Source organism: Giraffa tippelskirchi, chromosome 6 (genome assembly GCF_054371585.1).
Source record: "Giraffa tippelskirchi isolate mGirTip1 chromosome 6, T2T-mGirTip1v1.2.pri, whole genome shotgun sequence".
Classification (NCBI taxonomy): Eukaryota; Metazoa; Chordata; class Mammalia; order Artiodactyla; family Giraffidae; genus Giraffa; species Giraffa tippelskirchi.
The window spans coordinates 79,255,297-79,316,244 of NC_137280.1; the positions used below are offsets into that span (position 1 = coordinate 79,255,297).

General features: G+C 49.6%; 1 protein-coding gene across 3 annotated transcripts; it reads left to right on the top strand.

Annotated features, from left to right (window-relative positions):
* Positions 1–18,495: 18,495 nt before the first annotated feature.
* On the top strand, positions 18,496–59,802 carry FLT4 (fms related receptor tyrosine kinase 4). 3 transcript variants are annotated; one of them, XM_081496059.1, is made up of 30 exons: positions 18,496–18,772; positions 32,578–32,674; positions 33,356–33,600; positions 33,802–33,914; positions 33,998–34,160; positions 34,354–34,493; positions 34,771–34,939; positions 35,235–35,352; positions 37,881–38,035; positions 38,125–38,287; positions 39,772–39,901; positions 41,024–41,132; positions 42,132–42,494; positions 42,770–42,916; positions 43,015–43,146; positions 43,323–43,429; positions 43,710–43,845; positions 44,305–44,409; positions 44,943–45,056; positions 45,224–45,312; positions 45,433–45,583; positions 46,168–46,262; positions 46,634–46,756; positions 48,000–48,111; positions 49,269–49,368; positions 49,728–49,833; positions 50,454–50,605; positions 51,608–51,728; positions 52,802–52,887; positions 57,933–59,802. In XM_081496059.1, the coding sequence occupies exons 1-30, from the start codon at positions 18,706–18,708 to the stop codon at positions 58,126–58,128; spliced, it is 4,104 nt and encodes a 1,367-aa protein (XP_081352185.1). In that variant the 5' UTR covers positions 18,496–18,705; the 3' UTR covers positions 58,129–59,802. The 3 variants fall into 3 exon arrangements, with proteins under 3 accessions (XP_081352185.1, XP_081352186.1, XP_081352187.1); XM_081496061.1 differs by lacking the exon at positions 44,305–44,409 and adding an exon at positions 25,546–25,794 and having other exon boundaries at positions 18,663–18,772; XM_081496060.1 differs by lacking the exon at positions 44,305–44,409.
* The last annotated feature ends 1,146 nt before the right edge of the window (positions 59,803–60,948 follow it).

Genomic DNA, 60,948 nt, shown 5'->3' on the forward strand with positions numbered 1-60,948 from the left:
CAGAATTGATTATGAATTGGAAGGAAAAACATAGTAAAAGATAAACCACACAAAAACCTAAAAAAAAACCAAAACTGGTGTGGCTATAATAAAGTCAGACAAAGTGTACTTTAAGTTAAGTTGTATTACAAGAGATAAAAGTTACAAATATTACATACAGCTAAAAGGATCAATTCCATAAGAAGATATAAGCAGTCTTAAATTTGCATGCCTATAACAATATTATTTCAAAATACATAGAATTGATGATAGAAGTTGCCAAGGCATATTGTAAAGGGCATAGATACAGAGAGAAGTAAAGGATAGTAGCCACCATTGCAAACTTCACATTAATTGAAGACAAAAAAATATAAAATACTTGATTAATCCATTAAAAAGTTAAAAAGCCCAATTTCATTAACTCATACAAAGCAGATACATAAACATATAATAATATATATTGAAATTATGTAAAACAAAAATAAATCATTTTAGCATACCTCTTTTAGAACAAGAAAACAAACAGAAGGTTAAGGATATAGAAGATTTGGACAGCATGATTAAACTACTTGATTTGGGTACCATGTATGGCACCATGCTACACCAAACAGCCTTTTCAAGATTGGTAAGTTTACCATGATAGACCACATGCTGAGCCTAAAAGCAAGCTTCAACAAATTTCACTGGATTGAACTCAGTAAGAATACATTCTCTTATAACATAATATTAAACTATAAATAAAAAATCACCAAGTATTTTTAAATTAAACAACGTATTTCTAAATAACCCATAGTTCAAAGAAGAAATAATGGAAATTATAAAATGCTATGATCTGAATTATAATAAAATACAGTAAATCAAAACTATAACATATTATACATATAAATAGAAGAAAAACTAGATAAATGGATGGACGTAGCATATTCCTAAGTGAAAACTATTAAGATGATAATTCCTCAGTATAATTCCAATCAAAGTTATAGCATATTTTTCATTTCTGAAAATTGACAAGCTGATTCTATAATTAATATGGAAATGAAAAAGCCAATAAAAAGCAATGCACTTTGGAAAAAGAAGCATGAATTTCATGAACTAACACAACGACATATTAAAAGTTATTATAAAACCACCATAATTAAAACTGTGTGGTATTGTGCAAAATGGGCAAGTAGACAAATGAAACACAACAGTCTAGAAACAGACTAATCCATATAAGGTGACATGGATTATAACAAATGTGCATCTGAAAGATCACTACATTTCAGAAAAGGTTGGTTGTTTACATAAATTATACTAAATCAATGAACTGACAATGCAAAAAATTTTGATATCAATCTTATACTATATACAAATCAATTCTAGGTAGGTAGTCAATCTAAATGTAAAAAGGAAAATTAATGTACTGAGGGGGAAAAGTGGAGAAAAATATCTTTATGACTTTGGAGTAAGCAGGAAATTTTGAAAATATAATACACAAACGTGCACAAAAGGAAAAATTACAAAAGGTACTATGTAAAAAGTAATAACTTCCATACTCCCGTAAAATTCCTTCAAATAACTTATATTTATCAAAGATGGTGTAAAAGTCAACTCTGTAAAGCAGTTATCCTTCAATTAAAAAATAAATAAATTCATAAAAAAAGATTCAGGGAACTGACATAAATAAATTTTTTATGAAAAAAAGCATTAAAGTAATGCAAAAGCAAGTCACTGAGTAGATGATATTTGCAATAAATGTCTAGCAAAGGTATCCAGAATACATAAACAAGTTCTACAGATTAAAAACAAAAAGACAATCACATAAAAAATAACTGACAAAAGAACTGAACAGAGAGTTTAAAACAGACAGTATCTAAATAACCAGTATACACATAAATGTAAGTTCAGCCAAAATTGGAAGACTACTTTCACCTTGACAAATTTTTCCTCTGACTATAAACAACTAGAAAACCATACAAAATTTGTCAAACAATGTTTTTCAGGTATTGTAAATCAAAGTGAGTTTTACGAATTGTCCAACCATCATAATAAGATTTCCAAATAATCTTAATAGACCTGCTGAGATAAGGCAGCATACCTTAGAATTAGGGAGGCCAAGGCAGCTGAAATTTATAGTACAAAGTTCAGGAAAGATTATGTTATACATAAAAAGTACTCCAGAAATTTGTAAATGAGTCACCTCAAGTTTTCTGCTGAGTGTTTGCCTTTGCATAAGGACTTGACCAGAATACTGGGTATCCTTTCCCTTCTCCAGGGGATCTTCCCAACCCAGGGAGCAAACCCAGGTCTCCTGCATTGCAGGCAGCTTCTTTACCAGTTGAGCCACCAGGGAAGCCTAGACATTCATAGGTATAACATTTAAAATGTCTAAAATCTAATAAAAATTATTAGATAAGCAAAGAAGCTGGAAAAATGTGACACAAAACCAAGAGAAAAACCAGTCAACAGACACAAAACCATAATTAGAGAGATGATGGAATTAGAAGACAATGACTTTAAAAGTTATAAATATATTGAAGAATCTTAAAGGAAAACAAATGAACAAAATAAACATAGAGTTAGAAGATATATAAAAATATCAAATGGTATATCCTGGAATTAAAATTACAACTTCAGAAATAAACAATTCACTGGAAGTGTTAAATAGCAGATTAGCAGAAGAAAAACTTGAAAAACAACAAGAAACTTGAAAAACTACAATAGAAACTATCCAACAAAATCACTTTCTTTCACTTTGCTTGACCCAAAGCAAAAACAACGCCCAGTTGTGGATGTGACTGATGATGGAATTAAAGCCAGATGCTGTAAAGAACAATACTGCATAGAAACCTGGAATGTTAGGTCCATGAATCAAGGCAAATTGGAAGTGGTGAAACAGGAGATGGCAAAAGTGAACATTGACATTTTAGGAATCAGTGAATTAAAATGGACTGGAATGGGTGAATTTAATTCAAATAACCATTATATTTACTACTGTGGGCAAGAATCCCTTAGAAGAAATGGAGTAGCCATCATAGTCAACAAAAGAGTACAAAATGCAGTACTTGGATGCAGTCTCGAAAATGACAGAATGATTTCTATTCATTTCCAAGGCAAACCATTCAATATCACAGTAATCCAAGGCTATGCCCCAGCCACTAATGCTGAAGAAGCTGAAGTTTAATGGTTCTATGAAGACATACAAGACCTTCTAGAACTAACACCAACAAAAAAAATCTTCCTTTTAATCATAGGGGACTGGATTGCAAAAGTAGGAAGTCAAGAGATACCTGGAGTAACAGGAAAATTTGGCCTTGGAGTACAAAATGAAGCAGGGCAAGGGATAACAGAGTTTTGCCAAAAGAACACACTGGTCATAGCAAACACCCTCTTCTAACAACACAAGAGATGACTCTATGCATGGACACCACCAGGCAGTCAATACTGAAATCAGATTGATGATATTTTTTTCAGCTGAAGATGGAGAAACTCTATACAGTCAGCAAAAACGAGACCTGGAGGTGACTGTGGCTCAGATCGTGAACTCTTTATTGCAAACTTCCGACATACATTGAAGAAAGTAGGGAACACTGCTAGACCATTCAGGTATGACCTAAATCAAATCTCTTATGATTATACAGGGGAAGTGACAAATAGATTCAAGGGATTAGATCTGATAGATAGAGTGCCAGAAGAACTATGGACAGAGGTTTGTAAATTGTACAGGAGGTGGTGATAAAGACCATCTCCAAGAAAAAGAATTGCAAAAAGGCAAAATGGTTGTCTGAGGAGGCTTTGCAAATAGCTGAGAAAAGAAGAGAAGCAAAAGGCAAAGGAGAAAAGATATATCCATCTGAATGCAGAATTCCAAAGGATAGCAAGAGGAGATAAGAAAGCCTTCCTAAGTTGTCAATGCAAAGAAATAGAGGAAAAAATAGAATGGGAAAGACTAGAGATCTCTTCAAGAAAATTAGAGATACCAAGGGAACATTTCATGCAAAGATAGGCGCAATAAAGGACAGAAGTGGTATGGACCTAACAGAAGCAGAAGATATTAAGAAAAAGTAGCAAGAATACACAGAAGAACTATACAAACAAGATCTTAATGACTCAGAAAACCATGATGGCATGATCACTCACTTAGAGCCAGGCATCCTGGAGTGCAAAGTCAAGTGGGCCTTAGGAAGCATCACTATGAACAAAGCTAGTGGAGGTGATGGAATTCCAGCTAAGTTATTTCAAATCCTAGAAGATGATGCTGTTAAAGTGCTGCACTCAATATGTCAGCAAATTTGGAAAACTCAGCAGTGGCCACAGGACTGGAAAATTCAGTTTTCATTCCAATCCCCACAAAAGACAGTGCTAAGATTGTTCAAACTAGTGCAGATTGCACTCATCTCACACGTTAGCAAAGTAATGCTCAAAATTCTCCAAGCCAGGCTTCAACAGAACATGAACTAAGAACTTACAGATGTTCAAGTTAGATTTAGAAAAGGCAGAGGAACCAGAGATCAAATTGCCAACATCCGTTGGATCATAGAAAAAACAAGAGGATTCCAGAAAAATATCTATTTCTGCTTCTTTGACTATGCTAAAGCCTTTGACCATGTGGATCACAGCAAACTGTGGAAAATTCTTCAAGAGATGGGAATACGAGACCACCTTACCGGCCTCCTGAGAAATCTGAATGCAGGTCAAGAAACAACAGTTAGAATCGGACATGGAACAACAGACTGCTTCCAAATTGAGAAAAGAGTACATCAAGGCTGTATAGTGTTACCTTGCTTATTTACCTTATATGCAGAGTACATCATGTAAAATGCTGGACTGGATGAAGCACAAGCTGGAATCAAGATTTCAGGGAGAAATACCCATAACCTTATGGCAGAAAATGAAGAACTAAAGGGCTTCTTGATGAAAGTGAAAGAGGAGACTGAAAAGGTTGGCTTAAAACTCAACATTCAGAAAACTAAGATCATGGCATCTGGTCCCAACACTTCATGGCAAATAGATGGGGAAACAGTGGAAAGAGTGACAGACATTATTTTCTCAGGCTCCAAAATCACTGCAGATGGTGACTGCAGTGATTAAAAAATTAGACACTTGCTGCTTGGAAGAAAAGCTATGACCAACTTAGACAGCATATTAAAAAGCAGAGACACTACTTTACTGACCAAGGTCCATATAGTCAAAGCTATGATTTTTCCAGTAGTCATGTATGGATGTGAGAGTTGGACCATAAAGAAAGCTGAGCACCAGAGAGTTGATGCTTTTGAACTGCGGTGTTGAAGAAGACTCTTGAGAGTCCCTTGGACTGCAAGGAAATCAAATCAGTCAATCCTAAAGGAAAGTAATCCTGAATATTCATTGGAAAGACTGATGCTGAAGCTGAAACTCCAACAATTTGGCCACCTGATGCAAAGAACTGATTCATTGGAAAAGACCCTGATGCTGGGAAAGAGTGAAGGTAGGAGGGAAAGGGGTCGACAGAGGATGAGATCTTTGGATGGCATCACCAACTTGATGGACATGAGTTTGAGCAAGCTCTCTGAGGTGGTGATGGACAGGGAAGCCTGGAGTGCTGCAGACTATGGGGTCACAAAGAGTTGGACACGACTGAGCAACTGAACTGAACTGAATAGAAATTCACTAGGGGAACTTCCCTGTTGGCCCAGTGACTGGGACATCACACTCCCAAGTGTAGAAAGGGCCCAGGACTAAGCCCTTGTCAGGAAACTAGATCCCACAAGCCACAACTAAGAGTTCATATGCAGTAACTAAAGATTGCACATGCTGCAACAAAAGACTCCACACACCACAAATAAAAGATCTCACATCACAACTAAAAAAAGGACCCACATGCCACAAGGAAGATCAAAGATCTGCTGTGCCACAACTAAGATCCAGTGCAGCCAACTAAATAAATACAATGTTACTGAGTACAAGCTCACTCTGCTCACTGCACAAGAGGCCAATAAACCCAAGGGACAAGGTGTTGAGGGAAGGCATACAAGTTTATTTGGACCGGCTGACAGAGAAGACGGTAGACTAATGTCTCAAGGTAACCCTCTTATTGAGTTTGGAAGCCAGGTTCTTTTGCAGGGCCAAAGAGAGAGGCTATGAGTAACCAAAGTCAAAAGGCAGAATAGAGAGGGAGAGGCCCTGGGTAAGTAAAGTGAAAGGATCTTCAGTCTTGCAAAACATTTCTAGTCTTTGGAAGGGGTGTGTTAATGTCTTCTATTCACAGGTGGGCAGGGTCAGATTATCTCTCTGTGAGCTGAACAAAGGCACTTTAGTTTAAGTTCAGGTAACAGGTCAGGGTCCTCTGAGGCAGGCAATTATGTATGATTATAATAACAAAAGCAATGAAAAGCAAGTCAAAGAAACAGTTTCCAACATGGAGTCAGAATTGGTTTCTTCTCTGCAAAAAAAAAAAAAGAGAGAGAGAGAGAGGGAATAAAAAGGGTAAAGGGGGGAAAAAATTCAATTTTTAAAATGAGCAAAGGACTTGAATAGACATTTCTCCAAATATGTACAAATGGCCAATAAGTACAAGAAAAGAAGTTGAACATCACTAACCATGAGCAAAATGCCAATCAAAACCACAAAAAGAGATTGGTTCAAGATGACAGAGTAGAAGGAGGTGCACTCATCTCCTGTGAGAGCACCAAAATCACAACTAGCTGTTGAAGAGTCATTGACAGAAGGGTGCTGGAACCTACCAGAAAAAGATACCCCATGTCCAAGGAAAAGAAAAAGCCTCAACGAGACAGTAGAAGGGCACAATCATGATAAAAATCAAATAACACACCCACTGGGCAGGCGGCCCACAAAATGGAGAAAAATAAACCAAAGAGGTTCTCTCAGTGTCGTGAAGGTTCACATGTTTCTGTTGTGAAGTTTCAAGTAAGGCTTCCCAGCCTGGGGATCCAGAAAAGAAACTAGGAATCCCCAGAGACTGACTTACCTTGAAGACCAGTGGGATTTGATTGCATGACTTCCACAGGACTGGGGGAAACAGAGATTCCACTCTTGGAGGGTACAAACAAAACCTTGTCCACAACAGGACTCAGAGGAAAGGAGCAGTGACCCTGCAGGAGATTGAAAAAGACATACCTGACAGTGTTAGAGGGTCTCCTGTGGAGGCGTGGGTCAGCAGTGACTTGCAGCAGGACACTGGCAGCAGCACTCCTGGGAGGTAACCATTGGCATGAGCCAAACAACTAACAGGGAGGGAGCACAGCCCCTTCCATCAGCAGATAATCAAATTAAAGTTTTACTGAGTACCAGGGCAAGACCTAGTTTTCCCCACAACCAGTCCCTCCTATCAGGAAGCTTACATAAGCCTCTTAGCTTCATCCACCAGAGGGCAGACAGAAGAAGCAAGAAAAACCACAATCCCACAGGCTTCAGAACAAAACCCACAATCATAGAAAGTTAATCAAAATAAAAAGGATTATGTCCCAGATGGAGGAACAAGGTAAAACTCCCAAAAAACAGCTAAATAAAGTGGAGCTAGGTAGCATTCCAGGAAAAGATTCAGAATAATGATCATTGATTGTAAAGTTAAAAAATAGATAAATAAACTAATTTAAAAAAATGATCCAGGATATTGGAAAAATAATGGAGAAGGTGAAAGAAATGTTTACCAATGACCTAGAAGAACTACAAAACAAACAGAGATGAACAATACACTAGAAGGAATCAATAGCAGAATAACTGAGACAGAGCAGATAAATGAGTTGGAAAACAGAATGATGAAAATCACTGCCACAAAACAGAATGTAAAAAAAGAAAGAAAGAAATTAAGACAGCCTACGAGACCTCTAAGAAAACATTAAACACACCAACATTCACATTAAAGGAGTCCCAGAAGGACAAAAGGGAGAGAAAGGACCCAAGAAAATATTTGAAGAGATAATAGCTGAAAACACCCATGACATGGAAAGGAAATAGTCGACCAAGTCCAGGAAGCACAGAGAGTCTCAGGCAGGATAAAACCATAGAGAAACACACCCAGACACATAGTAGTCAAACTGATTAAAAGTAAAGACAAAGATAAAATATTAAAAGCAACAAGGGGAAAACAACAAATAACATACAAGGGAACACTCATAAGGTTATCGACTGATTTCTCAACAGAAACTGTGCAAGTCAGAAGGGAATGGCACAATGCACTTAAAGTAATGAAAGGGAAGAGCCTATAACCAAGAATATTCTAACCAGCAAGACTTGTTCAAATTTGACAGAGAAATCAAAAGTTTTACAGACAAGCAAAAGTTAAGAGAATTCAGCACCACCAAACTAGTTTTGCAACAAATGCTAAAAGAACATCTCTAGGCAGGAAACACAGAGAAGGAAAAGATCTACAAGAAATTAATCCAGAACAATTAAGAAAATGATAATAGGATACTGTTGTTGCTATTTAGTCACTAATCATGTCTGATTATTTTGCAACCCACTAGCACACCAGGCTCCTCTCCCCAAGGGACTTCCCAGGCAAGAATACTGGAGTGGATTGCCATTTCATTCTCCAGGGACTCTTCCTGACCCAGGGATTGAATCCACATCTCCTGCTTGTCAGGAAACTTTTTTTTTTTTTTTTTTACCAGTGAGCCATATGGGAAGCCCAATGCTGCTGCTGCTGCTGCTAAGTCGCTTCAGTCATGTCCGACTCTGTGTGATCCCACAGACGGCAGCCCACCAGGCTCCACCGTCCCTGGGATTCTCCAGGCAAGAACACTGGAGTGGGTTGCCATTTCCTTCTCCAATGCATGAAAGTGAAAAGTGAAAGTGAAGTCACTTGGTTGTGTCCGACTCTTAGCGACCCCATGGACTGCAGCCTACCAGGCTCCTCCATCCATGGGATTTTCGAGGCAAGAGTACTGGAGTGGGGTGCCATTGCCTTCTCCAGGAAGCCCAATAGGATCATATATATCAATAATTATCTTAAATATAAATGACATAAGACAAAAGACATAAACTGGCTGGGTGGATACAAAAGCAAGATTTCATATATACATATACTGTCTACAAGAGACTCACCTCAGACCTAGGGACACTTACAGATTGAAAGTAAGGAGATGGGAGAAAGTATTCCACACAAATGGAAATTAAAAGAAAGTTTGAGTAGTGATACTTATATCAGACAAAATAGATTTTAAAACTTAGACTGTTTTAAGAGACAAAGAAGGACACTATGTAATGATCAAGAGTTCAAGAAAAAGATATAACAATTATATCAACCAACATAGGAGTACCTCAATATGTAAGCAAATTCTAACAACCATAAAGGGAGAAGTCAAAAGTAACACAATAATAGTGGGGAACTTTAACACCCAACTTTCATCAATGGACAGATCATCTAGACAGAAAATTAATATGGAAACACAGGCCTTAAATTACACGTGAGACCAGTTTGACATAACTGAGGATTCCATCCAAAAGTAGCACACTATACATTCTCCAGGACTGATCACTTGCTGGGCCACAAGATGAGCCTTGGTAAATTTAAGAAAATTGAAATCATATCAAGCATCTTCTCCAATGACAACATTATGAGTTTAGAAATAAACCACAAGAAGAAAAACTATAAAAAACACAAACATGGAGAGGCTGCACAACATGCTACTAAACAACCAATGGATCACTGAAAAAAATGAAGAGGAAATCAAAAAATATCTAGAGAAAAATGAAAGCACAATGATCTGAAAACTCTGGGATGCAGCAAAGCAATTCTGAGTGAAGTTTGTAGCAATACAATCTTTCCCCAAGAAATAAGAAAAGCCTCAATTAAACAGCCTAACCTTACACCTAAATTGTTTTATGTGGGTTTTCTGTTTGTTTGTTTACATCTAATTGTTTTAACAATTAGAGATATAAAACAAACAAAACCCGAAGTTAGTAAAAAGGAAAGAAATTGATCAGAGCATAAATAAATGAAATAGGGACAAAGAAAACAATTGCAAACATCAATAAAACTAAAAGCTGGATCTTTGAAATTTTAAACAAAATTGATAAATCCTAAGCCAGAATCATCAAGGGAAAAAATGGAGAGGACTCAAATCAATAAAATTAGAAATGAAAAAGGAGAAGTTACTGACTCCATGAAAATACCAAGGATCAGTTCAGTCGCTCAATCATGTCTGACTTTTTGAGACCCCATGGACTGCAGCATGCCAGGCTTCCCTGTCCATCACCAACTCCCAAAGCTTGCTCTAATTCATGTCCATCAAGTCAGTGATGCCATCCAACCATCGCGTCCTCTGTCATTCCCTTCTCCTTCTGCCTTCAATCTTTCCAACGAGTCAGTTCTTCGCATCAGGTGGCCAAAGTATTAAAGTTTCAGCTTCAGCATCAGTCCTTCCAACGAGTATTCAGTATTGATTTCTTTTAGGATTGACTGGTTTGACCTCCTTGCCATCCAAGAGACTCTCAAGAGTCTTCTCCAACATCACAGTTCAAAAGCATCAATCCAAAAACCAAGGAACATAAGAGACTACTATTAGCAACTGTATGACAATAAAATGGACAACCTGGAAGAAATGGACAAATTATTAGAAAGGTACAGTCTCCCTAGACTGAACCAGGAAGAAATAAAACATATGAACTGAAAACTCACAAGCACAGAAATTTTAACTGTGATTAAAAACCTCCCAACAGACAAAAGTCCAGGACAAGATGGTTTCACAGGCAAATTTTATCAAACATTTAGAGAAGAGTTAATACCTGTCTTTGTGAAATTGTGCCAAAAAATTGGAGAGGAAGGAAAACTTCCAAACTCACTTCATAAGGCCACAATCACCCTGATACCATAACCAGACAAACATACCACACACACACACACACAGACACACACAAAAATTACAGTGATGAACAAAGATGCAAAAATCCTCAAAAAAAATACTAACAAACAGAATCCAACAGTACATTAAAAAGATCATGCACCATGATCAAGTGGGATTCATCCCAGTGAGAAAGTGAAAGTTGCTCAGTCGCGTCCAACTCTTTGCGGACCCCATGGAACTATAAAGTCCATGGAATTCTCCAGGCCAGAATACTGGAGTGGGTAGCCTTACCCTCCTCCGGGGGATCTTCCCAACGCAGGGATCAAACCCACGTCTCCTGCATTGCGGGCAGATTCTTTACCAACTGAACCACAAGGAAAGCCCAGGGATGCAAGCATTTTTCAACATGTGCAAATCAATTAATGTGGTACACCATATCACCAAATTGAAGAATAAAAACCTATGATCATCTCAATAAATACAGAAAAATCTTTTAACAAAATTCAGCACCCACTTATGGTAAAATCTCTCTAAAAAGTGGGCATAGAGTGTACATACCTCAGCATAATAAAGACCATATATGACAAACCTACAGCTAGCATCATACTCAATGGTGAAAAGCTGAAAGTATTTTCTCTAAGATCAGGAAAAAGACAAGAAGGTCAACTCTCACCATTTTAATTCTATTTTTTCCATTATTTTCTGTTGATCAATCATGATACAATAGTATTAAGTGAATAATACTGACACAATCACAATAGTAAAAGATGTTTACCAGTTTTCACAATCAACAGCCAGACAAAATATAAAATATAATTACAATTGCAAGCCATAATGGGAACATAATTAACTTAACAATATAAAATAATTACATACAATTTGGGGGTTAAGTGGAATGATGTGGTAAGCGGAAGGAAAATTATTATATACATGCATATGTTTTCATCTGCCCGGCCAGTCTTTGTCTTGTGGTTTGTGCATTTAATCCATTTCCAGTTAAGGTAATTATCGATATATATGATCATATTAACATTTTCTAAATTGTTTTGGGTTTATTCTGTGTAGGTCTTTCCCTATGCTTGCATTTTCTGCCTAGAGAAGGTCCTTTAGAACTTGTTGTAAAGCTGGTTTGGTGGTGCTGAATTCTCTTAACTTTTGCTTGTCTGTAAAACTTTTGATTTCTCTGTCAAATTTGAACAAGAGTCTTGCTGGTTAGAATATTCTTGGTTATAGGCTCTTCCCTTTCATTACTTTAAGTGCATTGTGCTATTCCCTTCTGATTTGTACAGTTTCTGTTGAGAAATCAGTTGATAACCTTATGGGTGTTCCCTTGTATGTTATTTGTTGTTTTCCCCTTGTTGCTTTTAATATTTTATCTTTGTCTTGAATTTTCATCAGCTTGATTACTCTGTGTCTTGGTGTGTTCCTCCTTGGGTTTATCCTGCCTGAGACTCTCTGTGCTTCCTGGACTTGGTTGACTATTTCCTTTCCCATATTAGGGAAGTTTTCAGGTATTATTTCTTCAATGTTTTCTCAGGTCATTTCTCTCTCTCTTTTTCTGGAACCCCTATATTGCGAATGGTGCATTTAATGTTCCAGAGGTCTCCTAGGCTGTCTTTTTTTCCATTCGTTTTTCTACATCCTGTTCTGCAGCAGTGATTTCTACCATTCTGCCCTCCAGGTCATTTATCCATTCTTCTGCATCACTTATTCTGCTAATTGATCCCTTCCAGTGTATTGTTCATCTCTGTTTGTTCTTTAGTTCTTCTAGGTCATTGGTAATTATTTCTTGCATCTTCTCAATGTTTGCCTCCATTCTTTTCCCAAAATCTTGGATCATCTTCACTATCATTATTCTGATTTCTATTTCTGGAAGGTTACCTATCTCCATTTGGTTGTTTTTCTGGAGTTTTATCTTGTCCTTTCATCTGGGACAAAACCCTATGCTTTTTTCATCCTGGTTAACTTTCTGTGGTGTGATTTTGATTCTAGCCACCGTGAAATTGTGGTTCTTCTTTCTTCTGCTGCTGCCCTTTGATGGATGAGGCTAAGAGGCTTGTATAAGCTTCCTGATGGGAGGCACTGCTGGTGGGGAAAACAGGGCATTGGTGGGCAGAGCCAAGTTCAGTAAAACTTTAATCTAAAAATCTACTGATCGGTGGTGTTGCTCTCCCTTCCTGTTAGTTGTTTGACCTGTGGGGACCCAGCCCTGGGGTTTATGGGGACTCTATAATAGGGTTAACAGTGACCTCCAAGAGGACATATGCCACAGGGCTCTTTCCAGATCTGCTGCTGCCAGTGACCCCCATCCCCAAGGTGAGCCACTGCCACCCCACTCCTTCACTGTAGACCCTCCAATACTAGCAGGTAAGTCCAGTTCAGTCTCCTGTGGGATCACTGCTCCTTTCCCTTGGGTCTAAGTGTGTCCAAGATTTTGTATGTGCCATCCAAGAATGGAATCTCTGTTTCCCCCAGTCCTGTGGAAGTCCTATAATCAAATCCCACTGGACTTCAAAGTCAGACTCCCTGGGGATTTCCAATTCCTTTGCCAGCTCCCCAGGCTGAGAAGCCTGTTATGAGGCTCAGAACCTTCATAACAGTGGAGTTTTTGGTATTATATTGTTCTCCAGGTTGTGAGTTGCCCACTCAGTGGGTATAGGATTTGATTTTATTGTGTTTGCACACCTTCTACCATCTCATTGCAGTTTCTACTTTGTCTTTGGATGTGCGGTATCTTTTTTGCTGGGTTCCAGCATCCTCCTGTCGATGGCTGTTCAACAACTAGTTGCAATTTTGGTGTTCTCACAGGAGGAGAGGAGCACAGGTTCTTCTGCTCTGCCAACTTGAACCAGAATCCCCTTCTGGGGTTTTATCTTGTCCCTTCATCTAGGGAACTAACACTCTGCTTCTTCATTCTGATAAACCTTCTGTGATGTGGTTTTCATTCTAGCCACTGCAGGATTGTAGTTCTTACTTCTTCTATCTGCTTTACCACTTTTATTCAACATAGTTTTGGAAGTCTTAGCTATAGCAATCGAAGAAGAAAAAGAAGTAAAGAGACTCCAAATTGGAAAAGAAGTTAAATTGTCACTGATGGGAGATGCCATGATACTATATGTAGAAAATCCTAAACGTGGTACCAGAAAACTACTGGAGCTCATCAATGAACTTGGTAATGTTGCTGATTACAAAGTTAATACACAGAAACCTGTTGCATTTCTATACACTAACAATGAAAGATCAGGAAGAGAAATTCAAGAAACATTTCTATTTACTATCACATCAAAAAGAATAAAATACCTCGGAATAAACCTACCTAAGGAAATAAAAAGCCTGCACTCCAGAAACTATAAGGTGATGATGAAAGAAATCAAAGTCACAAACAGATGGAAAGATATACCAAGTTTGTGGAGTATAAGGATCAATACTGTCAAAATGACAAAACTACCCAAGGCAATCTACAGACTCAATGTAATTTCTATCAAACTACCAATGACATTTTTCAGAGAACTAGGGGAAAAAAATCTCAAAATTTGTATAGGGACACAAAAGGCCCCAAATAGCCAAAGCAATCTTGGAAAAGAACAATAGAGCTGGAGGAATCAGGCTCCCTGGCTTCAGACTATACTACAAAGCTACAGTCATCAAAATAGTATGGTACTGGCACAAAAGTAGAACTATAGATCAATGTTACAGGATAGAAAACCCTGAAACCCAGGCATCTATGACAAATTAATCTATGACAAAGGAGGCAAGATTACACAATGTTGGAAAGACAATCTCTTCAATAAATGGTGCTGGGAAAACTGGATAGCTAAATGTAAAAAAAAAAATGAAATTAGATCATTCTTTCTGTAATACCATTCACAAAAATAAGCTTAGAATGAATTAATGACCTAAATGTGAGATCAGATATTGTAAAACTCCTAGAGGAAAACATAGGCAGAACACTCTCTGACATAAACCACAGCAACATCTTTTTCAATCTGTTTCCCAGAATAATGAAAATAAAAACAAAAATAAATGCAAAAGCTTCCACACAGTAAAGGAAACAATAAACAAAATGAAATGACTACCCACAAATTGGAAGGAAATATTTACAAATGATATGACTAATAAGGGATTAGTCTCCAAATTTTACAAACAGAAAATGATGCCTAATGGCATCAAAACAAACAACCCACTCAAAAAATGGGCAGAAGACCTAAACAGACATTTCTCCAAAGACATACAGATGGCCGAGAGGCATGTGAAAAGATGTTCAACATCTCCAATTATTAGAGAAATGGAAGTCCAAACTACAATGAAGTATCACCTCACACCAGCCAGAATGCCTATTACCGAAAGAGTCCATGAACAAGATTCCTTAAAAAGTGAAAATAGAACTGCCATATGAGCCAACAATCCCACTGTTGGGCATACACACCAAGGAAACCAGAATTGAAAGAAATACATGTACCCCAACGTTCATTGCAGCACTGTTTACAATAGCTAGGACACAAAAGCAACCTAGATGTCCATTGGCAGATGAATGGATAAGGAAGTTGTGATGCATATACACAATAGACTATTACTCAGCTATAAAAAAGAATGCATTTGAGTCACTTTTAATGAGGTGGATGAAACTGGAGCCTATTATACAGAGTGAAGGAAGTCAGAAAGAGTAACACCAATACAGTATATTAATGCACATAAATGGAATTTAGAAAGATGGTAATGACAATCCTATATGCAAGTCTGCAAAAGAGGCACAGATGTAAAGGACAGACTTTTGGACTCTGTGGGAGAAGGTCAGGGTGGGATGATTTGAGAGAATAGCATTGAAACACGTATATTACCGTATGTGAAATAGATGACCAGTACAAGTTTGATGCATGAAGCAGTCACTCAAAGCTGATGCTCTGGGACAACCCAGAAGGATGGGGTGGGAAAGGAGATGGGAGGGGGATTCAAGTTGGGGGAAACACGTGCACCCATGGTTGATTCATGTCTATGTATGGCAAAAACCACCACAATATTGTAAAGTAATTATTCTCCACTTAAAACAAATTAATTATTTTTTTAAAAAAATCCACAAACAATAAATGCTGGAGAGAGTGTGAAGAGAAGGGGAATCCTCCTACACTGTTGCTGGGAATGTAAATTGATACAGTCACTATGGAGAACAGTAAGGAAGTTCCTTAAAAAACTAAAAATAGAGCTATCATATGACACTGTAATCCCACTCCTCAGCATATATCCAGAGAAAAACATGATCCAGAAGGATGCATGCATCCCAATATTCATTGCAGTGCTGTTTACAATAGCCAAGACATGGAAGAAACCTAAATGTCCATCAACAGAGGAATGGATAAAGATGTGGTACATATATATAATGGAATATTACTCAGCCATGAAGAAGAATGAAATAATGCCATTTGCAGCAACATGGATGGACCTAGAGAGTGTCATACTTAATGAAGTAAGTCAGACATAGAAGAATAAATATTGTATGACATCCATTATATGTGGACTCTAAAAAGAAATGATACAAATAAACTTACTTACAAAACAACAAGAGACTCACAGACTTAGAGAACAAACTTAAGGTTGCTGAGGGGAAGGACGGGGGAAAGGATAATTAGGGATTTGGGGATGGACATGTACACACTGCTATATTTAAAATGGATAACCAACAAGGACCTAGTGTTATAGCACATGGAACCCTGTTCAATGTTATGTAACAGTCTGGATGGGAGGAGAGTTTGGGGGAGTATATATATATACATATATATATGTGTGTGTATATATATATATATATATATATAGCTGAGTCCCCTCATTGTTCACCTAAAACTATCACAACATTGCATTGTTTGTTAACTGGCTACACCCCAATACAAAATAAAAAGGTTTTTTTAATAGAATAAAACATTTCAGCAGCCAAAAGGAAAAAAAAAACCCTATAAATCAATAAGAAAAAGAAAATAGGCAGTGCTAAGAAGCAAAAGACTTGAAATTCAAATGGAAAATTATAAAAATGTGCTCAAATTCAACATTAATTAGGGAAAATCTAGTGAAAACCATAAAGAGATGCCACTACAAATCAATTAAGATGGCTAAATTCGAAAATTAAAACTGACAATATGTGTCAGTGAAGATGTGGAACACAGGGAACTAATTACACTGCCATGGAGTGCAAAATATACAAAAAAATGGAAGAATAGTTGGTACCAACTACAAAGTAGAAGAAATCTAGTAGTGTCACTCTTGTACATATAACTTAGAGAATAGGGCACATGTATACCAAGAAACATATAAAAGCATGTTTGTAGCAGCAGAAGTTGGAAACTGGTAACAACTCAAACTCCCATCAACAGTAGGTGCACAAATGAACTATGTTGTATCACACAGAAGACTATGCATCAATGAAAATGCATGAAGTATTGGGTTGGTCTTCAGTGAAGTACAGGGCTTCCCTGGTGGCTCAGTCTGTAAAGGATCTTCCTGCAATGCAGGAGACCTAGGTTCAATCCCGGTGTCAGGAAGATCCCCTAGAGAAGGAAATGGCAACCCACTCCAGTATTCTTGCCTGGAGAATTCCATGGACAGAGGGGCCTGGTCGGCTACAGTCTATGGGGTCAGAAAGAGTCAGACAAGGCTGACTGACTAACACTCACTTTTTCATAGGTCTTCATAGCAATACACATGAATCTCACAAAAGATGCTGAGCAAAAGATTGCGCAATGAATCCATTTAAATAAGGTTAAAAAACAAGCAAAACATATCTGGGAAATAAAATGACAAAGAAAAGCAGGGAAATGATAAAGCCAGGATTTGGGGGTTAAGGAGGAGAAAGGGAGAGCTTCTGGAAAGCTCGTGCCATTTTATATTCTTTAATCTGTGGGACTGAAAGAGAAGTGTTTGCTTTAAAATTTGCATTTATAATACATTGATATATAGTTTCAATATATTAAAACTAAAAACAAAAGTTGAAAGAAAATCAACATATGGTTGAGGAAAAAAATCTAACTTCATTTATTTGATTGCCTACTTTCCACATTATTTATTAATCATCCATATATGATTGCAACTTAAATTCCATTCTTTCTTGCATTGGAGATTTAGTAACAACTGTTTTCAACAATGGTTTTTGACAAGGTTGAATGGACTTTTGCAGGTGGTAGGGGGGACGGATAGTAAAAGTGTGATTATGAAAGCAGGAGAGGGAGACAGCCATGCTCATGGGATTTGTTTTGAAATAGGAAAATTCTAGAGACAGAACTGAAAAGAGAAAGGAAGTCTATGAAAGGGTTGCCAAGTCAGAGAGCAAACTGTCACCTGATGAAAGGACTTATGAATGAGCTCAGAGCAAAACTATTTGGAGGAAATCTAAAGAGGACATGCCTGCAGGATGGAGGTTAGTTATACTGGGTGCCTGGCCCAAGGGTGCAGTCTCTATCTACACCACGTAGGCGGTAAGATAAAGTTTACTGAATGGTCTCAAAGATTTGATATATTGCTATTTTACATTATATTGCTTTTTTCTTTTTCCTACTTTAAACATAGAATTTATTAACTGAAGAAAATTACAGAAAAATACGTGCTGCCACGTTTCGTCCAGTCTTGGCGGCTGGGTTCATGCCCTTTTTAGCGCACAATGAAGGACTAGCCAGGGCGGCTCAGGGTCAGCCTGAAGGGTTGTGGTTGACTCGGCAGTGGGGCACGGACCAGCCTTCCCTCCACTGCCTTCCTTCCCACCCGCACCCTCACATCTATGCGGCAGTCTCCTAGGCTAGAGGGCGGTACTAAGAGATGCGACGGCAGCTTTTCGATTCCAAGGCCCGCCGCGGGCGCCCCGCCCCTCCCCGACCGCGGCCCCGCCCCCGGCCCCGCCCCGGCCCCGCCGGCGCGAAGCCTCGCGCCCACACTCAAGCTAGAGCTGCGGTCGCACGTTTGATCCGTGCCACCGCGGCCGGAGATGCAGCGGGGTGCCGCGTTGTGCCTGCGCCTGTGGCTCTGCCTCGGACTGCTCGACAACGAGCGTGGTGAGCCCTCCGCCTGCCCCAGTGCGCAGCTGGCCACGAGCGGGAACGCTTTCCCTGGGCAAATGGTGGGACTGCACCGGTCGGGGGACGGGGCCCGCGGGACCCATGGGCGCGAGGGGAGACAGGGTTGAGAGCCAGGAATTCAGATCCCGGAAGGAGCACGGAGAGTCGGGCCGGGCTTGCCGGGATGAGGAAAGGGAGAGGACGGGCCGCGGGGCAGCCCCGCAGCGTAGAGATGGGTTCTCGACTTCGCTCCGCGGTCTATGATTCAGCTCCCTTGGATCTGGGCCCCTTCGCGCTGCATCCTCAGCCTGAATCCTTCGCTTGCTTACACGCTTTTCTGTGGAGTCGGGGCACCGCACTGCTCTCTGCTGCGATCCGCGCGCACTGGGGTTGTCCCCCAGCGCAGAGGTTGCAATCCCCGCCGGGTCGCAGTCCCCCGCGTGCGCACTTCCCCGCGACTCGAGTCTGCGCTCGAGATCAGTACTCCTGAGGGAACTCCGGTTGCTGTTCACTTTCCTCAGGCCAAGGACTGCTGGGGCAAAAATTCGGGATGGAGGGAGACAGGGGTAGTCCGAGAGGACTGGGTGCAGGTGCTGGAATTTGAGGCTAATCTTGAGTCAGCAACTCGTAAGTGATCAGCATGGCAGGAGAAGCAGAAGGCCGGCCCTCGCCACATTTCAGGGGTAGCACCCTGGATGGCCAAGCTAAGGATCATAAGGCAGGGAGTGCAAGAAAGGGTCTTCAACACAGGAGAGGCAGTGTGGGAACATGTGATGGGAACATGAGTAAAGGTTGCCTCTGAGGGATTGGAGGGAAGAGAATGGGGAGGGGGAGTGAGGGAGGGATGGCTGTTTGGAGATGTCAGGGGTGAGAGGCAGATGAGCTAGAAGCCCACGAGCGATCTAGCGACCCTGGAGGTCAGAGGGTAGAGGAACGATCATGAGTCCCCAGTGTTTGAGGGAGTAGTTCTGAGAGATCTGAAGGGAGAAATGGATACCTCTATTTTTAAACACTATTGGCTTTGAATACTGGCTGTACATGTTTCATTTCTTTTAATCCTCACAAGGAAATGTTGGACCCTTTTTACAAATGGGAACACTTAGACCAAGGACGGGTGTGACTTCCCCCAAAGTCCTCAGGACGCCAGAAGTAAAGGACATGTTCAACCCAGGCCTTTGGGATACCAGAAACCCATTCTCTGTGTCTATACGGGCTGAAGGGCTGGGGAGAGTGGAGTGAAGGGAAGTGTGGGTGAACCTAGTGGGAGGAGGATGGAAGAAGACATCTGGCCTCCAAGTCAGGGCAGCTCTGAACAGAGAGGCTGCCTCTTGGCCCTTCTTTGCTCCCCTGCACCCTTCCCAGGACGAGGCTTTCACAGGTGCTGTGGTTGGACTTCAGGGCTGAGGAGTGGGAGATCCCACCTTGAGAAGACATCCAGTAGGCAGTGGGTATAGTGCCTGGCTATACCAGGAGAGGCTCAGGAGAGAGGCTGAAGAGGAAGCTGTCCCAGGATGAGACCCTCTTCCCCAAGGAGGGGACCAGAGAGCAAGAGGCTTCCAGGGAGATAGAAAACATCCAACATGTTGGGTGTAAGGGAAACCAGGAGAGGCTCATGTCCTAGTGCTCCTGAGTAGAGCAGAGTGGGAGGTGGCAGACAGAGGGGGGATAAGTCAGTCTTGCAGTGAGTACAGGTGATTCTCACCAAAGCTGGGCAGTGAGGGAGAAGAGAGAGAATGAAGCTAAGGGGCTCGTGAAGGGGGATGGCCTTGGCTGGACCAGGGCATGGTTGATAGGGAGATAACCCGTGGAGAGGAGACCATTGCCACAGTCCCTAAGCCTTATATTTGTGCCACCCATTTTTGGACTGAAGAGGACCTGAGAAGCCCCTAGACTGGTGGGGAATGCTGGAGCAGAAGCACAGACATTCCAGTGCTGCCAGTTGTCAGTGCAGCCACAGTGGGAGGCCACGTGCTGGCAGGTGAGCAGCTTGGCCCTGAAGGTGACCCTCAAAGATGTGGTGTTTCTCCCAGAACTGGGCTCCTGCCCTAGCTCTACCCCTAAATTACTTGCTGTATTGCCTGGACCCCTCTCTTCCTCTCCTTGTGCCTCAGTTTTCCCATGCATAGCACTGCAACAAGCTGGCAAGCACTGAGGGGCTGTGCTTGGGGCCGGGCTTTTTACCCCAGTCATGTCCCTCTAGAGAAGGTAGATGGCAGAGGCCACCTCCCACAGGCTTTATCTCTTGGGGCTTGGACTCTAGAGAGGCTGTCTGTGCCTCTAAACAGTGGGCAGTCAGCACAGGGACATGTGGGGAAGGAGGCAATTGCCAGGAAGCTTGGTTGGCCTGCCATGAGGATACTGGCTCCTGCCGCAGCTGAGACACACATGACCATCCCAGCTCTTCACTGTCCCTGCTCCTGAGCCCTGAGCCAGAGCCAGGTGTGGACAGAGGTATGGGAGTGGGGTGGGGATGTGAGTCAGTGCAGGTAGAGCTCTGGCCTTTGCTCAGTGCTCTGCGGACTCACATACAGGTGTGCTCACATACCCAGCATGCTGGAGGCACTGAGTCAGTGTGGCCGAAGGACTCTTTGCCTCCTCACAGCACGGTGTCCACATGACCAGGCGCCAGAATGGGCATGAGGTGTAACAAGGGGACTGTCTGGCCATCTCCTTGCTGGGCCACCCCCACCCTGACCCCCAGGCAGTGGCAGCCTAACCAGGGAAGGGGACTGCAGTTCTATGCAAGTTGAAAGCTACAGTGTCTGCTCAGGGTGGCTAAGGGAAGATTTGGACCAAGTCCATCCTGCAGGAGTTTCTCAAGTGCCAGACTTGCAGGGACACAAACGTGACATCATAGCCCAGGGGTGATCATGCTCAGCGACCCCAGTGAGGTCCAGCTGGTGGTGTGGGCTCCACCAAGTTGCTTCCAGCTTGGAGCTTCCTGGAGGGGTCTGCAGACTCCAGGGAAGGGGACTCCAAGTAGGACAAAGACTGCCTCAAAGGCCCAGAGACAGAAAAGTTTGATGGTGATCAGATGAGGCTAAAGTCCTGGGGGCAGAGCAATGGGGTAGAAGAGACAGGAAATGGAGATGCAGGAGCTGGCAGCACACCTGGAAAGGGGAGTGTCAGCAGGGAGCCACGTGGTCAGACTCCCCTGAAGGCATCGCCAGAGGGGCAAGAGCAGGTGTGAGGCCACAACAAGGAGGCTGCAGTACACCCAGTAGACACACCAGGGAAGGGGGCAGCAGGCGGTGGTGGAGAGAGAGGGACGAGTGCCAGTCTCTGGCTGAAGTGGCAGGATAGATCATGAAGTTGTTTGCCAGATGGGGACCCTGAGAAGAAGAGGAGATGGGGAGAGATGAGGCTCTCCACTGGGGAGGCAGGGCCTACAGTCAAAGGTAGGAAGGAAGAAAGCTTGGAGTGTGATATGATAGAGGCAAGTCAGGGAATCCAGGGAAATTAAGTGGGGTCTCAGTCATGAGGGGAAGTTTTTTCCTATGCCTAGCTTACACCCCTCCTGCTGCCATTTTGGTGTTTCCCCCCACCATGCAGATTTCTCTCCACTAGGACCTAGTCTGTGCCCCACAGTCCTGAGATATCCCTTGGCAAAGGGGGATGGGTAGGGAGGGGAGTCCAGAGACTCCCACACTCCTTGCAGCGACCTCTGAGCAAGACATGGCCAACGTGTCCAGCTGGAGCCAGGGATTCCTGAGTTTCGATCCTTTTCAGACACTGGCTTCCTCTGGGATCTCCGTTTTCCGGTCACACTGAAGGAAGAAGTCTGAGAGCAGGAAGATGCAGGCTTTGGACTGGCTGCCACTGAGGCTGGGTGTGCCCGAAACAGGCACACCCCTGCCCGGCTCCAGTGTCCCAGGCCACCCCCATCTCCGAGGGCTGGATGGGGTGCGGGTGGCCCTGTGAGCACGCACAAGTCAGGGTGGCAAGTGGGAGAGCCCCGCCACGTGGCCAGTGAGGTCAGCATGGGTTCATGGGAAAGGACTTGCCGGCCACAGGAGAGGACATCCTGCCTGCGTTCCCTCTTCCTGCAGCAGGAGCCCGTGGCCCAGATTTAGCAGCACTGAGGGGCCACCTCTGAGCCAGCTGGGCTGTCTGATAACACTGCCCGTCCTGCCGCCACTGAGCAGAGCCCTGACCCCAGAAAGGCTGGGGCAACTGCCTGGTAAAGCTGGCTGCACCCATGACTGTGCTGCACGGGGAGCCCCACACCTACTAGGGTGCTCTTCCCCCCATCTCACCCCTTGTGGGCACTCAAGCAGCCCACAGTCCCACTCAGCCTCTCCAACATTCCCTGCTCCCAAAAATTGCTTTAGCGGGACCACTCTGAAACACAGATCTGAGCCTTCCTCAGCCCCCCAGTCCCCCTTGGGCTGATGACAGGCCATGCTGCCAGGGTCCCAATAGGAGCCTGAGCCTCATGTCCACCTAGCCTGCACCCACACCACAGCCTCAGTGTGTAAGCTTTCTGCTCCACATACATGCGAGAGGCTGCTAAGAATTTCAGGCAGACGGTGATGCTGCACCAAGTGGCAGGGAGAGAGCGTCGTTCCCCACACCTTGTGAGCCCCAGGAGCACAGAATCTAAGCTTGAGGGTAGGTTCACGGGAGGCTCTCATCCTTACCACACCTCAACACCATCGTCAGAGCTCTTTGGAATTCTACCAAATGAAGTTGTGTTTGTGTGAAGCAGTACTCATGCACACACACATACACACGCGTGCGTGCACACTACCAGGGAGTCCCACCTCAGTCTGAAATGGTTCATCAGATTTCTTCACACAGGGTGTGTGAAGATTTTAACCTTGTGACGTAGGCTATTGTCCCCATTTTGGAGATTAGTAAGATTAATTAGAAAATTAGAGGAGTGAAATGGCTCATTTGATTGTCAGAGCAGCTTTGAGGGAAGTGACAGGTGTCTGGGGTCTGGTGCCAGATGACACAAGGGCTGAGGAGCAAGAAGGGGCAGGCATAGCTGGTGTGTCCATATTCCAGCAAGGTAGGCATGTGGGGTCCTAAATTGCTGACCACCTCGTGGACATTTTCACCTAGATGTCCCAGAGAGCTTTCAAAAACAGCATACCGCTAGACACATTGCTTTCCCCTGGGCCTGCCCCTGACAGATGTGCCTACTTCAGTGCAGGACCTCTGCTCCTGCATCCCCACTCCACCTCTGCCCACACACTGTGCACTGTAATTTTGTCCCCTGGATCCTCAAAGCCAGTCAAGAGCAATCCAGGGCCAAGTCCCACACTGGCAATGCTACCCTGGAAAGGATCTAATTCTTGCCTTGAGGAACTGTTGAGTGTAATGAGTCAGGCTGCTGCATGAAGCTGTGGAAATGTGCAGAGAGGCTCCCAGGAACCTAAAAATGCAAGTCTAGGGCTGGAGCAGGTACCAGGCAAGTGACAAGGGTGACTAGAGAGTCATATGAGAAGCTCAGATTCCATCTCCAAGGAGCAGAGAGGCAGGAAATGGTTTTAGGTAGAAGAAGGATTTGTGTTCTAGAAGGATCCTCTAACCACTGTGAAAGGCCTGGACCAGTGGGGAGACAAAAATGTGGTAACCCAGGGATGGGACACTGAGGATGGCCAGACAGTCGGATGGCAAGGAAAGGGGCTGAAAAGGGCAGTCCCAGAATGTCTACGGGTGGCACTCAGGCTAGAGGACATCTACTGCTCACTGTTTGAGCTCTGGGAGTGCAAAGCACTTTGCCAGGGTGGTAGGGAGAGGCAAGGAGCAAGCCTTGTGCTTCCAGCCACTCTGCTGTTGATGCTGGTTCTGAGGAAGTATACAGTAAACAGCAACTTCCATAATCCTGTCACCCAAAGATGATCTCTGACTAGTAAGTTAACCGCCATGTCTTAGTTTTTTCCCCTGTAAAATGATCAGGATAGTACCCACCTCAGGGGGCTTCCCTGGTGGTTCAGCTGGTAAAGAATCCGCCTGCAATGCAGGAGACCTGGATTCCATCCCTGGGTTGGGGAGATCCCCTGGAGGAGGGAATGGCAACCCACTTAAGTATTTTTGCTTGGAGAATTCCATGGAGCAAGCAAGGAACCTGGCAGGCTACAGTCCATGGGGTTGCAAAGAGCCGGACATGACTGAGTGACTAACATTTTCACTTTCTTCTTTCAGGGGGGCAATAGAGGGGTGTGGTATGCACAAATGTGTAGGCTGTGCTGGCATACAGAAAGTGTTTGTGCTTGTTGTCTGTTGTCATAACAGGATGTATTGGGGTAAGCAGAATTTGAGAGTCAAAGTGAATGAGCATATTTTTCATTTCTGTGAGTGCCTGTTTGCCCACAGCCTTGCCAATACTGGGAATTCTCTATCCTTTTAATGCTTGCTCATATGGGCTTGGGGACACTTCTGTGCTGCCCCGTGGATCCTTGCCCTCCCCAGTGGTGGGGATGGTCTAGGTCTTAGGGCCGGGGGCACTTGGCAGGAAACATCTGGGAAGCAGAGCCCCCTAGGGCGGGAGCTCAGGAGACCTGCCAGGGACGGGGTAGGGGGAGCTCAGAGGTGGGTTTGAAGTCTTGGGGTCCCCTCTAGGAGGAGGAAGCACACCTTGAGCAGGGCTCCAGTTAAATGAGCCTGCCAAGAGCCTAAGGCTAGGCCTGTGACCCATGGCCCCACTCTGGGGCCTTATTGCCCCACACTGCGCACCACCTCCCTGACAGCTCTACCTGCCTGACAGCCAAGGTCACCAGCACACTGCCACATGTCCCTCTGCCTTCTGTGCCCTCCTCCAGGACCAGCAATTTCTTATTCATTCTACAAAGTCCATTTCAACTCATGTGAACACTCTCTTCCACTGGCAAGACTTTCTCTGACGGCCCCGCAACCCTGGCACTGTGACCACAGCACCAAGTCACAGTGAGCTTCTCCAGCTGTGAAAGGCAAAGCCCTCAGCAGACAGAGACAGCAAGGCTCTCAGTGTGCCTCAGCCTGCAACAGCATCTTCTTACCACGGTTCTTCGTGTGATAGGATGTTATTTGTGGTCTGTGGTTCTCGATAATCCTGGGGACAATTCTCGTTTCATAAGCGTGGATGGGGGAGGTGACTTGCCCAAGGTCATACAGTCAAAGTGACACTGGAGGGGGCACAGCTGGGTGCTCAGGGCTGAGCACTCTCTCTGAACAGCCCCTCCCAGCTTAGCTTTCTCAGTCCTGCAGGGTGGGAGGTGGGAGGACCGATGCCCTCACCCTTGTTCTCCGGAGGCACAGAGACTGCCATCTACGTGGGGGTTGGGGGGAACGCCAATGCAGGACACGCCCTGAGCCTTCCCCCAAGCTCAGTGCCCAAGCCTGCCCCAAGAGCGAAGGGAGAACAGGCTCTCCAACTTGGCTGAGCCCTGGGGCTGCTGCACAGAGCCCCCACCCAGCCTCACCTGGCCCCAGTGCTTCCCCCTCAGCATGCTTCTAGTCTGCAGAGCACAGCTGCTCAGGAGACCTTGGGTCAGACTAGCAGGACTGCTGTACAGCCCCTGTTACCCACCGGGTGATCATGACAGGGCCTGAAATAAGAAATTGCCAAATGCAAAAACCACTACTGCGACACACTGCCAAAGGTGGAATGGCACCCCCGAGCTGGGGCACCATCCTGACATCATGGGCCTGGGTTGGTGGTGCTGGACCTAAGGACAGAGACATGGCCCAGTGACATCCTGGCCCTCAGGAGCCACTCGATGATGCAGACCTTCCCTGTGTGGTGGATGACTGCCTGGGGTGCTCAGACGTGGACGTTGGGTGTGGCTGATATCCTGATTATGCGGCAGAAGCATTGGGAGGTGAAGCTGGCCAGAAAGGGGGCCAGTGGGGCGGGGCAGAGCTCTGGAGGCCAGGCCAAGGGCGTTTACAGATCCAGAGGGCCACAAGGAGCCAGAGAAGGTGTCCTTTGGGCTGAGGGACAAATTGGAGGCCAGGGAGGAGACAGCTAGGGAGCAGAGAGGTCGGGAGACTGGCACCAGCGGTGGCAATGGGAGAGAAGGAGACAGAGAAATGTGAGGGCCGGGTCCCAGGCAGGGATGGGTCTGGACTTGGCCAGACTTGGGCTACTGCACAGCTGCTGGTTACCGCTGACGTGGAACATGGAGCCTCAGTGTCCTCACTACTGACCGGACTCCTGCTCCCTCCCTCCATCCCTCCCAGTATGTGTAAGGATCAAATGAGGCGATAACTGCTGGGATGTGGTCAGTATCTAGCCCACTGGACGTCCCACCCTCCTGTCTGCCCCTCACCCAGGATCCCAGTGTGCTCCTCCCAGCACCTGTGGCTGACCCCAGGGCCCCATTGCCCAAGGCTTGCTAACAGCACAGGGAAGAGGAGGGATGCACTCTGGCCCCCTGACCTCAGCCTGGCGCCTACCCTGACTGCTCTGCTCAGGCTAGGGGGCCAGGGCCGCTGGCCAGGGGAAGGAAGAAGCCAGTTCCTGGGCCAGGAACAGGAAGGCAGGGGGAGTGCAGCAGAGGCCAGGATGACAGTGCTTCCTGCTTCGGGAAGGGAAGGACAGCGGGGACAGACAACAGCCAGGCAGGAAGGATGCGCCTTCTTTGGGGTTGCATGTGGGGGCTGGGCAGTATAGAGCCTCTGGGCATGGCAGCACAGGCCTGAATCTTCCCCAGCTGCTGAGCAGTCTGGGGTATTCATGGTCACCAGGGGACTTGGTCTTTAAAACTGGAATCTTTTACAAAGGAACAACAATATTTGACAGAGTTTTAACCCAAAGCTTGACTGCAGAGGTTTGTTTAGCCAACCAACTATTCATTCAGTCAGCTGTTCATTTATCCTTCTCTCCATCCATCCATTCATCTTTCTACCCATCCATCCATCTGACTGTCCATCTAGCCACCCTTTCTTTTTTCCACATTTCCATCCTTCCATCCATCCATCCTTCCATTCATCCACTCATTTGTCCTTTTGTCCATCTGTCCATTTGTTTATTCATTCAGCAAGGATTTATGGAGGCTTGACTCTGTGTCAAGTGCAGTGCTAGGCATGGAGTGGGCTGGAAAAGGGACTGTTTGGGTCCTCACCCCATTGAAACTTATGGTCTAGTAGAGGAAATGGAAAAACATAACTTAAGTAAATAACAAAATTACATATTATGACAAGAAGAATGAAATAACCAACCAGGAGGTTAAGGTGGAGCTTAAAGGAGGACTTAGGTTTAGGGGGTGGGGGTGCAGAGGTCATGTGTAAGCTGAGGCCTGAAAGTGAGAAGGACCTGGCTGTGTAAGGCATGTGAGCAGAGGCTAATCAGGAGGAGAGGTGTGTGTAAAAGCCTGGGGTAGGAAGGAGCATGGCATGATATGGAACAGCCTGGGGTCACGGGGGCTGGAAGACAAGAGCAGGAGGGTGTGGAAAGGGGCCGACGGCCAGGCCACAGTCAGAAGTTGGGATGCTCCTTAAAGTATAGTGGAAAGTCACTGATGAAATTTAAGCACGATTTTGTCCCTTAAAACTGCAGTTGAGAGAAGGGGATCTGGGCTGGAGGTTGAGAGTTTGTAAGTACTGGGTCGGCCAAAAATTTTGTTTGGGTTTTTCCATATGATCATATGGAATAACTTGAATGAACTTTTTGGCCAACCTAATACACAACGACTTAAGAGCAACAGTATTTGGTGCTGGGCAGAAGGGATGGAAGATAAGGGGAGGGTGAGCTCACAGAAGCTAGCAGAAGAGGGAACAGCTCTGCTCCCTGCCCTGGAGAGCCTCCTGCAGTGGCACAGAAGTCACAGGATACCTTGCCAGTAGCTCCATGAAGTAAAGAAGGAGGCTGCACTCTGTGGGAAGATGAGCAAATGTGAAAGGAAGGAGACAGCAAACAGAATTTTTGCTATGAATGGGGGTAAAAAAGGGGAAGGGAATATAGGATCAAGGAAGTGGGGAGTTTTTGTTTATTTGTTTGTTTGTTTGTTTACAAGATGGGAGATGATTGCATAGAGGAAAATTGGTAATCAGAAAAGAAAGAAATGATCTGCGGAGGTCGGATCTGGGGGGGTTGGGATCCCCAACATGTTGGAGGGCTTGGCCTTGGGAGCAGGAATGTCAGAGATCTGGGTGTGGGAAGGGTGTGGGATTTGGATGTGGGAAGATGAGGGGTCTCCATCTGATGGCTCTACTTCATTAATGCTGAGAGGGAAGGAGGAGGGACGGCCCTGAACTTCAGCCTGAGGGCCACTTAGGCTTTGCTGACAGGAGAGAGAGGGGAAGCAGCAGCACGGGTCTTGGGCTTTGTGCTGCGTGCCGAGCCCCTGAGGGACATGGGCACTGCAGGGCTGGGGAAGCAGGCAGGGGCAAGGGAGCATTCAGAATGATGGGCTGTGGGCCATGCAGTGCCAAAAGAGGGGTGAGGCCAGGAGGAGGTGGCAGTGCAGAGGGGTTCCTGGCCTTGACGTTTTGATGAGGTTGAAGGACCTAGCCATGGTGAGACTTAGCAGGAGACAGAGGAGGCAAAGAGAGAAGTACAGGAAAATAGGCACTTGATGATGACACAGCTTCTGGTGGGGACCAAGACCAGGGGATGCCCAGGAAGTGAGGGGCTGAAGGGAGGAGGGAGGACAATGGAGACAAGGACCACGAAGGCCAGGCTGCTGGTGACTCACTCCTGTGGCTGCTGAAGTTATGAGAAATGTCCTGGATTGAGGTGGAGGGGCCTGAAAAGCCAGGAGCAGAGAATGAGGGGAAATGACCAGGACAGAGCTGATGACAGCTTTAGTGGGGAGTGGGTGGTGCTGCTGGAAAAGGGGAAGTGACCATAAGGAGTTCTCCGACGTGTGCAGTGGGGAGCAGTAACCACCGCAGGGGCAGTGGTGTCCTCAGAAATCCAGATTTCAGTTAAGGCAGGAAGGATGGAGGAGGTCAGTGATGTGTACAGTGAAGACTGCTGCTCACACAGGGTCCAGTGGAAATGAGGGGGAAAAAAGGAGCACTGGGGAAATTCAGGGCATGTGGCAATAAAGGAAAGGCTCTCAGATGGCTGAAAGGGTCAGCAAGCATAATGGATGAACCTCCCATTTAGCACAGTGATTCAGATGCTTCCTTTGGTGGTATGGTAGCCTCTAGGGAGGAAGCTCCTATAGGCTCCATACCCCATCCAGCCACTCAACCCACCCATCCTCCCACATATTCATCCATTCATTCATCTGATCATCCTCCATCCATCCTACCATTCTTGAATTTGTTGTTGTTCAGTCACCAAATCATGTCCGACTCTGCAACCCCATGGACTACAGCACGTCAGTCCTCCCTGTCCCTCAATCTCCCAGTTTGCCCACGTATTCTTGAATACATATCCTCAATTTTGGGTGTGTACCTCTTTTGTACTAAGGTTAGGAAGATGAATAAAATGCAGTCTTTGTTCAGATGTGACCTGAAAACCATAATTTAGTCTTGTAGGTGTTCTAGCAGCATGAGCCTAGGGGGCCAACACTGGCTGCGCGTCTCCTGAGTGCCTGCCCCTTACAGAGGGACTCATGAATTAGAACCTAAAGAGGGAGATCCACAGGAGGGAAGGATAAAAAAAGGAACACAGAGACTTCAAGATAGGAAAAGTCTGGCACTCTGGGACAATTGTGAGAAGTCTGTGCCTCTCAGATGTCTCGATAGTTAAAGCCGGAAAGAAGAGGAGTGGGCAGAAGGGAGAGGCCTGGGGTCTCCCTGCTTTATCTTGGAAGCAAAGGAGAGCTGCCAAAGGAAGCTGGTCTGATGACTGCCATAGCTCTAGTGCCAAGGGCATGCCCTGGAGGAGCACCTCAGGGAAGGGGGCCCTTGCTTGGCCTTCCCAGGAGCCCCAGAGTAACGCTGCAGCCCTCACAATGGGACACAAATGACCCAGGGCAAATAGGTCCTGGCTACGGCCTGTCTCCTCTGGTGCCCAAATGCCAGCCTCAGGCCTGACCCCTGAGTGGTCCACTTGGGAGCTGGTTCTTTCATCCCTTCACACGTCCAAACCCAAGTCCATCATCCCTGCCCCTCCTCTGCTTCTGTAGCTCAGAATCCAGTTTGTAGAGCGGCTTTATTCACATTCCGCTGCCTGGAAAATCCTACTTCTCTTTCAAAATCCATCTTAGAGGTGTCCTCCTGGCATTCATTCCTGGCCCCTCACCACCAGAAGGAATCCTCCCCACTGTGGGGCCTCTCCACCTGACCAGCCCCAGGGCTAGGTGAGGAGGTGTGATGGGGAGCTGGAACCCATGCTGGGAAGGAATGGACCTGCTACTTTCCCACCTGGGGACCCCAGGGTGGGGCCCCTGTCCTGAGTGCCAGGAGGGGGTGCACTGAATTCAAGCTAAGGAGAGACTTCATAGTGGTCCCAGCAGCTGGCCAAATGAGAGACTGCCTTCTTAGGGTTGCAGTGTAGTCCAGCTGGAGGGCCTCAGGTTCCCTGGCTGGACTAGATACTAGTTGGGTTAGATGCTCAGTGAGGACCTTCTGCCTCTGACCAGTGGTGGTATGGTACATAGAGAAGTCTGGCCAGCGGGAGGCCAGACCTTGGCAGCTATCTTGTCCATGTGATGCTGAAATGAGATCTTGGTGTGCAGAGTGTGACAGCCTGTGCTGCTTTCTAGGGCAGCTTGGGGTCAGGGTGATGTAGAACCAACTACAGTGGAGATTCCTCCAATGTCTGCCTCCCACAATTAGCTGCCAGGGCAAGACTCTAAGCCTCAAGAAGCTGAACTGGGAAGGGCAGAGGAACTGGACCTGTGGGACTGGGGCCTATGGCAGGACAGTGGGCTGTGCCCCCCAGGAGGACAGGGATTCGGGGGAGGGACAGAACACAGCCCTGGGCCTCCAGCCACACAGTCCTCACTTCCTGTTGTCTCAGGATGGTCCTGGCAGGATGCATCTGCCAGAGTTCTAGGTCCAGACCTCCCCTGGGGCCTGCTCCCACTCTCCTCCAGGATCAGACACACAAACACACAAACATTCACACGCATCCACAAAAAGACATGTCAATAACACACATGCACAAAATCACACACACACACCATTCATCATCAGTCCTATAAACACAGATCTATGCCCACAGACACTGATGCACACAGAGACAACACACATGTGCACACACGCACACACGTGTACACACACATACAACACTCTCCTGCTGGGAGGAGGAGGGAGACTAAGAAGCTGCGTGGGCAGCCCGGCCAAGGTCCTGGAGGGCCACAGGACAGCATTTAACCAGGCAAGGCAGTTCTTTGTTTGGGGGTTAGACCTGTGGGAATAATGGAGGGGCTGAGGTAGAGGGAGCAGGGAATGGGGGGCAAAGGCATTTGCCCTTGGGGCAAAGAGAAACTGATGGAACCAAGGAAATGTGAGATGGACTCCATGGGATGTAGAAGAGGGCAAGGTCACAGGACGAATCCCAGGGAGAAACCAAGGCCTCAGTCTGGGGCATGTTTGGGGGTCTGCACTGTGCAGAACCCCCTCACAAGCAGTGGCGAGGGGGGTCTTAATGCCGAGGAAATGTACTGCAGGCTTCGCCTAACGTAGGAGGAAGCCTGCAGTCTCCCCTATTGACTTCATGTTGGCAGCTCCGCTCCTGTAGGACCAGAGGCCTGAGTTCAGTCCAGATCTCAATCAGGGCTCACTTGGGACTGCAGCCAGTGGGCAGGCTGAGCCTGAGGTGGAGGTTCCCAGGTGTCTTGGGCCGTATTGGTCCTGCTCTGGGCTGAAAGGCTAGGCAGCACCTGCCCTGCGGAGGGGCCCGCCAGCACCAGATCGATATCATCATGTGAACTTATGACCCAATCCCATGCTAACCCTATCTCCCAACCCAGGCCTGGCCAGTGGCTACTCCATGACCCCGCCAACCCTGAACATCACGGAAGAGACATATGTCATCGATTCTAGTGACAGCCTGTCCATCTCCTGCAGGTATTCAGCCCTCACCCAGGGGAGCTTGGGCCTGGGTCCCTCCTACCTAGCAGGCCAAGGAGACTACAGAAGGCAGAGCCGATGGTGGCGGAGGACTCAGAAGGCAGCACAGAGAGGCTTCAAGGCTTAGGGGTGCTCCCAGGTGGCTTTACTGTAGGTTCCTGGAGGCACGGACCATCCATCCCCTGCCCTGCAGACACAGGCACCCTACCCCATTTCACCCATACTCACCCCTCATAATCTCCTACGGACCACAAACCTATCACCCTGCATCCATCCTTGAGTCAACCCATACTGACCCCGGACCACCCCATGCTCACCCCCAGGTCATCCTACACAAATGCTACGTTGCCTGCTCCCACACTCAGCCACCCTTCACTGGCCCCTGACCCACCCACACAGACTGCGAAGCTGTTGTCTTCCCTTCAGGCCCAGCTATAATCTGAGGCTCAGGCTTTTCTGAAGGACAGCCTGCCAAATGCAGGCCCAGGCGCCAGGCAGAGGCCCCAGGGGCTCAGGGGTACCCTGCCCTGTGTTCATGGTATGTGACCAAGTGCTGGTCTGCCCTGACCTCTGAGTGAGATGAGCTATGAGCAAGGCTGGGCCTCTGAGAGGCTCCACAGGGACTGTCCCCCAGGGCTGCAGCCCGGGCCTGTCTTGATGTCCTGCATCCTTTGCCAGGGGGCAGCACCCCCTGGAGTGGGCCTGGCCAGGGGCTCAGGATGCACCAGTCCCAGAAGAGAAGGATGGTGAGGACATGGGGACCGTGCGTGACTGTCAAGGCACAGACACCCGGCCCTACTGCAAGATTCTGCTGCTGCAGGAGGCCCACGCCAATGACACAGGCAGCTACCGCTGCTACTACAAGTACATCAAGGCTCGCATTGAGGGCACCACTGCGGCCAGCACCTACGTGTTTGTGAGAGGTGAGGGGGCCCAGCACCCACCCTCAAGGATACTCAGGAGCCATGGGCAGGGTCCTGGGTCGTCGAGAGGTGGCTGGCATCTGTGGCTGCAACCCCAGCCTTGGGACCCTGGGGGTGGAGGGACTGCCCGATGGCTCCACACCTGGGCAGAGACTCCCTGAGCCCCGCCTGCTCCTCCCACAACCTGTCCCCTCTCTTCAGACTCGGAGCAGCCCTTCATCAACAAGCCAGACACACTTCTGGTCAACAGGAAGGACTCCATGTGGGTGCCCTGCCTGGTGTCCATCCCCGGCCTGAACGTCACGCTGCGCTCGGTACAGCCCCAGCCCCATCTCCACCCTTGTCTGGCCAAGGGGAAGGGGGTAGCTGGGCCCTGACAGCCACTGCGTCCCTACAGCAAAGCTCAGCACTGCAGCCTGATGGACAGGAGGTGGTGTGGGATGACCGCCGGGGCATGCGGGTGCCCACCCCTCTGCTGCGCGATGCCCTGTACCTGCAGTGTGAGACCACCTGGAGCGGCCAGGCCTTCCTGTCCAACCCCTTCGTTGTGCACATCACAGGTAGGGGGCTGCCTGGGGCTGTAGGACCCTCCCCCAGCGACTACTCCCCGTGTCCTGGGAGAAGTGCAGAAAGAGGACAGGAATGGGGCTGTAGGTACCATGGTTTGGCTGGTCTCAGGGGACGCCCTGTGCCCTGCACTCTACATGCACTGTTCTACAAAGGGCATGGGGGTCCCTGTGCATGTGTCACCAGGCAACGAGCTCTATGACATCCAGCTGTTCCCCAAGAGATCGCTGGAGCTGCTGGTTGGGGAAAAACTAGTCCTGAACTGTACCGTGTGGGCCGAGTTCAACTCAGGTGTCACCTTTGACTGGAACTATCCAGGGAAGCAGGTGAGCTCAGCATCCCTGGCAGGGGCTGTACCTGAATCATCCCCAGGAATCCCTGTCATGGCCCACACTGGCCCTGGTCTGGCCTGGCCCACACGTACTTACCTCTGCCCCAGGAGCCCCTGTCTGATAGGGAAGTTTTCCTATCCCAAGGAAAAGTCAGAGTCTGAGTCCAAGGCTTCTGGAGCTGCTGCTGGTTGGGCTGGGGTGTGTGCCTATGGGGGTCAGTTTTGTCAGAGCCCACTTGCTCTGACCCTGTGCTTCCCCTGGTCCTGGGCAGGCAGAGCGGGGTAAGTGGGTACCAGAGCGGCGCTCCCAGCAGACTCACACAGAGCTCTCCAGCATCCTCACCATCCACAACGTCAGCCAGCATGACTTGGGTCCATACGTGTGCCAGGCCAACAATGGTATCCAGAAGTTCCAGGAGAGCACTGAGGTCATTGTGCATGGTACGGCCTGTCAGGTCATTGTGCCCAGCATGGCCTGGGCTAGGTTCGGTGTCAGTTGTCAAGCCTGGAGCACAAGGGTTCTTGTGCAGTGTGGGCCCAGGGTCATAAGTCATGGTGCACCTGAGTAATGTGGAGTCGAGCCAGAGGGAAGGGAGGGTCATGAGTGGATGGACTGCCCAGTTCCCATGCCCCGGAGAGCAGGGCATCTGGCCACTGGGGGTGGCTGCAAATCCCTGGGTGGTGGTGGGTCAGCCACACCAGCCCTGGCTTTACCCTGATGTCGCCCGTCTCACAGAGAAGCCCTTCATCAGCGTCGAGTGGCTCAAGGGTCCGGTTCTGGAGGCCACAGCAGGAGATGAGCTGGTGAAACTGCCCGTGAAGCTGGCAGCATATCCCCCACCGGAGTTCCAATGGTACCTCCTCTGTTCCTGCCCTTCCCTACCCACCCAGTCCAGTGCAAGAAAGAACCACAGAGAGGAAGAGCAAAATTCCCCATATCAAGGCCTACTTCCTGAGACCTAGATGGGGACCTGTGCCCAGAGTAGGGGACCCCCTATGAAGATTCCAAGGAATATATACATCATGTGTTATTTTGGCTAGAGGGAAGGTTGGCCCGAATTGCTGCTAAACTGTGAAAGAGTGTAAATACTGGCCTCCTGTTATGTGTGGGTGTGGTGGGCGTAGCATAGGGCTTTATCTAACTATTTCCTGCACCCACTCAGCCTCTCTGAGGGCCCCCACTGGAGGGGATCATAGAGGAATGGCTTCAGGTTTCTTAGGCTCCTCTCAAAACAGGTTGCCACTCCCAGGATACTTCTCACCAGCATTTTGGAGATACGATAAGGGTCTCACAAGGATTTCAGGGCTGGGCCTGAGGGCTGTGTGGCAGTGAGCTAGAGCTGCCAGGAGGCCTACAAGTTCGAGATCCCCGCTCCTGGTGTGTGACCTGAGAGTAAGGTACCCCTTGCAGGGTATGCCAAGAGTCAGAGAGATGTCCCTCAGTGGTGGCTTTACCTTCACCGGATGCTCCCCGAGAATTCGGGAAGACATAGCACCCCACCATGCACCCTTCGGCCAAATGAGCAGTCCATATGGCCTGATCCTGGGAGATCACACTCTAGCCTGACTCTCATCATACACAGGAGGGAAACAGGCCAGGAAAGGAGAAGGGCATTCCTGCCCAAGCCCTGAGCCTCCTGAGACTCATCTGCTCTGTCCTTTCACAATTGGCCAGGGAAGCCTCACCTTCCCTGCCTGGAGCACCTTCTACCAGGCAGGATGACCTTTTCTGAAAGCCTAGAGCTTGGCAAGAAGATGCCCAGACATTCTCAGCCAGCATCCCACTTCTCTGGCCATAGTCTGGAAGCAGGCTTCTCCTGGGAGGGCCCTGGAAGCCCTGGGCCTGGGACTTCATGACTCTCCCTGTGAGGCGCAGGCTTTGGGGCCCATCAGGGCCACCTGGTGCAGGACCAGGACACTCGAGATAGTATCCTGAAGGGCACTGGTGCAGTCCGGACTAAGGCCCTGTCCCCTGCTTTCTAAGGCCAGTAGTACTGACCCTGTCTGGGAGGGTGGCCAGCTCTGTTGTATCAAAGATCTGGTCCAGGTCTGATCCTCAGACAGCTGCCTTCTTCTCACCATTCCCACCACTTCTGGCCCCATTTTTTTTTTCTCTCTCACTTGTTCAATATCTGCCTCCAAGAAGTGCTCAGTTGGGCCCACTGTCCACTGAGACACCTGCCCCAGGGCGTTAGTGGTGACCATAGCCCCACCAGGGTCCACTCTTCCAGGTAATCATGTGATGATTACTAGTAAGTGAATAGACAGAGATCTAGTGGACAGGCTGGTCCTAGCTCCCAAAGCAGCCTTTGTGTGTCCAGCATCATGCTGACCCCAAGGCTGTATCTTGGGAGACCTGACAACACCTGCAAGAAGGTGCATTTGGTTTCCCTGGTTTTCAGATGAAGACTCAGGGGGTTGGGGCAGTGAAGGAGTTTGCCTAGGATCACAAATGCAGCAGGTAGCACCAGGATTCTGCACCAGAGCCCAGCAGTCCTCCCAGCCTGGGCCCTACTCTGCCCTGCCCTGCTGTGTGACTCCTGGCAAGTCAAATCTCTTCTGAATGGGCTGTGGTGCAGCACTTGAGAGTCAGGCCTCTGCATCCCCCTCGCTGTTACTTTCCATCCCGAGAGCTGTGCTTTCCTAGTGTCTCCCTGGCTTAATAAACCAGAAGACGATGCCCGCCTGAGGGCTGCTTCCAGGCAGAGTCCAGAGCTTGGGTTCCGGGGACGCTGCCTGTAGCATTCCCAACTCAGGACTGGAGAGGAGTCTCCTTTGGGGTGTGAGTCATCCGTTTATACACATGTACACTGAGCACCTATGTGTGCTGGGTGCTGCTCTTCACATAGGGTGTATGGCAGCGACCATACATACAGCTCAGTGTGGGACCCAACAATCAGCAGACACGCAGATGAGCAGGTGCAGGGCCGAGGGCCAGCTCCTGGTCCACACAGCTGCTCTGATGGCTGGGTGATGATGAATAGAGGAGAGAGGGAGCCCTGCAGATATCTAGCATCCAAGCAAAGCAGGAAAGTGAGTACAAAGGCCCTGGGAAAGGGGGCAGGGCAACAAGAAGCCCATGCATCTGGAGAGCTCTGGAAAGGGCAGAGTCAGGGTCAGGGCTCCCAGACCCCAACGTGGTCAGGGTCTGAGCTGCGCCCTCAGGGAGCACTCCTCCACTCCTTCACAGCACACCCCAGTGAAGCCTATGACAGAGACAAGGTCCCCTGGGGACTCTGGTTGGTCCTGAGCCTGGGGGGTGTCGTGAGCCCTCGCGGCTCAAGCCCAGGGACCATCCCCACAGCCGTCTGTCCCCCAGTCCAGAGTCAGCTGGGGTTGGGGTGGAGTTCACACAGCCCCCTGACCTCCTTTCCTGGGCCAGGTACAAGGACAGAAAGGCAGTGTCCGGGCGCCATAGTCCCCATGTTCTGGTGCTCAAGGAGGTGACGGAGGCCAGTGCGGGCATCTACACCCTGGCCCTGTGGAACACCGCGGCTGGCCTGAGGCATAACATCAGCCTGGAGCTGGTGGTGAATGGTATGTGTGGCTGGGACAGGAGAGGGAGAGGGGGACAGGTGGGTTTTTGGGGGTATGCTGACTGACTGGCTGTCTGCCTGTGTCTCCAGTACCCCCTCACATCCACGAAAAGGAAGCCTCCTCCCCCAGCATCTACTCCCGCCATAGTCGCCAGGCCCTCACCTGTACAGCCTATGGGGTGCCCCCTCCTCTCGGCATCCAGTGGCACTGGCGGCCGTGGACGCCCTGCAAGAACTTCAGCCAGCGCAGCCTGTGAGTGTGGCTCCACCCTACCTTCCCCTGCTTCCCAGCCCAATCCCCAACTTCAACCATAGCCCCCTCTCACTACCAGCACCCCTCCCCATAGCTCCGCTTTAAACCCAAACCCTATCACAATTCACGGACTATAGCCAATCCCTGACCTCACCTTGCCTGAGCAAGCCTTGTACTGTCAGGCCAGCCTGGACATGGGGATGGTGCAGCCCCCACTATCCTCTCCCTTGAAAGCAATGCTCCCCAGACACACAACTGCATATCTGGAGGGGACCAAAGGACATGCCTCTGGGCCCTAGGGAGGACACCCCTCACCAAGCACGCAGACCTGGGCTAGTTTTGCGAGACGTGTACTGAGTGAACCCCAAGGCAAACTAAGCATGCCCAGGCCCACCAGCTCATCTGTATGGTGCTAACCATGACCCCTTAGAGAGGAGAAAGTGAGGCTGGAGAAGGGGCATGACTTTCCTAATGTCATGGCAGTAAGCGGCAGAGCTTGCCCAAATGCTGGGCCACACTGCCCTACCTGGGTGCCAGAAGGACAGTCTAGGAGAACGGAAAACTTGAACAAGCAAGGGCCAGGAATGGTGGGCGCCAAGATGGTCAGTGGTCTGGAAGGCCTTGGAGAGACAGTGAATGGTGCTGAGCAGGGGAGGGACTAGGCACATTTGCCATTTAGCAAGAGATCCTAATGGACAGGGTACAGGGTCACAGGCTGGGGAAGGACAGTAACTGGGAAACCAAGGGAGACGAGGCAGCCACACTGGCAAAGACTGTGTGCCTTGGCATGGTCAGTGAGGGAGGTTCACTAGGGGTGGCCAGCCCACAACATCCAAGGTTCATAAGAGATTCTTCCAGACCGTGAGGCTGCAGATCCCTGGCACCTCCAAATGTGCTTCCATCTGATGCTCTACTGTTATGCTCTGCATGATTACAGAGACCTAGGGCCAGTTCTGCTTCCCTAGGGGCAGACAAGAGCCTCCCTTGAGCCAGGCCTTCCCCCTTGGACCCTCATCCCAGCCAGAGACCAAAGGTGCTGGGATGCACAGCTGTCCCAGGGAGGGGCTGCAGCTGTAGAAGAGGGATGGAAGGAGAGGGCTTCCTGTAGCAGGAGTTAACAGGAGTGACTTTGCTGCTCCACCAGGAGATCTAGGTGGATTTTGCAGGAAGGGACACATGTGGGTAGGAGCAGGGGGCACAGCAGACCAGAGGACTGGCACAGAGACACAGGCGTGTGGTGCTCTGCAGGCACAGATCCTGGTCTACTGAGTAAGGCTGTGTCTGGCAGCACATGCAGGATGGGTTACTGAGCCCTGAATAGTGTGCCAGAAACAAAGCCCCTGCCCTCCTCGCTTACTTTGGGGGGCCAACCTTCCCCACCATGAGATGAGATGACCCTGAGTATGAGAAAAGCTTGACCCTACCCTTAGTGTAGTGCCTCTCTGCTTGTATCCCTAACTGCCCTTGTCCTTCTTTGTCTTCAGGAGCTGGCAGCGGCAGCAGCGAGACCGAATGCCACAGTGCCAGGACTGGAGGGAAGTGACTACACAGGATGCTGTGAACCCCATTGAGAGCCTGGACACCTGGACAGAGTTTGTAGAGGGCAAAAATAAGGTATGGACCAGCCAGGCCACTGAGTGGCTGGGGGAGAAGAGAGGTGAGGTCTTTTTTTCAGAAGAATAAAGGTGGGATCAGAAGGAGAGAGTTGGGGTCCTCTCCTGGCCTTCTAGGTCTCCACTGGACTTGCAAGCTCTTGCAATAGCAGCTTAGAGTCAGTAACCTTTCTGCAATGTCTCTGGATATCAGCTTCCCTGCCCGCATATAGATTGCAGGGGCCAGACCTGCCACTGCTTCCCAGAGAGGGAAGCTGAGATTCAAGGCTGTGGGCCCAAGCTACCAAGGGCTGGGAGAGTTGGGGCTAGGGACGCTCTATCCTCCCCAAAGACGGCTGGCCCAGGCTGGGGGCAATCCCTAGAAGAGGCCAAGCAGGGGAAGGACTGAACAAAGGCACCCACTTCCTACAGTCACTTCCTGTTTTCCTACACACCTCCAGAGCCTCTTCCTGTTCCAGGCTGGCCAGGAAGTGCCCGGCTTGAGGTTAGGGGGTGGGGTCTTGGGCTGGTAGGCAGAGCCTATGGCCCTCTCTCTGCCTCTGTTTCCAAACTTCCTACTCCCCAAGGCCAGAGTCCTTGTGGAGCCCTGGAACCCATCTCCTCCCCTTGCCACAACCCAGAGCACTGAGAGGTGCTATAGGCAGCCCTGAAGTATTTGTGGGCACATCATAGGGGTCTCACCCAGTGACTCCTTGGACCACAGGCTGACACTTGATATGACCAGAGCATGCATCCTAACTCTGGCTTGGGCCGACCCAGTGCCCCTGGGCCCCTGCCGCCTCCTCAGCATGGCAGCACCCTGAGCCCATCTGCAGCCAGAGTTCTCTCTGGTCCTGCCTAACGCTGCCTTCTGACCCCAGCTACAGCTGAGGCCAGCTGTCCATCACGCTGGCCCTTGAGTTTTCTGGGGAGCTGCCTCTTGCTGCTGCCCAAGGACCTCATCACCTTCTCCTTGCCTCACCATTCCTGGTACTGTCTTTGAGCTTTGGTCATCTCCAGCCCAGAGCCTCAGTTTCTCCCATTATTCTGGTAGGCAGAGCAACTTCCATGCAGAAAGAGGAGGTTAGGGTAGGGGAACTTAAGCAGGAAATGGATCCTTATGCCTGACATGTATCCTGTCCAGACGGTGAGCAAGCTGGTGATCCAGGAGGCCAATGTATCTGCCATGTACAAGTGCGTGGTCTTCAACAAAGTGGGCCAGGATGAGCGGCTCATCTACTTCTACGTGACCAGTGAGTGACTTGGGCAGGCCTGGATAGAGGTCAGGAGCCAGGTGGGCACAGGAGGAGACCAGGCCTGGGAGAAGATAATATGCCCGGGTTGGGGCCCCATTGAGTTTCTTGTGACCTTGAGGCACCAGGAGAGATACCCAGGGCCCACTGGGCCCCTGGGTCTTGGCAGGAGGGATAGATTTGGAGGTTACAGGCATATGAATTGGGATGAGTCAGCACCATCTGCCCCTGGACCAGGAGATGCCTCCCGAGGAGTGCCCTCTTGTTCCCCACAGCTCCACCCACATCCACTTCCCTCCCACCCCCATCCTAAGCCATGGGTCCTGCACAGCAGCTGGTTCTTATGTGCATTTTGCCCTAGGAAGAGGGTCCATGGTTCCCTCAGAGTTTTCAAACCTGTTAATGACTTCAGGAACACTAAGAAGACCATGGAAGGACAGTCACTGGGCCCAGAGGTTTAAATGCGGGCACCTAGAAGAGAGGTGGAGCCAAAGAAAACACTCTGTAGGAGACAGGAGCCCATAGTAGCTCAACAGTGAACAGCAGAGGGACCAAAGGAAATTGGGAGCCATTGCCAAATGCTAATGAAACCAGATTGTTTCGCGAAGAGGACAGTGGTGGGAGGGTGCTCAGCAGTGAGCGAGAATGGGCCCTCAGGTCCCCGCTGAGCTGCTAGCAAGAAACTCATTGGTGGCATGGGCTCCTGGGAGAGGTAGGGGCAGTACCCAGCTGGGGCTTGTTCAGGAAAAACTAGAGGGAGGCAAGGCAGGAGGAGCCCCTGGTGGAACTGACTTGAGAGAGCTGGTCTCTTGTCAGGGAGAGGGAGAAGAGGGCTCCAGAGGTGGGGTCCCTGGCCCAGGGATGTGATGTACACTCTTATTTGAGAGCTGAGTGAGTCCAAAGGTCAATGAGGAAGAGGGAGAGAGAGTCCCTGAGCAGGTGGGGAGGTTCGCCAGCACCTCACAGTGTCACGGTGAGTGGCTCCTCCTCCTTCCCCAGCCATCCCCGACGGCTTCAGCATCGAGTCAGAGCCATCAGAAGAGCCCCTAGAGGGCCAGGCTGTGCGCCTGAGCTGCCGTGCCGACAACTACACATATGAGCATTTGCACTGGTACCGCCTCAACCTGTCCACGCTGCATGACGCGCAGGGGAACCCACTGCTGCTTGACTGCAAGAATGTGCACCTGTTTGCCACACCACTGGCCGCCAGCCTGGAGGAGGTGGCGCCCGGCGAGCGCCACGCCACACTCACCCTCACCATCCCCAGGGTGGCACCAGAACACGAAGGCGACTACGTGTGCGAGGTGCAGGACCGGCGCAGCCATGACAAGCACTGCCATAAGAAGTACCTGTCCGTGCAGGGTGAGGCAAGCCGGGCTGCAGGGGCCAGGCAGGGCAGCGCTCCCCAAGGAGCCTTTACCCCCAGCCCAGCCCGCACCTAGGCAGTCCACTCACAAGCCCGAGCCTGCAAGAGCAGCCCCCTCTCCTTCCCCTTCAGGGGGTGCACAGCCCTGCCCACCCCGAGCTCAAACCCTGACCCTTCAGCTTGGAGAGATCCTAGCACTGGAGGGCCCTTTCCTGGAGTGCCCTCCTGCTTTCTGCAGCTCCACTTAGCTCTCTCTCGACCCTGCCCCCAGCCCTAGAAGCCCCACGGCTCACGCAGAACCTAACTGACCTCCTGGTGAACGTGAGCGATTCCTTGGAGATGCGTTGCCCAGTGGCCGGGGCTCACATACCCAGCATCGTGTGGTACAAAGATGAGAGGCTGCTGGAAGAAGAGTCCGGTAGGGGGGTGGATATGGGTGGAGGGCAGGGTCTGGGAGCTCTCGAGACCAAAGCCCCAGACCTACTTGAACTCAAACGTCCACCCCACTTGCTGCAGGAATCGACCTGGCGGACTCAAACCAGAGGCTGAGCATCCAGCGCGTGCGCGAGGAGGACGCGGGCCACTATCTGTGCAGTGTGTGCAATGCCAAGGGCTGCGTCAACTCCTCTGCCAGCGTGGCTGTGGAAGGTCCCGCCTCCCCCTCATTCCCCCCAACCCACCTTCTGCCTGAATTCGATGCCGTCTTCTCATGCCCACCTCACTGCCAGTTGTGCCCACCAGAAGGGATCCTACCCGAAGGGTACACCCTCTCCCCCCTCACAATATGTGCGCAGTAGCCACCACCCCCCTTTCTGCCCACTCAGGCTCTGAGGATAGAGGCAGCATGGAGATCGTGATCCTTGTTGGCACCGGGGTCATCGCTGTCTTCTTCTGGGTCCTCCTTCTCCTCATCTTCTGTAACATGAGGAGGGTAAGCACTCTTCGTCCCCAGCTTCTCATGGGCTCTCTCCACCCCTCCCAGCCCTTAAGTTAAGGAATATGGTTCCACCCTGGCTCACCTGGAAGCCTTGTAACCTGGGAGGCCCCCAGACCCCTCCATGCTGGACTCTTAGAGGACAAGAGGTTGTCTGTCCATCTGTCCCCTTATGTATCAGAAGTCCCTAAGGAGAGGCCATCTGTCCTGGGCACAGTTTTACTGAAGCCAGGATGGTATGGCTGAGTCAGTGAGCTGTCCCCATCCCCACCCCCAGCCAACCCATGCAGATATCAAGACTGGCTACTTGTCCATCATCATGGACCCCAGGGAGGTGCCTTTGGAGGAGCAGTGTGAATACCTGTCCTACGACACTAGTCAGTGGGAGTTCCCCCGGGAACGGCTGCACCTCGGTGAGACCCACTCCCAGCCTGCTACACCCACCCAGTCCTGCTTCAGCTGCTCTGGGGTCAGGCAGGCTGGAGCCCTGAAATCCCTCCATTCTCAGAACTCATGCCAGAAAGTCCCACCTGGCCCCCACCTGGCCTGACCTGTCCATCTAGGCCTGCATCCCCAGAACTGTTATAGGGGCTCTCAATTCCCAGGCCCCCCGAGGTCACTTCCTGCTGCTCTGAGCAGGGTGGGCCTGTCACACCTGCTGGGAGAGGATGCAGGCCTTCCTGTCGGCCCCTCTCCTCTCTCTGCTCCCACCCTGCTCCCCATGCACTTCCTGTTTGGCAAGGGGGCTCCTGACTTTCCTCCCCCTCCTGGGCCTTCCTTCCTGGCCCTCCACAGGGGTTGTCCCTTCTGCCCAGTCCTCTCCACCCACACCCCCATACAGCTCACCTGGAACTGGCCCCCTGCTCCCACAGGGAGAGTCCTCGGCCATGGGGCCTTTGGGAAGGTGGTGGAAGCCTCAGCCTTTGGCATCAACAAGGGCAGCTGCTGTGACACTGTGGCCGTGAAAATGCTGAAAGGTGTGGGGTCGTGGGTAGAAGGGGTGGCTGAGCTGGTGAGGGTCAGCAACTCTGGGTGTGCTGATGGGTCTGTGAGGGGACACAGGTTCAGAACAGATTCTTACCAGAGGTTATACAGGGAATCTATGGCCTGGGGCTCACCTCTGAGTAATACTTACCAGTCCACCTAAACCTTCTGCCTCAGAGAGGGAGGTGGTATTTGCTGCGCCCCCACTGGCAAAAGCACTGGTCAGGCCTCAGCTCAGCTGAAAGTGAACATGCTAGTCGCTCAGTCATGTCCAACTCTTTGCTACTCCGTGGACTGTAGCCTGCCAGGCTCCTCTGTCCATGGAATTCTCCAGGTACAAATACTGGAGTGGGTTGCCATTTCCTCCTCCAGGGGATCTTCCAGACCTGGGGATCAAACCTGGGACTTTTACCGTCTGAGCCACCAGGAAAGCCCAAGCTAATGGCCCAGAAAAAGGGATATCCAGGGCCTGGGTCCTAGGCCGGGTGGGCCCGGGCACCAAGCAAAGCCCCCATGTTGCTTCCAGAGGGCGCCACAGCCAGCGAGCATCGCGCCCTGATGTCGGAGCTCAAAATCCTAATCCACATTGGTAACCACCTGAACGTGGTCAACCTCCTGGGGGCTTGCACCAAGCCCAATGGTAAAGAACTCGGGTGCCCTGTGGGGAGGGCGAAGCCCTGAGGTGCCCTTATCTTTGGGGGTGTGAAGGGCCAGCTGAGCTGGGAGTGGGCGGGACACAGGAGGGCTTTAGGGCGGGGCCGTGGCTGCGCTGCTTGCCCTCCAGCGCACCCTCCTGCCCTGCCCCAGGCCCTCTCATGGTGATCGTGGAGTTTTGCAAGTATGGCAATCTCTCCAACTTCTTGCGCACCAAGCGGGAGGCCTTCAATCCCTGCGCGGTAGGTTGGCGCCCCTTCGAGGGCCAGGCCTCTGCTGGTGAGCCGGGTGGGGAGGGCGGAAAGTGCCTTTGCAGTAGATGGCAAGCCTCTTCCCACTCCGACCTGCTTTGTGCATCGCAGGAGAAGTCTGCTGAGCAGCGAAGGCGCTTCTGCTCCATGATGGAGGGTGCCAAGGCTGACCAGAGGAGGCCAGGGAACAGTGACATGGCCCTCCTCACAAGGCTCCTAACGGGCAAGGGCGGGGCGGGGCGGGCCGCTCCAGTCCAAGAAGGTAAGAGTATGGCTTCCCCTTGCTCGAAATGGCTGGCATGCTCCAGGACCCTGGGATAAGCCAACCTGGGGCCCTCCTGGAGGAACTTAACATGGGAGCGTATGAGATGCACTCTGCCTTAGAAAGAGAGGCCACCTCAGGAAGCAAGGCCCCATGTTCCCACCAGAGGGTGCCACAGCCAGCGAGCCTCACTCCCTGATGTTGGAGCTCAAAATCCTAATCCACACGGGTAACCACCTGAACGTGGTCAACCTCCTGGGGGCATGAGACTTCTGATGTTTGATTTGGTCATCTCTAGATAAGTAAGAGTTTGCCCTGCAAACATGTTGAGGAGTGGTCCAGGCAGAAGTAGCAGAGGCAGAGGTCTAGTGTGGCAACTGTACTCACTGCTCTGGGAGTAGTTAGTGGGTACCACAGAGAGAAGGGAAGCTGAGGGGCAGGAGAGAAGACCAGCAGGCTTGTTAAGCCTGGCCAGGAGGGACGCAGCCAGGTTCAGTGAACACGTAAGTGCTCCGTTAGGGGCTGGGTGGAAAATGGGAGTCACGGATGAGGACCCTACTAGTCAGCCTCACTTCTTTGTGCAGCCAAGGACCTGTGGCTGAGCCCGCTGACCATGGAAGACCTTGTCTGCTACAGCTTCCAGGTGGCCCGAGGGATGGAGTTCCTGGCCTCTCGAAAGGTGACTGCCCCAGCAGTCTCTTCAGAGGGGCAAAAGGCCAAAACTCACCAGCTTACCCCACAGTGAAGCTGTAGTCAAGGCACATCTCTCCCACCTTGCAGAGCTGTAGACTGAGTCCAAAGGGTAGAACCGAACTCCCAAGATTTTCAGCTAGTCAGAGGCAGAGCTAGGTATAGAACCAGTCTGTCCTACTGCCCAGCCTTCTCCACTGCCCCCACAGTGCCACCAGCTCTCTCCATGGCAAGTCATGGGGGCACACAGAAATCTATCCTCAAGAGAGCAGGACTCGCACAGGGCGTCCTGGAGCTCTAGGTTGGGTGTGGCCACAGGGGCCTGCCCTGATCGCCTCACTGCTCCTCTTCACCCCCTAGTGTATCCACAGAGACCTGGCTGCTCGAAACATCTTGCTGTCAGAAAGTGATGTGGTGAAGATCTGTGACTTTGGCTTGGCCCGGGACATCTACAAAGACCCTGACTACGTGCGCAAGGGCAGTGTGAGTACAGGCCACAGAGAGGGGTGGGGGACTCACTGCCATCCACCTGGAAGGTCTGAGGACCTGCACCCACAGGGATCCTGGTGACCCCGCTGAGGCACCTGGAGCAGGTGAGTGGAGACAGGAGCTGACAAACAAGGACCCCGGTGCCCCAAATGGAGTTTGTGTCTGGCCTTTTTGGTCTGTTAGGTGGGCACTGACTCCACATGCCTGCTCAGTAGGGGCTGGCCATGCAGAGGTAGACGCTACATGGTGTCTGTCCTCAAGGTGCACAGACCTAGTGTATCAAGGTTACAGAAAAAATACGTGGGTGCTAGGTGCAACTTGTGTCTCATTGGCCATGCGTAGAGGTGGCCAAGCAGGCATCTGAGCATCTAAATTTGTTTAGAGTTTTGCCCCAGGGGAGGAAGGAAGAGGCTTAGAGGGAGGTTGAAAGGCAAATTGGGTCCAGGCTATGGAGAAGGAAATGGCAACCCACTCCCATATTCTTGCTTGGGAAATTCCATGGACAGAGGAGCCTGGTGGGCTACAGTCCATGGGGTTGCAAGAGTCAGACACGACTGAGTGACTAAACAACAGACAACAGTGAGAGGCCCACCATGCAGTATTTTGTCCTGTATTCTAACTCTCAGGTATGTGGTAACTGTGGAGGTAACAGTCAGCTGTCCAGAAACTCCCTCTACAAGCTATAATAAGAGAGGGGTGGGGGTGCAAGGGTGGAGGCAGAGGCAAGGCAGGAAGGCCCGTGGTCCTCGAGGCTCCCAGGTCAAAGCCATAGGAGGAAAGTTACATTAGGAGCCACCAGAGGAGGGGTCAGGAGAGATGCCAGGCATCTGGTGTGGGGACCAAATGAGTGGGTAGAGGTGGAGCTGGTGAGGGTGTACAGGGATACAGCATCCCTCAATATACTGGGCCAAAGGGTCTGGAGCTGGAGACAGGCTACAAGTTTTCTCTGGGAGAGCACAGGGGAAGAGAGGGACCCAGATGTCTACCCTGAATAGCAGCAGGGAAGAAGCCTTCAAAGAAGTCACCAGGCACCTGTGGAATGGAGTAGGGGCGAGGCAGTGGGGACAGAGCCAATTGCAGGAGCCATCTGAACACATGCAGGGTGGACCTGACCAGAGAGCCTTTCTTGTGTTGTGACTCCAGAGTCCTGGGGAGAGCAGGGGCAGGGGAGGGATGCCCCTGGGCTTGGCCACTCTCGGTCCTTCCCTTCCCCATTGGACCCACATCCATCCCACAGGCCCGGCTGCCCCTGAAGTGGATGGCCCCTGAGAGCATCTTCGACAAGGTGTACACCACACAGAGCGACGTGTGGTCCTTTGGGGTCCTGCTCTGGGAGATTTTCTCCCTGGGTGAGTGCAGGCAAGGGGCAGGGGAGGGCAGGCTCATCAGAGGTCCACACCTGGGCCGAGCAGTCCAGCTCATTCTGAGACAGGTGCTTGGAGGCCCCCCTGTGTCCCCGCTTCACGTCCAGCCTGTGTCCATGGCAGAACCCTGTGTTCACCCAGCAGGTCCTGGGCTCATCACCCGTCACAGAGGGAAAGGCCGTAGGAGTCCCCCAGACCCCTTCCTCCCTGGCTGAGCCCCTTTCTCACAAGCCGTTGGGGACACTGCTCCTGCCTGTGTGGGGCTGGGGAGCATCTGGAAGGAGGCTGGCTGCTCACTCAATGACCACAGCTGCCCAAGCCTCACATAGTAAACCGGGCTCCGCTGGAACCAAGATGCAGGGCCCCAACCAGGGTAGGGGTGAGGCAGGAAACAAGTAGAAAAGTGAAAACGCTGAATGGCAACCATGACCGATACTGTTAGTAAAAATAAAAACGCATGGGAGCACAGGAAGGACAGTGCTGTTTGTGAGCCAGAGGGGCCAGGAGGGGCAGGCTAATGAAGGCGGGTGGGCTGGAGGCAAGAGGGCCTGCAGAACAGCCATCCAGGGTGAGGGGTTAGTCAGGGCCATGGTCCTTGTGTTTGGGAGCTGAGCAGGGTGTGAGCAGTCAGCATTGGGAGATGCCGCAAAAGCTTGTAATGTTGGTCCAGGCAGCCTCTGCGGGCCCTCTGGGGTGAGGGCCTGGAATTTAAGTCTACTGGGAGCCTTGCAGGGTTTGAGGGAGGGACTCGTGTCTTAAAAGGGCCTTTCCACTACTGTATGGCTTGCAGGAGGTAGGTACTTTTTGCTAGTAGAGCCACAGGACTTAGGGAAGAACTGGAGAAGGCTTCTCTGAAGAGGGGTCATTGTGACAGGGCAGCTCAACTGGCTCAGCAAAGCTCTACTGACCCTGACGATCCCAGGATGGGAAGCGTTTTTGCCAATGTGCCTATGACAGCTCTAATGCTCATGGCAGCTCTCACAAGCGGGTGCCACCGTCCTCTTAACCATAAGAACTAGGACAAGGGGAGGGGGGCAGCAGGATGAGCACTCTGCCATAAGGGGCCAGGGCAGCGGTGATTTGGACCTGAGCTGAACAGTGGTGGCCTGCTCCCCACCCCCCCATCCTGTTCCTACCATCAGGGGCCTCCCCATACCCTGGGGTGCAGATCAATGAGGAGTTCTGCCAACGGCTGAAAGAGGGCACCCGGATGCGGGCCCCAGAGCTAGCCACTCCTGCCATGTGAGTCTCTCGGGAAGCCGTGAGGTACTGAGGGGCCGTAGAGGTGGGTGGCCACCAGGAAAAGGTAAGGGGGGTTGTGTAAAGGCTTGGGAAGTGGGGCATGCCGGCAGGGGTGGGAGGGGGGAGGTTGTTCAGGCGCAGGAGTGGGGCTGGAGGCCTGCAGACACCGGCTCTCACTCCACCGCGGGTCCACTGACAGCTCTCCTCCCGGCAGGTAGGAGGGACGCCCGAGCTAAGCCCTGGGGAGGGAGGGAGGCAGTGCAGGTGTGAGGGATTGGCAGGAGGCGGGAGACTTGGGTCTGCTGGGTCGGGTGAGGGGTGCACTCAGAAGGCCGTCCAGCATCCAGCTGTATCCACAGACGCCGCATCATGCTGAGCTGCTGGGCAGGAGACCCCAAAGAAAGGCCTGCATTCTCAGATCTAGTGGAGATCCTGGGGAACCTGCTTCAGGGCAGGGCCCAGAAGGTGAGGCTCCGACTCTCCCTATCCTGCTGCAGCAACCTCTGCCCCCCAAGCCGGGGGCCATCACATGGATGGTCAGAGCCCAGCTTTTCCCACGAAGAGGCTCAGGCTGGTCCTCAGGGAGCCTGCAAGGAGCCCCACCTCCTGACAGAAGAGTGATATGTTCTTCTACCTCCCTCTTTGCCCCTCTGCCCCCTGCACCCACCTCTGACTTGTATCTCCCTCCCCCACAGGGGTGGGGAACGAAGCCAGCTCAGGGCTGGCTCAGAGCAGCCCTGAGACCTAGAGGAGGAAGCAGGGAGCTGCCTGCTGCCTCAGCCTCAGGGACTTGAGATGGGCACTTGGGGGCCGGTGCTGCCCCAAGGTGAGGGTGGGAAGTGCCGATGTTCGAGGCTGTGGGACAGCAAGGCTCTGGAACGAGGATGCTGTTATCATGCCTGCCTCCTCCTTAGATGGGGCACCTGGAAAGGCTGTGGGGAGAACCTGCCCAGCTCCTTTAGTCCTTGGAGCCCTTGAGAACACCACCTGAAGGATCAGGAACTCTAGGAGTCCTGAGTGCAGGAATAGGGGCGAAGTGGGGCCTAGGGGCCTCTGACCCTGGCTTTTTGTGCCATTCCTGCCAGGAAGATGAGGACTGCGTGGCTCCTCATGGTTCTCAGAGCTCGGAGGAAGGCAGCTTCTTGCAGGCATCCACCACGGCCATGCACATCACAGAGACGGATGCTGACACAGAGGACAGCCCGCTGAGCCTGTGCCAGCACAGCCTGGCTGCCAGGTCAGCCCCCCTCTTGAGATCCAAGGGTCCCCCAGGCAAGGGGAAAGCAGTTTGGAAATATAAGTTTTATCCTCATCAGTCATCAAGGAAAAGTGAAGGACAAGGACTTAAGAGGCCATGTTTATCAATTCAAAGAGCTAAGTGACATTAAATGTCAGCAGCGCTGATGCCCTGGTGGGTGTGGTCAGTCTTGAGGTCCTTCCAAGCCCATGTGGCCTTTCAACTTTGCTTTTCTCCATGCCCCCTCAGTTTTTCCCTCTGGCTTCTTCCACTTGCCCACACTCCTAGCCACTGAGAGGCCCTCCGCCATCCGTTTCAAGGGAGCGCCCCTCTCAGGCACAATGCGAGTTCCCAGAGACCCTGAGAGTGGGGCTGGTCACTCACTAACCTTATTCAGGATTTAGAATGGAGCCTAAGTATCCAGAGTTTGGGGTCAGAGGCCAGTAAATATTTACATTCCAAGAAGGTCATGCATCCACATTCACATTGGTGTTGCTGAGAGAAGAGCTCAGGACGCTCCATGCCATCTTCCCCATCAGAGAGCAAGGCCGAGCCTGGAGAGTAGGAACACCCAGCTGGTTCTTGCCAGGTTCCTTCCACCAGCCCCGCCGTAGGCACACAAATGTGCACACACATGTACACACATGCAGATCAGGCAGAGGCTTGTGACATCAGTACTGCCTGCCTTGCATAGGGTGGCCCATCCTGGAGGGAAGTCCTCCCCCAGTCTCTCTCCAGCTCCATGTCACACCCAGGCCAGGGGCCCTCTGCTGCTCGCTTCCCACATCCTCCCCAGCTGTGGCCTCAGTGAGGTTCACTCCTCTTGCCTGGGAGCAGAGGCAAGACTCAGGGGCCTGGGGAGCAGTCTAGACCAGCTCCTGTACTCAGCCCCAGGCCTGGGGTCCTCCCCGAGAGGAGAGGGGTACAGAAGGAAAGGTGGAGAGAGCTTTCAGGAGGGGTGCTGGACTGCATTTCTCAGCACTTGCTGTTTCCTCCCCACAGATATTATAACTGTGTGTCCTTTCCGGGATGCCTTGCCAGAGGGACTCAAACCCAGGGTTCCTCCAGGATGAAAACATTTGAGGAATTTCCCATGACCCCAACTACCTACAAGGCCATAGTGGTAAGTGGGGTGAGTGGGCCTGTGCCCCCGCCCCAGGTCAGGGCCACTGGACTCTTTTCACAGGGAGTTAGACGTCAGAAAGTCTAAGGCTAGTGGCAGAAACCAGCTCAGCACAAGGAGCCCAGTGTCATCATGCCTCTGCTTCTTTCACCTGTGCCCTCCTCGCTGGGTCTCCCCTCCCCAGCACCCCAGCGTCTCTCTCCCAGCAAGGTAGAAACCCTGGTAGAAACCCAGTGGAAAGACAGCTCCTCCTTCTAGATGAATCAACCCGAGTCAGGGCCCCCCCTTTGGTGGCCATCGGGCCCCGTGACCAGAGAGGAGAAGATGGTGTCACTAGACAAGTAGTCTAGGGCAAGAGGCACGGGAAGACCACTAGTGTCCTCAGATGCGGTCAAGCAGAGTAGACCTCTTACAGCTCAGTGAGGCTGCAGGCAATCTGACCGTTTTGTAAAAGCACAGCCTTCTAGCCTCCATCCAGATGGGGCTGGTGAGTGAGTACAGGCCCCGGGGAGGCGGGGTTCAGGGATGGCCATGGGTGCCTTGAAGCAGCGCCGTGCGGACCCGAGCTCCCATCCCCAGGCTCAGATAAAGACGGGGAGTGGGGAGGGCCCCCCATCTTTGACAAGAGTGTGGTTCAGTTCCCCTCCACAGAAATCAAAACCACTCCAAGTCACACTGATTGTGACATAGCCCCACTAAACCCTGGATGTGTCTGAGGACCCTTTTCCTGGACTGTAAGCTGTCAGGTTCTTTCTAGACTTCCCCTGTCTCCCCTGGCGCTCCTGCTCTGCTGTGTCCTGAGCAGAGGTATGGCCGCCTGTGTATCTCCCAGCAAGGGCGTCCCAGGCTTGCCACCCTCTTGAATCACAGGGCGTGGCCCCGCCAGACGCAGTCTCTCCCTCTGTGGCAGGGGCGTGTGACCCTAACCAGCAGCCTCCGGTGGCGGAATGGAGGCCAGTTTCCCAAGCACAGGAGGAGCGTCCAGGCGGCAGTGGGGCGGGTCTGATGGGCAGCCACCTGCAGACGGGCCTCCCTGGGCCCACCCTCAGCCTTGGCGTGATCTCTCCGCGCAGGACAGCCACACGGACAGTGGGGTGGTGCTGGCCTCCGAGGAGTTTGAGCAGCTGGAGAGCAGGCGCAGAGAAGAGAATGGTCTCAGGTAGGGCTTCTGGAGCCCCCTCCTGGCAAGGGCCCAGAGCAGGGAGGCCGGGCCTGCATGTGCCTCTCGCTCTCTTACCTGAAACTTTTCATGTCTCCAAATTACCTTTTTGTGTGTTCAAGTCAGACCACTCTGGGACTTGAGGATTTTGTCCACCAGCCTTCCCATAAGCCCCACCCCTCATCACTGTCTTGACCCAGCAACCTGGTGCTGGTCCCCAAACCTCCCTCCCCTTTGACAGATACTAGACAATAACCTCTTTGTGAAACCAAGAAACATCTGCTATGCCCAATGGATGTAACACCCTCCCCCCAGCCAAGGGAGGCCATGGATCATGTGACCTAGAGCTGGCTGTTTTACTAGTTTGATGAGAATGCAGTTACAGAGAAATCTTCCAGTGTGCTTGCATAGGGGGTAAGCTCCATAAACAAGGACCTCCATTTGTCCAAGAAGATATCTCCACTCTTAAAAAATAGATCTGAATATTTAAACTTTTAAAGGTATACATAAAATAGTTAAATGTGTACATATTTTTTAAATTTTTGATCCATTTTTTCAACTTTATTGGAACACACAATTCTTTTTTCACACAGCATCTCTTAAAATCCAGTGGGAACTGCACATTAAAGATTGGTCTGGGCAATGGCCTAAGATACTCTGTTGCATATACAACCATAAATGAAGATTAATGTCTTTTTGCATGCAGTCTTTTTTTTTAACTTTTTATTTTGTATTGGGGTATAGCTGGTTAACAATGTTGTGATAGTTTCAGGTGAACAGTGAAGCGACTAAGCCATAAATACACATGTCCATTCTCCCCCAAACTTCCCTCCCATCTAGGCTGCCACATAACATTGAACAGAGTTCCATGTGCTATACAGTACATCCTTGTTGGTTGCCATTTTAAATACAGCAGTGTATACATGTCCATCCCAAGCTCCCTAGCTATCCCTTCCGCCTATCCTTTCCCTCAGCAACCATAGTTCGTTCTTTAAGTCTGTGAGTCTCTTTCTGTTTTGTATCATGTCTTTTTGGATTCCACCCACATATAAGGGATGTCATATGATATTTGTCCTTCTCTGTCTGACTCACTTTGTTCAGCATGTATGACAATGTCTAGGCCCATCCATGTTGCTCCAAATGGCATTATTTCATTATTTTTCATGGCTGAGTAATATTCCAATGTACATATGTACCACATCTTAATCCATTCCTCTGTCGATGGACATTTAGGTTCTTTCCATGTCTTGGCTATTGTAAACAGTGCTGTAATGGCTATTGAGATGCATGCATCCTTTCAGATCATGTTTTTCTCTGGATATATGCCCAGGAGTTGGGATTGTAGGGCCATATGGTAACTCTATTTTTCATTTTTTAAGGAACCTCCATACTGTTCTCCGTAGTGGCTCTATCAACTTACATTCCCACCAACAGTGTAGAAGGGTTCCCTTCTCTCCAAACCCTCTCCAACATTTATTGTTTGTGGGGTTTTTGGTGATGGCCACTTTGACCAGTGTGAAGTGATATCTCACTGTAGTTTTTATATTCATTTCTCTCATAGTTAGTGATATTGAACATCTTTTCATGTGCCCCTTATCCATCTGTACTTCTACTTATTTACTTTAGTAATTGACTTACTCATAGCTGTTTGAATGATAGAACCTAAAATATTATATTAATATAAAACAGTGCTCTTTTCCACTTTTTTCAGATCCTTGTGTGACACCTGTGTCTATCAGGGACCCCTTTAGTAGTTTTTCTTGTCATCTGATGTAGTTTTTCTTGTCTTCTGCCTAGGCTGTTTTTGAATCAATAGGTGTTATCATTGAATAGTTTACCCTAGACCACAGGTGTTAATTTGTATCACAGTAGGATAGTTGAGGTCATTCTTCACCTTTCTGGTAGATGTTATTAAGACCTCTGCAACTTATCCAAATATCTGTTACCTTCCCAGCAGCCTACAAAGGCATGTTTGCAGCACTGTGAACACCAGAGGTTGTGGGGTTGTATGCCTACAGGTAATTGCTGCATCTCTATCATGCATCTTGGCCTCCTTCTTTGTTTTTATTGATTCTGTCAGGTAATCTTGATGAGTAACCTAGTTTTTAAAAATTAATGCTTTTTATTTATTCAACAAAAATAGTTTCTGGCTAATTTCTCTTTACCAAACAGTTTTTTTTTTAATCTTCCCCAAAAGTATTTCAGTAAGACGATGAGCCAGAGGATGACAACTACTTAAATTCCAGTCTCCACACATCTTTCTAAAATCAGCACATGAAACAAGACCTCAGAGCCTGTGACTATGATATAACCAAGGGAGAGGCTCCAGTTGTGTGTGAGTAGAGAACTCAGCAGCAGAACCAGCAGAGCCATGCCTGCACCCTGGCAGAGGAGAGCAGTCTGGGGACTGCCCCTTGCAAGGGGAACGTCAAGGTCCTTGGGACCATGGCCACACAGACTGAGGAGATTTCAGAGTGTGAGCACTAGGACACTAGGCCTCAGGAAGGCACTGCTTCTGAAAGGACAGTGAGCAGGAGGGGAGTGTGCATCTCAGGTGCCTGGTGGTGAAGGAAGAAGAGAGTTGGAGAAGAGTCTTATAGAAACAAGATCATATTAAGGGTTTGAAAGACAGTTACACACCCAAGGGTCTCTTCATTACAGAAACTGCATGTCCTGATGGGAGCAACAAAGGACATTATTCTCTTCCCAGGTTCCCTTAGAAACACATTGTGATGAGCCACAAAGAGGTATAGCAGGTCACTTGGCAAATGGAACATTCTCCAAGCAAATGTAGAGGTGGGATGGAACATGCCTTGAAAGCATCTGTCAGGGAGAAGGAAGGAGTTTATCTCCTCGGTTCTTTCCTATCTTCTGTTAACCACTGGTTAGTACTCACCCTGTGGGAAGTTAACTCCACCTCACTTCAAGGTGACTCACCCAGTCCTTTCAGTGGCACTTAGGATGCCATATCCCATTCCCTGTGACATGGCAGTTCATCCAGCTCGGTAGGTGAAAGGAAGACCTGAAAGCCCTAGGCTTGTGGTTGGTCAGTATGGCTGTACAGCAGCAGCTGCGGAGGTGTCCATCACTCCCTCTTGAGTGACTGGCAAGTCTCCACTGGTGACACAGCATGGGACATGAATGGAGCCTTTGGAAAGAGGGATGCAGTTGGTTTCAAGGTGTTATGGTGTTACAGTACTTCTGAATGAAGAAAGCTAGGGAGACACCCACATTCCTGATCCTCCTCCCATAGGGTAGTTCAGTTCAATTCAGTCACTCAGTCCTGTCTGACTCTTTGTGACCTCATGGACTGCAGCACACCAGGCTTTCCTGTCCATCATCAACTCCTGGAGACTGCTTAAACTCATGTCCATCAAGTCGGTGAAGTCATCCAACCACCTTATCTTCTTCTGTCGTCCCCTTCTCCTCCCGCCTTCAATCTTTCCCAGCATCAGGGTCTTTTCCAGTGAGTCAGTTCTTCGCATCAGGTGGCCAAAGTATTGAAGCTTCAGCTTCAGCATCAGTCCTTCCAATGAATATTCAGGACTGATTTCCTTTAGATGGACTGGTTTGATCTCCTTGCAGTCCAGATCAAACCCATAGGGGGTAATCTCAGCCTGAATAAGCATGAACAGAAAAAAATGAGCACTATCCATACAGAGTTACTATAAGAATAAAAAAGAAAATTAGAATTAAAACTTTTCAGTAGCCATAAACACTCCAGAAACAGCATGGAAAACCTGTGATACAACACAACGACATAAATTAAGTTCATAATGAAATAAGTAGCTGCACTGTGAATCATAAATTCAAAAATTCAGAATAAAAATGGACAGTGTGACAATATCAAATGGGAGCTGACTAAATTTATGGAAGGAATTGAAATAAAAGACAAATCCTCTCAAAAATGAAGAGCAGAGTGCCCAAGGGACAATTAAATATGATCAGACTTGCAGTGGAGGGCACATTTGATAGATATGAAAAGAGGTCAAGAATAAATCAAGAGGTCTAAAGGGTCAGAAGGAACGTGAAAAATTTAGAAGTTAAATAGAAAACCCCACATATGTGCAATTGGTGTCTCTGAAGAAGAAAGATGCCAGCAGTGAAATAGAACTAATATTTAAATATGTAATTCAAGATAATGCTCTTAAATAAAAGGAGACCAAATCTACATATTAGAAGGGTACCTGGGGAAACTGGTCCAAAAAGAGTTAACTCTGAGACATATCCTAGTTTAACTATCAGATGTTAGAGATAAACATTCAGGTAAAACACCAAGGCACCAAAAAAAAAAAAAGAGAGAAAGAGAGATTGAAGCATCAGGCTTTTCAATAGCACCATGCAAAGCAAAAACAATGAAACAAATTTTCAGAAAGCTCAAAGGAAATGAGTGCTAAGGAGAGAGAATCATTGGGCCATCGGTAAGGCAGGAGGGGACCGGAAGCTGCAGAGCCTTCTGGGCCAGGGGCAGAAGCTTAGATTTTATTCAGAGTGAGTTGTAGTGAATGAGTTGTATTGAAGGGTGTGACTTGAAGGATCTCTGAAGACTGGCCTATAAGCAGGCATGGGTGGGAGAAAACAGATGTGCTAGGGCAGTACAGAGCATTCAGTGATGGCAGCTCACTCTAAAGAGGCAGAGCATGCACTGGGAGGCACACATGCATTTTAGAATAGAAAGGTCAGGACTTCTGAGTGGGCTGGATATGAGAGATGAGGGAAAGGGAGGAAGAAAGGACGACACCTGGGTGCTTGAGACCTTAAATCAATGTTGATGCCATTTACAGAGATGAGCAAGACTGGGAGAGAAGCAGGTTTGGGGGGATGAAGTTGGGCTTCCTCCATTGTCCCATGCCCAGGCCTGGGAGTAAGGAAGTTCTGGTGTTTGCCAGCAGGCACATTGCTTTGTTTTTCTATTTAAGTCAAATCTTGTGTGTTTCCACTGGCTTTGCTTGTTGCTCTGGTTGTTTCTGGTGATTCCAATCAGACCTCAACACAGTTCTGATCGTTCTTCTTTCCTTACTGATGTCACCTTCCTGTCTTGGCAGCTGTAAAGGACCAGGCAGGAATATGAACGTGACCACGGCACACCTCGACCCCCAAGGGAGGCGGCAGCGGCCCGACCCGGGGCCCCGGGGCCAGGTGTTCTACAACAGCGAGTACGGGGAGCTAGCAGGGCCCCCAGAGGAGAGCGCCAGCACCCCAGCTGCCCGAGTGCCCTTCTTCACAGACAGCAGCTACTAAAGCAGCTTCGGACAAGCCACCCTGGACACTAGGCTCTGACAGTGGGTGAGGGTCATGCCTGGCCAGTGGACAGAGGGCTAGAGACCCAGGCTGGAAATTCATCTCATTTAATTTGGGCCAGGAGACATTTCTTCCTCCTTAGCTAGGAAGAGTAAAACCCAGGCTCCAGCGTTCCCTTCAATTCCGTCACGGTGCCTGCCCAGGACACCCTGAGGATCCCAGGGGCCCTTCTCCCCTTCAGATTCAGATTCCACTTAGTTCAACATCCACAGGGGCCACTCTCATAGGAAATATCTCTTTGGGTGTCTCACCTCAGCATGGTAGATGGTGTGATCCCTAACTTCTGATGAGAAATATGAGAATAACATAATAGTCGAGGTTGAACTGTGGTCTCCCAGCCCTGCCCCAATACTGCCCCTTCCCATGGGAATGGCTTTCTTCATTGCCTCCAAGGCTCAGAGAAGGTGCCATATTTCCAACTCAATCAACAAATGAGAAATCTGAGTGGAGAGGAATGGAAGTGTCCTTTCCTGAGCCTGACCAAACAGCTCAGAGTAGCCATCTCTGCAGTTCCAAACCAATTACAGCAGCCTTCTTCTCCTGACTTTTGAGAAGAACTATTCAACATTGTTTTTGGTTTTTTTATTAGAATTTTAGAGGCTATTTGAGCTGCTGTGAAGAATTTACTTTTAAAAACTTCAGTCTGAAGGGAACCCATGACAGGTGTTTTTGAATTTGGAAAATTCTTGCCTCTGACACCCAGTCAACTGCTGTCATAAAAGACCCCACTGTGGCTGCCCCCTCTTTCTGGAGAAGGCCCCAGCCTACCTGCCTGGTCCAGAATTGGAAGAGTCACCCGATGGTCTTGAGCTGCCCATTTGAGAACCACCTGGTTCTTCCCTCTGGGGCCGGGATCTGCTACCCAAGCTGTGAACATCCTTATGAGAGGCAAATACTGTGGGCTCCTTCAAGAAAGGCTTTGGGGCTGGCCCAGAGGACCCACAGTATTGCTGTATACCAGGAGGCAATCCACAGATGTCCCTACATCCCCATGGAGGCCCCTGTCTCCTGCTCCCTGATCTGTACCTGACATCAGTGGTCTGGCAGGTCAAGCCTCTGCTGTCACAGAACAGTGGAGGGCCCTCTGGAGGCTGGAGCCATTCCTCCCAGGCACCCCACCTAGTTCACACTGCCTGGCCACCCACACCCCAGGAGAAAGACCCTCATCCCAGTTAGCACCACGGAGGTTGACACCCTACTCCCCGCCATGAGACGCTTGCAGGACAGGCGGCTGTGCAGCGAGCAGGGACTTGCCCAGCAGGAACCACCGCCACCACCGCCCCCCCCACCACCACGTTGTATACTGTTCCTTTAAGATACATTGAATGTAAGTGTGGTTGTAACCCTAACTGTCCCCAGTGTCCTTCTCCCCTAATATCACCTACTTGTGAGATCTGGGTCTCAGGTTTACCCGGTTGAAGTCCAGAGAGTGTTTCAATCAGAGATGCATCTCAAGGACTTCCATGCAGTGGCCCAGGCCCAAGACCCCTCCCGACATGTGTCCCACCTGTTTGTGCCACCTTTCCTCCTGTCACGTAACTGCACACACAAAAATGTATTGAGAAGAAAACGTCCCCTTACCCCTCATAGAACATAAGCTCCAAAAAGATAAAATATTTAACAAAAGATAATAATAAATTTGATGCCAGTCTTGAGTTACAATGAATAGATTCTCAGCTAAACTCCAGATCTCTGTTAAGGTTTTATTCTAGCCTCCTCCCACCTGATCGTCAGCCTTACAAGGCCATTGGACAGGCCATGCAAAAGAAAGGGCAGTGGAAGCAGCTCAGGCCCCCTTTCTCTGCCTAAAAGGCTGTGATTGCTCAGTCACTCAGCTGTGTCTGACTCTTGGCCACCCTATGAACTACACCATGCCAGGCTTCCCTGTCCTTCGGTATCTCCAGAGTTTACCCAAACTCATGTCCATTGAGTCGGTGATGCCATCCAACCATCTCATCCTCTGTTGTCCCCTTCTCCTCCTGCCTTCAATCTTTCCCAGCATCAGGGTCTTTTCCAATGAGTCGCTTCTTCGCATCAGATAGCCAAAGTATTGAAGCTTCAGCTTCAGCATCAGTCCTTCCAATGAATATTCAGGATTGATTTCCTTTAGGATTGACTGGTTGGATCTCCTTGCAGTCCAAGGGACTCTCAAGAGTCTTCTCCAACACCACATTTTGAAAGCATCAATTCTTTGGCTCTCAGCTTTCTTTATGGTCCAACTCTCACATCTATACATGATTATGGGGAAAACTATAGCTTTGACTATATGGACCTTTGTTGGCAAAATGATGTCTCTGCTTTTTAATATACTGTCTAGGTTTGTCATAACTTTTCTTCCAAGGATCAAGCGTCTTTTAATTTTGTGGCTGTAGTCACTGTCCGCAGTGATTTTGGAGCCCAAGAAGATGAAATCTGACACTGTTTCTGCTTTTTCCCCATCTGTTTGCCATGAAGTGATGGGACCAGATGCCATAATCTTCGTTTTTTGAATGTTCAGTTTTAAGCCAGCTTTTTCACTCCGCTGTGGAGCCCCCCAAAGCCACCAGCAGAGGGCGCTGGAAGCACAGGGACTCAGGGCTCCACTCAGTTGCTGCTGCTGCCGCCTCTGCTAAGTGGCTTCAGTCGTGTCTGACTCTGTGCGACCCCATAGACAGCAGCCCACCAGGCTCCTCCGTCTCTGGGATTCTCCAGGCAAGAACACTGGAGTGGGTTGCCATTGCCTTCTCCAATGCATGAAAGTGAAAAGTGAAAGTGCGGTCA

Excerpts from the sequence above, each read along its gene's own strand:
- FLT4 (XM_081496059.1), top strand. The coding sequence starts at position 18,706 with ATGCAGCGGGGTGCCGCGTTGTGCCTGCGCCTGTGGCTCTGCCTCGGA. Across the intron at positions 34,494-34,770 it reads GGAACTATCCAGGGAAGCAG|GCAGAGCGGGGTAAGTGGGT; the intron begins GTGAGCTCAGCA and ends GGTCCTGGGCAG. Across the intron at positions 49,834-50,453 it reads TTCAGGGCAGGGCCCAGAAG|GAAGATGAGGACTGCGTGGC; the intron begins GTGAGGCTCCGA and ends CATTCCTGCCAG.